This window comes from Zea mays, chromosome 6 (assembly GCF_902167145.1).
Source record: "Zea mays cultivar B73 chromosome 6, Zm-B73-REFERENCE-NAM-5.0, whole genome shotgun sequence".
NCBI lineage: Eukaryota > Viridiplantae > Streptophyta > Magnoliopsida > Poales > Poaceae > Zea > Zea mays.
In genome coordinates, this window is record NC_050101.1 from 117,744,988 (window position 1) to 117,817,076 (window position 72,089).

Here is a 72,089-nt window from a genome sequence, read left to right on the forward strand (position 1 = left end):
GGAGAAGGCTTTTCCCTTTTTCTTTTTACTTTCTAATTCCTATTTCCCATTTTGCATCTTTTTTTCTTTTGAACAAAGTATTTAGTAGATACTCTAAGTGTTTAGAAAATAGATTCTAAGTGAGGTGCTTTGTGATCAAACAAAATGTATGCATATGATGAAGGAAAATTTAGTGGAGGACTTTAGAATTAGAGGATGGAGGGAGGGGTAAAAGGTGGATTAGGGTTTCAAACCTAGATTAGGATTTTTGGGATGCTACATCGGCACAGTCCGAGGTACCCTCAGCTCGGCCCGAGGTACCCTCGGCCCCCGAGGGTGAGGCACTGCGCGTCATGGGGGAGCGAAGCGAGGTCACGCCTAATCAAAACTGGCAGACCCCGTACCTGCAATATCTCCACCGAGGAGAGCTACCCCTCGACCAAGCCGAAGCTCGGCGGTTGGCGCGGCGCGCCAAGTCTTTCGTCTTGTTGGGAGATGGGAAGGAGCTCTACCACCGCAGCCCCTCGGGCATCCTCCAGCGATGCATTTCCATCGCCGAAGGTCAGGAGCTCTTACAAGAGATACACTCGGGGGCTTGCGGCCATCACGCAGCACCTCGAACCCTTGTTGGAAACGCCTTCCGACAAGGTTTCTACTGGCCGACGGCGGTGGCCGATGCCACTAGAATTGTCCACACCTGCGAAGGGTGTTAGTTCTACGCAAGGCAGACCCACCTGCCCGCTCAGGCTCTGCAGACCATACCCATCACCTGGCCGTTTGCTGTGTGGGGTCTGGACCTCGTTGGCCCCTTGCAGAAGGCACCCGGGGGCTACACGCACCTGCTGGTCGCCATCGACAAATTCTCCAAGTGGATCGAGGTCCGACCCCTAAACAGCATCAGGTCCGAACAGGCGGTGGCGTTCTTCACCAACATCATCCATCGCTTTGGGGTCCCGAACTCCATCATCACCGACAATGACACCCAGTTCACCGGCAGAAAGTTCCTGGACTTCTGCGAGGATCACCACATCCGGGTGGACTGGGCCGCCGTGGCTAACCCCATGACGAATGGGCAGGTAGAACGTGCCAACGTCATGATTCTTCAAGGACTCAAGCCTCGGATCTATAACGACCTCAACAAGTTCGGCAAGCGATGGATGAAGGAGCTCCCCTTGGTGGTCTGGAGTCTGAGGACAACGCCGAGCCGAGCCACGGGCTTCACACCGTTCTTTCGAGTCTATGGGGGCGAGACCATCTTGCCCACAGACTTAGAATACGGTTCCCCGAGGACGAGGGCCTACGCCGACCAAAGCAATCAAGCTAATCGAGAAGACTCACTGGACCAGCTAGAAGAGGCTCGGGACATGGCCTTACTACACTCGGCACGGTACCAGCAGTCCCTACAACGCTACCACGCCCGAGGGGTTCGGTCCCGAGACCTCCAAGCGGGCGACCTGGTGCTTCGACTGCGACAAGACGCCCGAGGGTGGCACAAACTCACGCCTCCCTGGGAAGGGCCGTTCGTCATCGCCAAGGTTCTGAAGCCCGGAACATATATACAAGCTAGCCAACAGTCAAGGTGAGGTCTACAGCAACACTTGGAACATCCAACAGCTACGTCGCTTCTACCCTTAAGATGCTTCCAAGTTATTCGTACACCCCGTTCACACACAAAGTCTGGTCGTCAAGGAATGGTCAGCCTTGCCTCAGCAAAACCCGACCCTCCCTCGGGGGCTAGAAGGGGGGAACCCCCTCTGCGTCGAAATTTTCCTCAAAAAAAGAAAAAAAATCTTTTCTGCCAGAATGCCTTTCGTGCTTTTCGACTACTTCGAAAGTGGATCCTGAAAACGATGGAGTACACGTAAGCAGCCAAGGCTGACCGAGCCGAGGGACTCCTATGCCTCCGGGATATGGATACCTCACTCATCACCTTCTGCGATAAGTAATTCGCGCTCGGATAAGTGATTCCGCGGACCGAACAAGTCTTCACGCTCGAAAGCTCCTCTGCCGAAACGGTTTTTCGGGCCTTCTCGACTGCGTCGGTGACAGAACCCTATGGACGAGTAAGAGTGCACGTAAGCGGCAAGGCCGACCGAGCCGAGGGATTCCTACGCCTCCAGGATATGGATACCTCACTCATCACCTTCCGTGAAAAGCAACTCTCACCCGCACAAACAATTCTGTTACCGACAAATAAGTCTGGCTACTCGAAACAAGAGGAAAAGGGACGCAACTTTACAACACGACGACAGTGTGTTTGGGCCTCGGCGGCCGCAGAAAACATACACACGCTACAAGACAACCCGATCCTGCAGGCTCGGACGTCGACAGTTGAAGGGGGCAGCAGCACCCTCGGCGTCAACTACACCTTCAACGGGGTCTGACCTAGCCTCAGACGGCGACGTGGTTGGAGGATCCCCACTCTGAAGGACGACATCAGTACCACACCCGGGCCATCGCCGCCAGGGTCTTCTCCAGGAATCCGGCTCGAGCAGACGGCTCGGCCGGCCACCCCGAGGCCTCGGCCAGCTGTCCCCCGAAGACATCAGCCCGGCTTGTGGCCTCGGCAACTCAACTCCGGCGTCGGTCCCGCCAGTGGACGACCCGGCCAGGCTCCGGCCGACCAAATCTTCTTTTCGAGCCAACTCTGCCTCTGTCCGTGCTGACACCGCTACCTCCGGCTTTGGCTCATCGAAGAGCGGCCGAGGGGTCCCTTTAACTAAGCAAGAGAAGCCTCGGACAGCAAGGCCGACCGAGCCGAGGGACTCCTACGCCTCCGGGATACGGATACCTCACTCGTCACCTTCGCACGAGGCGACTCACGCTCGGTGAAGCGGTTCAGATAGTCGACAGGCGAGTCTTAGTGCTCGAAATGAAGGAAAAAACACGGCTCCGTGCCGAAAATACATACATGTTCAGGCCCCGACAGCCGCAATGAACAAAACGCCGGCACTCAAAGTGCCATTACAAACAGAACTCCGGTTCCGTCCCCACAGCAGCAGCGATGGCCTCAGGGCGGACGACGCTGCAACCTTGCCCTCGCCCACGCCGACGCTCGAGGGGCGAGGACAAGTACAAAGAGCCGGAGGCCCAGAGCGCGGATGGTGGCAGTGATCCCGTCGGCGACGGGGACTTCTTAAGCCGCATCCACCTCGGCACCGACGACCGGAGCCGTCAGCCCATCGGTAGATCCCCACTCGGATCCTCCCGGATGAGCGGAGCACCGACCTCCGCGCAGGGGCGCCATACCGGTGCAAAGGCAGGACAGCCCCAGAACACGAACGCCACCCTAGCGGTGTGCGATGTCTTGGGCGGTCCACCCGTGCGCACGGCGCGACAACCGCCCTTGCGGCGGGAGGGGGCACCGGGAGCCAAGCCGGCGAGCCCAACGTGCCGAAGCTGGCGACGCCCGCCGTCGACCAGCCCCGCGTTGTCGAAGTCCGCCCCGCTCGCAGGGCCAGTGAGCACCCTCTCCCTTGAATGTTGAAGGGGAGGCTGACCCACGAACCCGCGTGGGAGGTAGAGCTCCGGCTCAGCCCGGCCTCCGCCCCCAGCAAGGATGATGAACATCCTTGAAGCTGAGGGCGGGACCAAGATCGCAGCCCGGCTTGCTCCTCCCCACCCAGGGGCTGGTGGTCACCGTCTTGGGTGACCACCGGTGAGGGGATGCGGCCGGGCTGCATGATGAAAATCCTTGAAGCCGAACGATGGCTGAAAGGTACCAACTTCCTCGAAGTTGCGTCCCTCTGACGACAAAACGGAAGGATTGCGGGCGTCCCCCATCCGGGGGCTCGGAAGGTGGAAAGACACGGTGCATAAGGGAGCGCGAAGACATGGTCGTCTTTCAAGGGGGTCACCCTCCTTTTAAAGGCAACTCTCCCCACATGCGTCCTCAGCTGTTGCGGGCTGAGTCTTCTCCAACACGCTCCAAGGTCCTCCCCCTACGGCACGGGGGCTAGGCCCCACGCGTCATGCAAGCTGGTCCAGGGCGAAAGGAGCCAAACCGCCGCGCGCAGGGCATGCAACTGCCCAGCGGTTACAAGCATTCCTCCACTTTCGCCCAGACCAACGGGTGAAAGGGTGGATAGCCATGCAGTCGGCATGCAACCGCGCCAAGTGGGGCGCGCCCCTTCGACTCCAACGCGCCCAGCATGGAGGCCCAGGCCCACACGTCATGCAACCAGCGCGCCGGTTGCTACGTGCGAGCAACTGCACCGCCACTCGCGCCACTACCGCGCCTCCTCGACTGCGGAACCAGTACCGCGACTCGAGGCAACCCTGCGTGAGACCCAGCAGTGCCAGCCAGGCGCGACGATCAATGCGGCCACAAATAGGTCGGCAGTAATGGCGGTGGCAGGCGGGCAGGAGCAGCGGTCACGTCGTCAGCCAAACTTACGTCCCATCCAGGGGCAGCGAGAGAACCCTCTCTCACGGCGTGAAGACGGCGCGCCCGTGATCCGTTCCTCGAACGGCTCGCACACGCGCAACGACCGCCTCGCGAACCACTCGCCCCGTCTCATTAACTCCGCGGCGGGACAGGCGGCGCCTGAGGCGGGAGAAGCAAGCGACGCTTCGCCTTCGCCATAATGACCGCGTCGAAAAAGGTACGCCACGTCATTCGATTTCGTATCTTTTTCCTTTTCCTCTTTCTCTCTCTTACAACAGGGACTGGGAAAGGGGGATACCCCGAAAAGGATCCTTCTCCGTGAAGGAAACAGGCCCCGAGCCTCCCTACTGATCAGAGGTTCAAAGGCTGGCCCCTCGGAGGGGTTCAACGGCCGCCTCAGAGCGCTTGGGTTCTGCGCCCACTACTGGTCAGAGGTTCGATGGCCGTCCCCTCGGAAGGGTTCAACGGCCGCCTCAGGCCACTCGGGCTCCGCGCCCACTACTGATCAGGGGTTCGTAGGCTGGCCCTCGAAGGGTTCACAGTCGCCTCAGACACAGAGCGAGGGATGACCCTGGGTACGTTCGATACATAACCAAGGCTCGGGCTACGCTCCCGAGGTACCCTAGGACATTTCCGAGACCAGCGGGAACGATCTTGTAACGGAATCCCATCAGAGGGAGGCATCGAGCCCTCGGACCCCGTCAAAAGGGGACCGGGTCCGGCAGATCACCCACAGGTACTTTTGGAGCGCGCCTCCGGGCCTCTAGCCGACCCCTAACAAATGGGGCATGGGCGTCCACTCGGATTACCCGCCAGCAGCTCACCGGAGACACCATGTTCGGCGCCCTCCGAGGGCAACATGGCGCTTTCCCCCCCTCCTCCTTGCGGAAAGACGACGTAGGGGCGTATGTAAAAAAGTCGAGTCTGTCCTTGACTGTCCTCTCGCCCCGTGCAGAGGCTCAGGGGCTGCTCTCGCAAACCCGGCTCCGGCCAAACCGTTGACAGCGTCAACATACCAGCCCGAGAACTTGGGACCCGACCGTGCACCCGGGCTACGGCTAGCTCGCATGAGGGAACAACCACACCAGCCGAAGTGTTGTGAAACGCACTAAGACCTCGAAGGAGTCAAACTACTCCTCCGAGGCCTCGGGGGCTACACCCGGCGGGTGCGCTCGCGCGCACCCACCGGAACAAAATGCAACCAAAAAAGGCTGGTCCCCTTGCAAAAAAGTGCGGCAAAAGCCTCCAAGCGAGTATTAACACTCCCTTCGAGGCTCGGGGGCTACTGTCGGGGACCATAATTAGGGGTACCCTCAAGACTCCTAAATCTAAGCTGGTAACCCCCATCAGCACAAAGCTGCAAAGGCCTGATGGGTGCGATTAAGTCAAGGATCGGTCCATTCGAGGGACGCGATCACGCCTCGCCCGAGCCCAGCCTCGGGCAAGGGCAGCCGACCCCGGAGGATCTACGTCTCGCCCGAGGACCCCCTCCAGCAACGGGCACACCTTCGGCTCGCCCGAGGCCCAGTCTTCACCAAGAAGCAACCTTGGCCAAATCGCCACGCCAAACGACCAAATCGCAGGGGCATTTAATGCAAAGGTGGCCTGACACCTTTATCCTGACGCACGCCCTCCAGTCGGCAGAGCCAAAGTGACCGCAGTCACTTCGCCGCTCCACTGACCGGTCTGACAAGAGGACAGCGCCGCCTGCGCCGCTCCGACTGCTGAGCCACTCGATAGAGTGAGGCTAGCAGCAGCCAAGTCCGGCCTTAGGCGTCATAGGAAACTCCGCCTCGCCCGACCCCGGGGCTCGGACTCGGGCTCAGCCCCGGAAGATGACGAACTCCACTCCGCCCGACCCCAGGGCTCGGACTCGGGCTCAGCCCCGGAAGACGATGAACTCCGCTTCGCCCGACCCCAGGGCTCGGACTCGGGCTCAGCCCCGGAAGACGACGAACTCCGCTTCGCCCGACCCCAGGGCTCGGACTCAGGCTCAGCCCCGGAAGATGACGAACTCCGCTCCGCCCGACCCTAGGGCTCGGACTCGGGCTCAGCCCCGGAAGACGACGAACTCCGCTTCGCCCGACCCCAGGGCTCGGACTCGGGCTCAGCCCCGAAGGATGACGAACTCCGCTTCGCCCGACCCCAGGGCTCGGACTCAGCCCTGGCCTCAGCCGACGGGCTCCGCCTTGTCCGACCCGGGGGCTCGGACTCGACCTTGGAAGACATACTCGACCTCGACCTCGGAGGAGCCTCCACCTCGCCCAACCTAGGGCACAGACCGACCATGTCGACAGGAAGCGCCATCATTACCCTACCCTGAGCTGACTCAGGCTACGGGGGACAAGACCGGCGTCCCATCTGGCTCGCTCCACTATACGAGTAATGATGGCGCCCCGCATGCCCTGTGACGACGGCGGCTCTCAGCCCCCTTACGGAAGCAAGAGGACGTCAGCAAGGACTCGACAGCCCTGACAGCTGTCCTTTCGCCAGGCTCCAGCACTCCTCCGACGGCCACGACACCTCACGAACTGGATGCCAAAACCTCTCCGGCTGCCACAATGGCATGTACTTAGGGCGCTAGCTCTCCTCCGCTAGACACGTTAGCACACTGCTACACCCCCATTGTACACCTGGATCCTCTCCTTACGCCTATAAAAGGGAGGTCCAAGGCCCTCTTACAGAGGGTTGGCCGTGCGGGGAAGGACGGGACGGCGCTCGCGCAAGGCCGCTCGCTCCCTCCCGCGTGGACGCTTGTAACCCCCTACTGCAAGCGCACCCGACCTGGGCGCGGGGCTAACACGAAGGCCGCGGGTTCCACCTCCCATGCTTGTCTCCCTCCGGCTGCTTCTCCCCCCTTCGCGTTCCGCCTCGCGCCGACCCATCTGGGCTGGGGCACGCGGCGACGATTTACTCGTCGGTCTAGGGACCCCCCGGGTTTCGAAACACCGACAGTTGGAATTATATTCATACACTATTTTAATGTCATAATAAATAAACAACCACTGGTTTGAAAAATGAAGAATTAGAGCCTTAATAAAATAAGAGTAGACAACTCTAACAAATGTTCTAGTTTTCAAACTTAGCATCATCTAATGATTAACCCCATCACTACACTAACCTTATTTGAACAAATATTATAATCACATACACTTGGCTAGTGAACAACAAACCACCATGTGTAGTGATCTACCCTAGACTTAGGAAACACTACATTGTATATACCTTTCTATTGAACCAGTAGATGTCCAAATGGGCGGGCTGTGCCGACCCAGCCCGAGCACGGCTAGGCTCAACACGAATTGGGATCGGATTAGCTATCGGGTCGTGTCGTGCTGGCCCACGGGCTCCAAGCGAGGCCCAGGCATGCCCGCTAGGTAAATAATCATGCTGGGCCGGCCTACGACCCGATAGGCCTAACAGGCCCATAACAATATATGACATTTAAATGATAAAAATATCCTAAAAGTATACATATTTGAAGGATTAAACCATATTTATTAGCTCTGAACATTTATTTACACCCACATAACTAACAAAAACACATGTTTCTTGTGTTTATAATATATGTATTTACAGAAAAAATAAAACAGGGGCGTGTCGGGCCTAGCCCACCGTGCCACGCCTTTGGCCCTGAAAGTTGCCTAGAGGGGGGTGGATAGGTGGAAACTGAAATTTACAAACTTTAAGCACACTTCAAGACGGGGTTAGCGTTAGAATAAAATCCAAGTCCGAGAGAGAGGGGAAAACAAATCAACCAAGAAAATAAAGCGGATGACACGGTGATTTGTTTTACTGAGGTTCGGTTCCAAAGAACCTAGTCCCCGTTGAGGTGGTCACAAAGACCGGGTCTCTTTGAACCATTTCCCTCTCTCAAACGGTCACTTAGATCGAGTGAGCTTTCTTCCTTGATTTATCGGGTCACTTAGACCCCGCAAGGACCACCACACAATTGGTGTCTCTTGCTTCGCTTACAAGGCTTTGAGAGTAAGAATGAGAGAAAGAAGAAAGCCAACCAAGCAACAAAGAACACAAGACGATCTTCTCACAAGTCCTAAAATACTAGAGTTGAATTGTGGACTTTGATTGGATCGGAGACTTTGATTTGTGTCTTGGAGTGTTGTATTTTGCTCTTGTATTGAATGATGAGTAATGAATGCTTGGATGGTTGGAGTGGAGGTGGTTGTGGGGTATTTATAGCCCCCAACCACCAATTCAACCGTTGGGGCAGGCTGCTGTCGATGGGCGCACTGGACACTGTCCAGTGCGCCAGCCACGTCACCCAACCGTTAGAGTTCTAACAGTTTCGACCGTTGGAGCTTTGTTGTCATGTGGCACCGGAAAATCTGGTGCCGCACCGGACAGGCACTGTGTACTGTCCGGTGCGCCTTCTGCGGCTGCTCTGACTTTGCACGAACTATCTACGTACTGTAGCACTTTTGTAGGTGTCCGTTGCAGTCGACCGTTGCACTGGAGCCGTTGCTCCGCTGGTGCACCGGGCAGTCCGGTGGTACACCGGACAGTCCGGTGAATTTTAGCGGAGCGCGGCCACAGAAACCCGAAGGTGAAGAGTTGGAGTCGATCGCCTCTATTGCATCGGACAGTCCGGTGCGCCAGACCAGAGTTCTCTTCGGTTTCTTTTGCTCCTTTCTTTTGAACCCTAACTTGATATTTTTATTGGTTTGTGTTGAACCTTTAGCACCTGTAGAATATATAATCTAGAGCAAACTAGTTAGTCCAATTATTTGTGTTGGGCATTCAACCACCAAAATTATTTAGGAAAAGGTTAAACCCTATTTCCCTTTCAATCTCCCCCTTTTTGGTGATTGATGCCAACACAAACCAAAGCAAATATATAAGTGCAGAATTGAATTAGTTTGCATAAGGTAAGTGCAAAGGTTGCTTGGAGTTAAACCAATTTATACTTCTATTAGATATGCATGGTTGCTTTATTTTTATTTAACATTTTGGACCACGCTTGCACCACTTGTTTTGTTTTTGCAAATCTTTTTGGAAATTCTTTTTCAAAGTCTTTTGCAAATAGTCAAAGGTATATGAATAAGATTGCGAGAAGCATTTTCAAGGTTTGAAATTTTCTCCCCCTGTTTCAAATGCTTTTTCTTTGACTTAACAAAACCTCCCCTTAATCAAATGCTCCTCTTAGTGTTCAAGAGGGTTTTACCAATTTTTGTAAATACCAAATAAGATTAAATACATTTAGATACCAATTTTGAAATAACTCTTGAGAATAAACATACCACAATATATCAATAGAAATTTTTTTAAATTGGTGGTGGTGCGGTCCTTTTGCTTTGGGGTTAATATTTCTCCCCCTTTGGCATTAATCGCCAAAAACGGAGTCATTTGAGAGCCCTAATTACTTTCTCCTCCATTGTTAAATAACATATGAGTGAAGATTATACCAAAGTGGAGAGCGATGTGGAGTGATGGCGAAGAGTAAATGATACCGATAGAGTGGAGTGGAAGCCTTGTTTTCGCCGAAGACTCCATTTCCCTTTCAATCTACGACTTAGTATAGAAATATACTTGAAAACACATTAGTCATATAAAAGAAATGTGATCAAAGGTATATAAATGAGCTATGTGTGCAAAGTGTCAATCAAAGTTTCGAGAATCAAGAATGTTTAGCTCATTCCTATGTTTGGTAAAGGTTTTCTCATCTAATGGTTTGGTAAAGATATCGACTAATTGTTCTTTTGTGCTAACATATGCAATCTCGATATCCCCCTTTGTTGGTGATCCCTCAAAAAGTGATACCGAATGTCTATGTGCTTAGTGCGGATGTGTTCAACGGGATTATCCGCCATGCGGATTGCACTCTCATTGTCACATAGGAGAGGGACTTTGCTCAATTTGTAGCCATAGTTCCGGAGGGTTTGCCTCATCCAAATTAATTGTGCACAGTAATGGCCTGCGGCAATATACTTGGCTTCGGCGGTAGAAAGAGCTACTGCGTTTTGTTTCTTTGAAGCCCAAGACACCAGGGATCTTCATAGAAACTGACAAGTCCGTGATGTGCTCTTCCTATCAATTTTACACCCTGCCCAATCAGCATCTGAATATCCTATTAAGTCAAAAGTGGATCCCTTGGGGTACCAAAATTCCAAACTTAGGTGTATAAACTAAATATCTCATGATTCTTTTCACGGCCCTAAGGTGAACTTCCTTAAATCGTCTTGAAACCTTGCACACATGCATACAAAAAGCATAATATCCGGTCGAGATGCACATAAGTAGAATAAAGATCCTATCATCGACTGGTACACCGTTTGATCTACGGATTTACCTCCCGTGTCGAGGTCGAGATGCCCATTGGTTCCCATGGGTGTCTTGATGGGCTTGGCATCCTTCATTCCAAACTTGTTGAGTATGTCTTGAATATACTTTGTTTGGCTGATGAAGGTGCCCTCTTGGAGTTGCTTGACTTGAAATCCTAGGAAATACTTCAACTCCCCCATCATAGACATCTCGAATTTTTGTATCATGATCCTACTAAACTCTTCACAAGTAGATTTGTTAGTAGACCCAAATATGATATCATCAACATAAATTTGGCATACAAACAAATACTTTGCAATTGTTTTAATAAAGAGAGTAGGATCGGCTTTACCGACTTTGAAACCATTTGTGATAAGAAAATCGTGCATGCATTCATACCATGCTCTTGGGGCTTGCTTGAGCCCATAAAGCGCCTTTGAGAATTTGTAAACGTGGTTAGGGTACTCACTATCTTTAAAGCCAGGAGGTTGCTCAACATATACCTCTTCCTTGATTGGTCCATTGAGGAAGGCACTTTTCACGTCCATTTGATAAAGCTTAAAGCCATGGTAAGTAGCATAGACAAGTAATATGCGAATTGACTCAAGCCTACCTACGGGTGCATAGGTTTCACCGAAATCCAAACCTTCAACTTGTGAATAACCCTTGGCCACAAGTCAGGCTTTGTTCCTTGTCACCACACCATGCTCATCTTGCTTGTTGTGGAATACCCACTTGGTTCCTACAACATTTTGGTTAGGACCTGGAACTAAATGCCATACCTCATTCCTCGTGAAGTTGTTGAGTTCCTCTTGCATTGCCAACACCCAATCGGAATCTCTTAATGCATCCTCCACCCTATATGGCTCAATAGAGGACACAAAAGAGTAATGTTCACAAAAATGAGCGACTCAAGATCGAGTTGTTACCCCCTTATGAATGTCACCGAGAATGGAGTTCACGGGGTGATCTCTTTGAATCGCTTGGTGGACTCTTTGGTGTGGCAGTCTTTGACCCTGTATCTCTTGATCATCTTCCTTGTCTTGATCATTGTCATCTCCCCTTGATCATTGCCTTCTTCTTGAGGTGTCTCATCTTCTTAATATTCTTCTTCATTGTCTTGAGCTTGATCCTCATCTTGGGTTGGTGGAGATGCTTGATTTGAAGATGACGGTTGATCTTGTGCATGAGTGGACTCTTCGGATTCCTTAGGACACACATCCCTAATGGACATGTTCCTTAGCGCGACGCATGGAGCCTCTTCATCATCTAGCTCATCAAGATCAACTTGCTCCACTTGAGAGCCATTAGTCTCATCAAACATAATGTCACAAGAAACTTCAACTAATCCAATGGATTTGTTGAAGACTCTATATGCCCTTGTGTTTGAGTCATATCCTAGTAAAAAACCTTCTACAGCCTTAGGAGCAAATTTAGATTTTCTACCTCTTTTAACAAGAATAAAGCATTTGCTACCAAAGACTCTAAAATATGAAACATTGAGCTTTTTACCGATGAGGAGTTCGTATGATGTCTTCTTGAGGATTCGGTGAAGGTAGAGCCGGTTGATGGAGTAGCAGGCAGTGTTAATCGCCTCGGCCCAAAACCGGTCCAGACTCTTGTATTCATCAAGCATGGTCCTTGCCATGTCGAGTAGCGTTCTATTCTTCCTCTCCACTACACCATTTTGTTGAGGTGTGTAGGGAGAAGAGAACTCATGCTTGATGCCCTCCTCCTCAAGAAAGCCTTCAATTTGTGAGTTCTTGAACTCCGTCCCATTGTCGCTTCTTATCTTTTTGATTCTCAATCCGAACTCATTTTGAGCCCATCTTAAGAATCCTTTCAAGGTCTCTTGGGTTTGAGATTTTTTCCTGCAAAAAGAATACCCAAGTGAAGCGAGAAAAATCATCCACAATTACTAGACAATACTTACTCCCGCCGATGCTTATGTAAGCTATCGGGCCGAATAGATCCATGTGGAGTAGTTCCAGTGGCCTGTCCGTCGTCATGATGTTTTTGTGTGGATGGTGGGTACCAACTTGCTTCCCTGCTTGACATGCGCTACAAACCCTGTCTTTCTCAAAATGAACATTTGTTAGTCCCAAAATGTGTTCTCCCTTCAGAAGCTTGTGAAGATTCTTCATCCCAACATGGGCTAGTCGGGGATGCCAGAGCCAACCCATATTAGTCTTAGCAATTAAGCAAGTATCGAGTTCAGCTCTATTAAAATCAACTAAGTATAACTGCCCCTCTAATACTCCCTTAAATGCTACTAAATCATCACTTTTTCTAAAGACAGTAACACCTATATCCGTAAAAAGACAGTTATAGCCCATTTTACATAATTGAGAAACAGAAAGCAAATTGTAATCTAAAGAATCTACAAGAAAAACATTGGAAATAGAATGGTCAAGTGATATAGCAATTTTACCAAGTCCTTTGACCAAACCTTGATTTCCATCACCGAATGTGATAGCTCTTTGGGGATCTTCATTTTTCTCGTAGGAGGAGAATATCTTTTTCTCCCCTGTCATATGGTTTGTGCATCCGCTATCAATGATCCAACTTGAGCCCCCGGATGCATAAACCTGCAAAACAGTTTTAGGCCTTGTTCTTAGGTACCCAAACAATCTTGGGTCCTTTCACGTTAGAAACAAGCACCTTGGGTACCCAAACACAAGTATTTAACCCCTTGTGTTTGCCCCCAGCATATTTGGCAACTACTTTGCCTAATTTGTTTGTTAAGACATAGGAAGCATCAAAAGTCTTAAATGAAATGTTATGATCACTTGATGCAGTAGGAGATTTCTTTTTAGGTATTTTAACTTGGGTAGAATGCCTAGAGCTAGATGCCTCATTCTTGTACATAAAAGCATGATGGGAAACATAATGAGACTTCCTAGCATGAATTCTCTTAATCTTGTGCTCAGGATAACCAACAGGATATAAAATGTAACCCTCGTTATCCTGTGCCATGGGAGCCTTGCCCTTAACAAAATTAGACAATCTTTTGGGGGCATTAAGCTTGACATTGCTTCCCTGTTGGAAACCAATGCCATCCTTAATGCCAGGATGTCTCCCATTATAGAGCATGCTCCTAACAAATTTAAATTTTTTATTTTCTATCTCATGCTCATTAATTTTTGTAGTTAGTTGAGCTATGTGATCATTTTGTTCTTTAATTAAAGCTAGGTGATCATGAATAACATCAATATTAATGTCTCTACATCTAGTACAAATAGTAACATGATCAATACTAGATGTAGAGGGTTTGCAAGCAATTAATTCATCAATCTTAGCATGTAACATGGAATTTTCATTTCTAAGATTGGACATAGAAATATTGCAAACATTCAAATCTTTAGCCCTAGAAATTAACTTATCATTCTCAGTTTTAAGGCTAGCAATTGATTCATTCAACTTATCAATCTTAGCAATTAGATTGGCTCTTTCATATCTAAGATTCGTAATTGAATCATGACAATCATTTGATTTATCAACCTTAGCAATTAAATTAACATTCTCAGTTCTAAGGTTGGAAATAGTGTCATGGCAAATGCTAAGTTCCTTAGTCAAATTTTCATTCTTCTCTACTTCCTGAGCATAAGCATTCTTTACCTTAACATGCCTTTTGTTTTCCTTAATAAGGAATTCCTCTTGGCTATCCAAGAGTTCATCCTTCTCATGAATAGCTCCTATTAATTCATTTAATTTTTCTTTTTGTTGCATGTTAAGGTTGGCAAAAAGGGTAAGCAAATTTTCCTCATCTTCACTAGAGCTATCCTCATCACTAGATGTTGTATATTTAGTGGAGGCTCTAGATTTTACCTTCTTCCTTTTGCCGCCCTTTGCCATGAGGCACTTGTGGCCGACGTTGGGGAAGAGGAGGCCCTTGTTGACGGCGATGTTGGCGGCATCCTCGTCGGAGGAGGAGTCGGTGGTGCTCTTGTCGGAGTCCCATTCCCGACATACGTGGGCATCGCCACCCTTCTTCTTGTAGTATCTCTTCTTCTCCTTCTTCTTCCCCCTCTTGTCGTTGTCCCTGTCACTATCACTAGACATAGGGCATTTAGCGATAAAATGACCGGGCTTACCACATTTGTAGCACACTTTCTTGGAGGGGGGTTTGTAATCCTTCCCCCTCCTTTGCTTGAGGATTTGGCGGAAGCTCTTGATGATGAGTGCCATTTCCTCGTTGTCGAGCTTGGAGGTGTCGATGGGGAGCCTACTTGATGTAGACTCTTCTTTCTTTTCTTCCGTCGCTTTAAATGCGATGGGTTGCACCTTAGGTGTGGAGGTACCGCCTTGCTCGACGATTTGTTTGGAGCCTTTGATCATCAACTCAAAACTCACAAACTTTCCTATCACTTCCTCGGGAGACATTAGCTTATATCTAGGATCACCACGTATTAATTGAACTTGAGTAGGATTATGAAATACGAGTGATCTAGGAATAATCTTGACCATTTCATGGTCATCCCATTTGGTGCTCCCGAGGTTGCACACTCGGTTGACCAAGGTCTTGTGCCGACTGTACATTGCTTGTGGCTCCTCTCTTTGGTTGAGGAGGAATCGACCGAGCTCCCCCTCGATCATCTCCCGCTTGGTGATCTTGGTCATCTCATCCCCTTCATGCGTGGTCTTTAGTATATCCCAAATATCTTTGGCACTTTTTAGCCCTTGCACCTTATTATACTCCTCTCTACATAGAGAGGCGAGGAGTATAGTGGTTGCTTGGGAATCAAAGTGCCAGATTTGAGCGACCTCATCCGAATCATATCCTTCGTGCCCTACGGATGGTACCTGCGCTCCAAACTCAACAATGTCCCAAATACTAGCGTGGAGTGAGGTTAGATGATGCCTCATTTTATCACTCCACATACAATAATCTTCACCGTCAAAAACCGGTGGTTTGCCTAATGGGACGGAAAGTAAAGGAGTGCGTTTAGAAATGCGGGGATAGCGTAGGGGGATCTTACTAAACTTCTTGCGCTCATGGCGCTTAGAAGTGACGGATGGAGCGTCGGAGCCGGAGGTGGAGGGCGACGAAGAATCGGTCTCGTAGTAGACCACTTTCTTCATTTTCTATTTCTTGTCGCCACTCCGGTGCGACTTGATGCGGGGAGGTGATTCCTCCCTTCCTTTGGCGTCGGACTCCCTTGATGGAGCCTTTCCGTGGCTTATGGCCGTTTCCATCTCCCTCTTGGCGGATCCTACCGACATCACTTCGAGTGGTTAGACTCTAAATGAACAACCGGGCTCTGATACCAATTGAAAGTCGCCTAGAGGGGGTGGATAGGTGGAAACTGAAATTTACAAACTTTAAGCACACTTCAAGCCGGGGTTAGCGTTAGAATAAAATCCAAGTCCGGGAGAGAGGGGAAACAAATCAACCAAGAAAATAAAGAGAATGACACGGTGATTTGTATTACCGAGGTTCGGTTCCAAAGAACCTAGTTCCCGTTGAGGTGGTCACAAAAACTGGGTCTCTTTCAACCCTTTCCCTCTCTCAAACGGTCACTTAGATCGAGTGAGCTTTCTTCCTTGATTTCCTGGGTCACTTAGACCCCGCAAGGACCACCACACAATTGATGTCTCTTGCTTCGCTTACAAGGATTTGAGAGTAAAAATGAGAGAAAGAAGAAAGCCAACCAAGCAACAAGAGCAACAAAGAACACAAGACGATCTTCTGACAAGTCCTAAAATACTAGAGTTGAATTGTAGACTTTGATTGGATTGGAGGCTTTGATTTGTGTCTTGGAGTGTTGTATTTTGCTCTTGTATTGAATGAGGAGCAGTGAATGCTTGGATGGTTGGAGTGGAGGTGGTCGTGGGGTATTTATAGCCCCCAACCACCAATTCAACCGTAGGGGCAGGCTGTTGTCGATGGGTGCACCGGACAGTCCGGTGCGCCAGCCACGTCACCCAACCATTAGGGTTCTGACGGTTTTGATCGTTGGATCTTTGTCGTCATGTGGCACCGGACAGTCCGATGCCGCACCGGACAGGTACTGTGCACTGTCCGGTGCGCCTTCTGCGGCTGCTCTGACTCTGCGCGAACCGTCCGCGTACTGTAGCACTTTTGCAGGTGTCTGTTGCAGTCGACCGTTGCACTAGAGTCGTTGCTCCACTAGTGCACCGGACAGTCCGGTGGTACACCGGACAGTCTGGTGAATTATAGCGGAGCGCGGCCACAGAAACCCGAAGGTGAAGAGTTGGAGTCGATCGCCCCTGGTGCACCGGACACAGTCCGGTGCGCCAGACCAGAGTTCTCTTTGGTTTCTTTTGCTCCTTTCTTTTGAACCCTAACTTGATCTTTTTATTGGTTTGTGTTGAACCTTTAGCACCTGTAGAATATATAATCTAGAGCAAACTAGTTAGTCCAATTATTTGTGTTGGGCATTCAACCACCAAAATTATTTAGGAAAAGGTTAAACCCTATTTTCCTTTCCGGCCTAGGCACGACCCGGTGACCGGGCGGGGCCGGCACGGGCCTGGTTCACTACATGTCGTGTCGGGTTCACGTCGGGCCAAACCCGTGTCGGGTTTTGGGCCGCCCGCACGCCCAACCTGTCTAGACATGTATAATTGAACCTATGATTACTCTATTGCAACTATTTGGTGTATTGTTCTTTTGTTATTTCCTCAAGTGTGTTGAATGAATGATTGCTTTGAGTAGACAACAAGCAGTCCGTGTTATGTCCTATTCACTTTATAATTCATTATCCTGCATACCATGATCAACTTAAGGATTGACTAGTTTTCTGTTTATCCTGTCCTTGAATTACCTTTTTGGGTTGAGTTATTAGGATCAATATCATGCTAGTGCTTTACTTTATTCAATGAACATTGTGAGAATAATTTATGATACGATGATGTTATTCTGGATATGATGATGAACTTGTGGCACTAAAGGGGACTTAGGCTATTTCCCGAGTACCTCTCCGTAAGGACCTTTTTGTTGGATGACCACATGAGAAAACAGTACAGCCATGAGGGTGGTATGGGATGCTCTTAGCTGATTAATTAGAGGGACTCGAGGTGTAGTCTGCTTTTGCCGTTGTGCCGTTGTGCCGTCAATGGGGTCCGGGCACAGTACTAGCTCTGTCGAGGCTGGGTGCCGAGGTTCCTTCGTTTTGCTTTTGTTAATCACCCCTCCTGTGGGGAGAGGTACTGTGTTTATCAAACTAGAGAAACCTAACAGACGGCTATGACCTCTAGGGAATCTTTGTAAAAGCTACGTAGTGGAACCTTGTCGACTCACCTTTGAAGTGTTTAAGGGTTTGTACAACCCGAGACAAAATGGGATCATGAGTCATGGGTAAAGTGTGTGACCTCTGCAAAGATTTAGAAATTGGTATATCAACCGTGCTCATAGTTATGAGTAGCCTTGGTAGCTCCTTTGATTAGAGATAATCTGGATACATTTATGATGATTGTTTAATGATGATGATTATAATTATGGATCTTCTTGTATTTCTTCTATGAGGGAGTACCTTCTGGGATAATAACTTGGGGTTATTGCTAAAACTTGGCTTTTACTAATAATAAATACTTGGCGAACTAAAAGCAAATGCTTTGAACTTCACCCCACATAAAGCTAGTCCACTTTAGCCAAACCGAACATTTGTTGAGTACATTGATATGTACTCACCCTTGCTTAAACACAAAAACACCGGGTTGTCCACATTGCAACCCATGTTCAGGAGAAGATGAAGGCCATGTGGAGGACTTTTAGGAGTTCTGGGACTTTGAGGAGTTCTAGATTAGATCAGCGACAAACCCCTAGTCCGCTAGCTACCTATGAATGCCTCATCAGTACTATGTTTCACTTTAGCACTTTGATTACTGTTTAAGTTAATGACTATTTGGGTGTCTCTGACATCATGATGTGATAAAGTAATAATTCTTTATGTTATTCTTCGCACTGGGCAATGGTGTACAATTATGTAATTGTTGTGTACATGAATTTCTGATCCTGACACATATATGGTTCACATTCGGTTTGACTTCTGAAACCGGGTGTGACAATTGCGCTCTTGTGATTCTCTCTTTTGTGTTGTGTTGCTAGTTTTGGCTCTTGTGCCTGTACTCTTTCCCTCTCTTGCTCAAAGTTGTAACTCCGTTTTGTGTAAGGCTGCAAGGGACTCCAATTTGTGGAGATTCCTTGCAAACAGGGAAAATATTGATATAAGGAAAACCCGTGGTACTTAAGTTCGATCTTTGGATCACTTGAGAGGGGTTGAGTGCAACTCTTATCCATTAGAATACCACAACGTGGAGTAGGCAAGCATTTCAGGCTTGACCGAACCACGAGATAAATTTACATGTGTCTCTTGTACATTTACTTTCTTGCAATTTTGTCTCTTCCTAGGTTCTCCAAAATCACTTGTGATATTGCACTTAGTTTAATTTACATCTTAAAAGAGCAATCAAGTTTGTGGTTTTTGCACTAACTTCATTTAGGCCAAGTTTGTGTTTTTAGTTGTATTTTTGCAGAATCACCTATTCTCCCCTTCTAGACGCTCTCAGTAATATACATTGTTACCATGTAATAAAGCTTGGAATTGCTAATTTCACATGTAGAAGCATTGATTAACACATAGATAGATCAAGGGTGTGGTTGGTTCAACTACGAACTGTGAAAAAGTTGTTGTGACTTGTCTGTTATAAAAATGTTGGTGTAAGAATAAAAGCTAAAAGTCATTTGGGTCAAACTGTTGTAAGTTGTCCATCATAAACAAACTGTACATTATTTATATGCACACTGTTTAACTATATCACTTGATCAATATGTCTAATTTAAAAATTGATTTCACATTTGTGTTCTTTATTTTTACAAATAAATCACTTTTACATTTTCAATTTTAATAATATTTTTTCCATTTTATGTATTTTAACACTTGATTATTTTTAATCCTATTTTAGTTTATATTTGTCGTATCTGTATTTAATATAACGAACTTGGATAAGCAACAAAAGTAAGGTTCTAGCAACTTTTAAATTTGTACTACAAAAAATTGCTTTTCAAAATAACGATAGAAAAGTTGAACCACTTTGGTTTAGCCCAGGTCTTAAAAGCTAAACCAAGAGCACCTTAAGTGGATGTTTGGAAGCAAAGTATTTTGTCGAGTTTTGAGGTAAAACCATAAATATTAAAGAGTACCATGGTATTTTTTTGCTAATAGGTGTTTGACTACCTTGTAAAAAAACTATGATTTCAACACAATGGTTTAGTAGATACCATGATATCTTTGAGTATTTAAAACTCTCGTATAACACAAAGTTTATGTTTATAGCTCGCTTCTAATATAGGCACACTAAATATTATAAATTGAGACAGTTTGTCTCCATACAAATACTGATTAGAGTAATATAAAAAATACTATTGTTGTGTAATGATATTTTAAAACCAAAATATTTTGTTTCCGAGGACATTGGTAAAGGGGAGCCTCTCTTCTAAAAGCAACTCCAATAGTTATGTAAATTCTAGCTCTCTAACTCACAGAATTAAGTAGTTGCTAAATAACTTTGAGAGTAAAAAAACGTGAGTTCTCCAATAGTTCTCTAAATATAGGTTGTAGTTTTGTTTTGTATCTATCTACATAAAAAATAAGTCACAAATGTCAATAATCACCTTCATTGGCTATATAATGCAGTCAACAGTTTTGTTTATGCTCCGTTTGGATGTCGATATTGGAGGGCATGTAATTGAATTAGGTTCAATACCAAAGCAGCCATGTTATTGAAATGAGATGTAATTCCAAATCTATTGTTTGAATGTCATTGAATTGAAGTTTATAATTATGTGATCCAATTCCACGCAATATAGAGGAGTGACACTTTGTATTGGGAGAGGGAGTTTCTAGTTACACTTCAATTCCATGGAATTGAGTCTCTGATTCGAAACCAAACAATAGAATTCTGGAAAATTGATTCAATTCCCAATGATGTGTTTCAATATCTACATCTAAACGGGGTATTAGGGAGTTACTAAATGATTGGTAGATGTAGAGAGAAAATTAGGTTAGATGAAAAGTTGCTAAATTTAGGAAGTTAATTTAGAGAACTATAAGAGAGTAGTTATTATGTTAACTATCTAAATTAATGATTTAGGAAATCTTTTAATAATTATTGAAGTTGCTCCAAGCATGCTCGCATACAAGAGTTGTATTGTTGGAGCGCAAGAGCGTGGTATCGTAATTAGGGCTGGAAATGGATGTCTGGAGATCCGAGTTATCCGTATTCGTATTCACTAAAACTACTAGTATGGATATCTGTATTCGTATTCGATTTCAATATGGATGTCAAATGGATGTATTCGAATTCGATTTATAGTACTTTTCTCTATCTGATTCCATATTCGTATTCGAAAAAACCATGAAACATCCGATACTATCCTATTCGTGAAAAATGTGTTTCATGAAACCATTTCAAACTTAACTTTATCATTAATCACTAATTAAAAATGATTTTAAGTTTAGTAATATACTAGAAAAATGATATATATCATTTAAAATATTTATATGATAAATAAATAAATTATCAACCTTATATTTCTAGTGATATTTAATAATAAAACTCAAAAGTTTTCATAAACATTAAATTATAACTCTCCACTTTATCTATAGAGCGAACACATCTCAACGAAGTTCGATAAACATTCTTGGTACACACATTACAATATATAGATAAATTTCTTCATTTAAGTTTTGGTACACACATTTATAGATAAATTTCTTCATGTTATCAATTAAACTCAAACATCATACTATAACTCTCCACTTTACAATATATAGATAATTTTCTTCATGTTTTCATTTAAGTTTTGGTACACACATTTATATATATGATATTCATTCATTTTAGAACAACAAATTTGTTTTGCTTGGTACATTTACTATTTTATATCGATTGTAATTTACTTGTATCTGTACAAATGTCACTTGTTAAATAACACATGTTCTTTTGTTACATGCTTCGATAGTTTAAAATATTATTTATATAGTTTTGTTGACTTGGATACGGTGGTTCACGAGAAATCTATTTTAATTTAAGTTTGTTTTGACTTTCTATTTACTATCTTTAAACTTGTACTTAAATAAAAATCCATATATGCATATGTTAAATTTTAGGGTATGATGTTTGAGTTGAATTGAGTAAATATCCGAATAAGAATTCAGATTCAACTATCTATTTTGTATTCGTAATCGAAGATATTCGAATTTGTATCCGAATTTAAACTAAAATATGGTAAACCGTGACATTCGAATTCGTATTATTGGTTCCATTTTCACCCCTAATCGTACTTGGCAAGTCGACACACAAACTTAATTTATACCTGTTTGCTTGACTTTAAATTATACATATTTCTACTGTTTTTACAGACAGTAAAAAAACTGGCTTTAATCCGGCAAGCTGCGACGCGCTCGGCAAGTCACCGTCACGGCCATCGGTCAAATGAGAACGCAACCTAGGAATAAAGACCACCAGCCGCTGCATCCTTGTCCTCTCTTTTCTTGCCATTTCTCTCTTCTTCCTTGCTGTGCACTACACAAACCAACCATAACTTCTCTTGTTCTCGTTCTCTTCCCTGCGTGAACCGCGGACCAAGAAGAAGCGGGCGTTGGGGACTTTGGGATTTGAAAGCCTACATATTATTATTTCTCTAATTCAGGCGTGGTGAGTCGCTTCTCGTCCTCGGCTGAGCGCGCGAGTTCATCATGCGATTTTCGCTGTAACTTCTGTTGAATTTAGTTTTGCCGGGCGTTGGGGTTTGAATCGGTCGGGGTGATCTGATCCGAGATGTGATGTTGCAGGTCTGTGCTGGGAGGGAAGGGATCTGTGGGGCTGCAGCCCCATCCGGGCTGAGGGTTGAAGGATCCGGCCCTTTGGTGTGCTCCCCCAATCGGGTTATTATTTCTCTAATTCGGGCGTGGTGAGTTGCTTCTCGTCCTCGGTTGAGCGCACGAGTTTATCCTGCGCGTTTCGCTGTAACTTCTCTTGGATTTTGCTCCGGGGTTTGGGGTTTGAATCGATTGGGGTGATCTGATCTGAGATGTGATGCTGCAGGTTTGTGCCGGGAGGGAAGGAATCCGTGGGGCTACAGCCCCATCCGGGCTGAGGGTTGAAGGAACCGGCCCTTTGGTGCGCTCCCCCCAATCGAGGAAAAGGGGGCAGCGGATGCTTTGTTGCCTTCGGTGAGCAATTTCACTGACTTTTGGTTACAATTTACTGGGGATTTGAGTAAATTCCTGACCCATCGCTCCAAATGATCAGACCGTCGCAGGCTCGCAGCATCCGTTACGCGATTGGGAATGGACCATCAGCAGGTCGAAATGACTGTTCTGTGACACTTTCCCCCCAATCCCATCAATCCCGGTACGCACCTCACCCGTTTCACCTATCATCTGTTTATTTTGTACCCAGTTAACTGAAGGTTTTCCAAGTTTTGTGCAGATTTGATTTTTATTTGAACACAAGATGGGATTGTAATCTCGGTTGCTGTTCTGTGCCTCTTAGGTTTTCCTCCGTCCTGGATTTGGAAGGGAGGAACTCTTGGATTTCTGTCTCCATGGCGCACGAATTGTAGTTTCCAGAATCTTACTTTGTAGATTTAGTGTAAATAATAGTGATAGCAGCTGGTGACGAATCTCGGGTTTCCTTAGTAGCTGTCACCCTGTGAATATGTCGTCGGCAGGTGTGATTGTCTTGGGGCCAGTTCCAGAAGACCCTGCCTTCCTGCCCATCTGCTTCAATGGCAGCCGGTCACAGCACTGCTCATCTGGGTCACAACTGCAGGATTCCATTCTTATTTTCCTTGCTGTGCCGGGTATGCCACCCATGCCCATGAGCGTGCTGGGATCTGAGTCTATTGCATCTGTCAAGCTGCGCATCCAGCAGTTCAAGGGCTTTGTGGCGACGAAGCAGAGGCTTGTGCTGGATGGGCATGAGCTGGCAAGAAACAACTCCCCAGTCAAGGATTATGGGCTGGCCGAGGGAAATGTTCTGCATCTTGTTATTCGACTATCAGATCTACGTGTGATTAACATTGAGACTGCAACTGGAAGGAAGTTTCAGTTTCAGGTGGACCAGAGCCGCAATGTTAAGTTTCTCAAGAATAAGCTTGAAGCAGAGGGTGATGAGGATATTGGTAATCTTGAGGATCACAAGCTTGAATATGATGGTGAGGAGCTTGAGGACAACCAGCTGATAGCTGATATTAGCAGGAGGGATGATGCTGTGATTCATTTATTCATCCGCAAACCAGCAAAGGTATGGACACAACAAGTTGATGGAGATACTTTGGTTACAGTTGTCAATCCACAGGGGAAAGGCAACCTGCAAAATGAAGCTGGCTCAGTGAACTCCGCAAACTCAGTTGGGGTTAGGCCTGCCCCTGTTGAACCAATAGTTAACCGAAAAGCAAAGCTGTCATGTGAAGTGATGAAGATGATAAATTCAACCATAGCTGGACTGGAGAAAGGGCACCTGCCTGTGATGTCAGCTGAAGGTTCAGGAGGTGTTTATTTCATGCGAGATGCAACAGGCCAGAAGAATGTTGCTGTGTTTAAGCCTATTGATGAGGAACCCATGGCCAAAAACAACCCAAGGGGCGTTCCTGTGTCCACAGACGGCGAGGGGATGAAGAGGGGAACAATTGTAGGGGAAGGTGCATTCAGGGAGGTTGCAGCTTATATTCTCGACCATCCAGTTAGTGATAGTAAATATGGTCACAGTGTTGGGTTTTCTGGTGTGCCTCCCACCACATTGGTCCGAACCTTACATAGGGGGAAGAGCTTCAAGATTGGTTCACTGCAGATGTTCATGGAGAACAATGGAAGCACTGAAGATATGGGTCCTCGATCTTTTCCTGTCAAGGAGGTTCACAAAATAGCAGTACTAGATATTAGGTTAGCTAATGCTGATCGTCATGCTGGGAATATTCTAGTGTGCAAGGAGGGAGAAGGTGGCAACTACAAGCTGATTCCAATTGATCATGGTTATTGCTTGCCAGAGAAGGTCATTATTTCTCTATTACATTATGTATTTGGTTCATTTGGCTGATTAATAACTCATGTTGTCCTATGCTATGCAGTTTGAAGATGTTACATTTGAGTGGCTCTACTGGCCCCAAGCCCGTGAGCCATTCAGTGATGAAACCATTGAATACATCAAATCACTTGATGCTGAAGAAGACATCAAGCTTCTCAAGTTCCATGGGTGGGAGCTGCCCCCACGATGCGCTCGTGTTCTGCGCATCAGCACCATGCTTTTGAAGAAAGGTGCAGCTCGTGGCTTCACACCATATGACATAGGGCGCATTCTATGCAGGGAAACTGTGAATAGGGAGTCTGAGATTGAGGACATCATTCAGGAAGCAGAGGATGCTGTTCTCCCAGGGTCCAGTGAAAACATGTTCTTAGAAACTGTATCTGAAATCATGGACCGTCACCTCGACAAGGAGTGAGTTTAGAAATTCAGAATAACTGATCTAGTTGTTCCAGTTCCAGCTGTATCCGGTTTGTTGTTTCTATTGTTGACAAGCACTGATCAACAGACTAATAATTTGATTTGTTTGTACCTCTCAAATGTTTCTTTCGGTTGTAATGCTCGAGTACTTTGCTTAGCACACTTTGTGAATAATATATTTGTTCAGTTAGACATTATGGCTTTGCTGGAACGACTATAAGCTGTAGGCTGTGGCAATAAACCGAACAGCCATACGTGTCTATTTTGTGGTGACTACTGCGGTATGGATGTTTGTGCCAAATTTGCTTGATCTGATACTAGTTTCACACTAGAGGGGTTTCTAGCTCCACCCAACTAAAGTTAGGGGCTGTTTGGTTTTATAGACTAATTTTTAGGGGGTGTTTGGTTTCTAAGAACTAATGTTTAGTCTCTTCATTTTATTCTTTTTAGTCTATAAATTGCTAAATATAGAAACTAAAATAAAGTTTTATTTTCTATATCTGGGAATTTTGGAACTAAAATGAAATAAAATATAGGGACTAAACATTAGTCCCTAGAAACCAAACACCCCCTTAGTCTCTCTAATTTATTCCACTTTAGTCATTAAATTGTCAAATATGGAAACTAAAATATAGTTATAGTTTCCATATTTTGCAATTTATAGACTAAAGTGGAATAAAATGGAGGGACTAAAAATTAGTCCCTAGTAACCAAACACTACCTTAGTTCTGTCACATCGGATAATAATTACGTGTATTAAATATAGACTAATTATAAAATTAATTACACAGATAAAGATTAAAAGACGAGATAGATTTATTAAACTTAATTAAGTCTATATTTAATACTCATAATTGATATTCAAATATTTGATATGATATGAGCTAAAATTTGCTTCCGGGTCGGCTGTATTTACCTAACTACGAGTAAATTCATTTGCTCATGGCCTTAATTTTCATGAAGTATGTCAATCTCACTTATATAGAATTCATTAGAACAACATTAATTCCTCATAAGCCACAATATTTTGAATGTAGCGTGTCACTCTCGGGCTGTTTTGCTCTAGGGAAGGGCGAACCATATATTTTTGTTTGTAAATGCTCTCACACTTAGCTGAATCGAGAGTTCTTTAGTCCTCACTAAGTTGTTGTTTGGTTCACGAAATTTAACGTAAATAATAATGATTCACACATGAGTACCAACAATAATAAGTTTGAATAAATAGGTTGATATTAGTTTCTAGTGTGATATCTGATTATGATTGGATTTAAACAAACATGATATAATGTTATCAGTTACTCATCATGTTATAAATATGTGAACCAAACGACATCTAAGTGCTGATTTGGTGGTAAGGGATCCCAAGGGGATCCATGGGGGAGAAATCCCCTTGCAATTCAATTTTGAATAACAAGGGGATTCCTCCCCCATGGATCCCCTTGGGATCCCTTAGCACCAAATCAGCCCTAAAGGTCTTTGGTCTCAAGACAGCCCCAAGATTTAACGTAGGAGGCCTAGATAGCCGAGAGGATTCAAAGTCTACGAGCGCCCCAAAGTCTAGAGCGTTTCGAAGCTATATGGATCCTGAATTTCAGTTGTCTCCACAGATGGTGATGGCTGGGACAATCCTACCAGTACATGGGTGAGATTATTTCCTCATTATTCTCCCCTATCTTAACTAGAGTTGAGGTGGATCCCTAAGGCTGTCGTCAGATCGTATAAAATAGGAGACACAGCACTATAGATGACATTGTTTGACACTGTTTGCAGAGTGAAGATTAAAATAGGGAATAAGATAGAGGATGAGATAGAAGAGTTGTTGGAGACGACCTAAAGCATGGGTCTAGCAATAGCCAGGCATCCAAAATTTCTTCAATTGGGGTTCTTGGAAGACGTCTCTGGATGCTAACAACCATTATTCCCGTACCTGTATGGTATTTAGAGGATACCATCACTTCAATTTCTAATTTTCAATATACACTTTCTAAGTGTTTATATGACACCTTCATGGTGTTTAAGATTCCTTATTTTCTTCTCTTAGGTCTATATTCACTATGGGGAACCCTGTATGGTATTTAGAGGATACCATCACTTCAATTGCTAATTTTCAATATACACTTTCTAAGTGTTTATATGACACCTTCGTGGTGTTTAAGATTCCTTATTTTCTTCTCTTAGGTCTATATTCACTATGGGGATTGGGGATTAATGGTGCTTATTCAAGAATAGACCGTTGAATCCATCATGTATTAATTCCTTTAAGGATGTCTTTATTTTTTCGTGAATAACATTTCTCTTATATGAGATATTGTTGTGGTTTCGGAATCCGAGGGACAATAATATTTGTGTTCAGCAGGGGTGATAATGCGGACTCACACCAAATGGTGAATCTCTAGGATTCAGTGAGAAATCTGAGACACGGGGTTATACTGGTTCAGGCGCCCTCGGCTGTAGCACTGGAGTCTGGGTAACGGCCGGATCCAACGGTCGACTGCTACAGACCCCAAGGGTCGGCTGACGTGGCATGACACTAGACAGTGAACAGTACATGTCCGGTGCGCCCGTCAACAGAAAGCCGCCGCTTCTGTCCAACGGCTATAATTATAGGGGGAGGCTATAAATACCCCCAACTGGCCATTTCAAGGTGTGGGAGCCCAAGAAACATACCAAGGCATATTGTAGACATTTCCAATTGCTCATACACCCAAGTGCTTAATAGAATCACTCGATGATTAGTATAGGTGTTTTGCGAAGTGCTTAGATTAGTTAGACCGTTTTAGCGTTTGCTCTAGGTGAAACCTAGTTAGTTGAGTGAGTTTAAAAAAACCACACAACCCCTCGGCTCTTGCGCGAGCCGTTGTAATTGTACCGAGTGGGACTAGAGTCTTGCAAGACTGACAACCGAGTTTGTGTCATGGCCGCCACCGTGTACCAGAGAGAACGAGGGTGCAACGTTTTGGCCGAAAGCTCGATAGTGGAGACGGCGGGGAGCGTACGAGAGGAGCCGGAAGCGGAGCACCACTTGTGTGTGGAGAAGGCCCGCGACTCTCTACGGAGTTACTCGATCGTGGTGCTTGGCCCTCGCGTGGGCTACCCTTTGCTTAAGGGCACCAACGAGGATTAGTCGAAAACTTGCGTGGTTCCGGATACCTCGGTAAAAAATACCGGCGCCATCCACGAGAGTTTGCATCTCTACATAGCTCTTTACCTTCCGCATTTATATTAAGTATTAAAGTTTCAATCTTGTCTTTCTAGTTAGATTATTTAGATTGAAACTTAGGCTTTGCGGTAGACATAGCAACACTTAGACAAAACCTAGGTTGCACATTCTAGATTATTTATCTGCATAGGTTTTGCTCTAGGGATTTAATTGTGGCCTGATTTAGAGATAGTTTTTAGAAGTCTTAATTCACCCCCTCTTAGGCATCGCTGTTTCCTACAATTGGTATCAGAGGCCGGTTTGGCTTACTTGAAACGTTTTAGCTTCATCGCTAAAAGAGACGATGCTTTTTAGAGGAAGGGGATTGTAACATCCTGAATTTGGGGGTATAAAATTTCTTCCTAAATTTCTACCAAATTCAGGTGTTACTCTTGTATCTCTCCCTAGTTCCTCTCTCTCTTTCTTTAAGTAGATTTAGCTTAATTAGGAGGGATTTATTAGTTATTTTTGTCAAAACAATATGAGTCATGAAATGTTGCATCATGCTGAGCTTAAATATTCTTTGTATTGTTGCACATGTTTGAATTAGTTTGAATTTGAAACTTGGTTTGAGTTTGGATTGAAAACTCTAGAGAAAATAAATATAAAAGCAATTATAAATTCTCTGGAAAAAGAGAAAACCAATTCGGCACAGCTAGCCCAAGCCGGCCCAGCTCCGCGCGCGCGCCCACGCCGTCTGACCGGTGGAGCCCACCTGTCAGCGGTGGATCTCGCGCCCGCACGCTCTCCCCCTCCCTCTCTCTGCCGCCATGTGGGTCCGCCTTGTCGGCGCCCTGGCCCGTTGCGCGCTCGCGCGTCTGTCTCGCTGTTCCACGAGCCCCGCTTGCCAGTCTCTCTCTCCCCTCCTTCAACCGCTCGCCCACGCGGACCGCGCGCACGCACGCCGAGATCGCCACGCCCACGTCGCCTCCCTACGCCAAACCGGCATCCCGACCCCCTCCTCAAGTCCCCGCACACCCCCACCTCCCCCTTGCCTCACTCATTTTGCCCCTGCACACTCACCCGAGCTGCGCGCACCCGTTCTTCAAGCTCGCCGGAGTTTCCCCATCGCCAGGCCACTTGCGCCCAAATCCGCCCCCAGTAGAGCTCGGCCACCGTCCCCGATCGTGCTCCACCACCGTCAGGCACAGCCTCGCCATCGTTCTCGCCCCACCCAATGTGAATTTCCCCGCTGGACCACTTTTTCTCTCTCCCCCGTTTTCTCTGTTCCGTCGATTAGCCGTCGGTGATCGCCAGTATCGGTACCGCGCTGTCATACCGAGACCCCCTGGCCCCGTGCCTTCTTCGCCCGCGTGGAGTCACCGGCTCCGGCCATGGCGCTCGCGCCGTGCGCGCGACCGAGGAAGACGACGGTCCTGACAAGGAGGACCCGCCCGTCAGCCTCACCCTTTCCGCTTCTTTGTTCCCCCCGCGTGGTCGCTGACCGGTGGACCCTAGGTCCCACGCGTCAGCACAGCGCCTACCCCTTTCCCCCGTTCTATGTTGCCGTCTAGTGGGCCCCGCCCGCGTGTGTGTACTCGCCGCCGCGTCCGCGCCTGGCCCGCGTAGCTGACCAGCGAGCCCGGTCTTGCTGTGGCCCCGCCCGTCAGACGCTGGCGCCCTAGCACCTAGCCGTCCGTCCGCCCGAGCCACTGGCCCGTGGACCCCACATGCCAGGCATCCACGTCCACGCGCCCACATGCTCACCCTGCCAGTTCTAATCCTGGCTGTCTATCTGAGATCTGACGGTTGGGAAGGCTCGATACCCATTCAGTTTTCCGTTTTGTAAAAAGGACCCTGAATTCTCGGGTTATAGAACCCATCGTCCCTTAGTTTCGCGCTTAAGCCCCTGCGATCTTGCAGACTAAACCTTAGGTTTTTGTTTAATCATAGAATTAGACTTAATTTTGTATTTCAAACTTCAAAACTTGTTTATTTCATATCTTTTTCATATGAACTCCAAATTGAGTGATTTAAATTGCAAAATGTTCATAGGAATATTCTCTGTTCGAATAAATTATGTTCATTCATAGTCTGTGCACTTTAGTTTTATACCTAGACTATAAGATAGTGTATGTGTTGAATTATTCACTCAATAAAATAAATAAAAAGAAACCCTAGTGGTTAGTGGATATTTAATCTTGTGAGATTAATAATGTATATTACATGAATTTATCTCTGGTTTAACTTTTATGTTTCATTAAAATGAATAGAATCAGATTATGTAATCATGGACAACACTTAAAGAATAATCAATTACTAGATGGGATTAGTTCACCCTATAAGTTAATAAACTCCCGTTTTGAGTTTATACTTTTCCTTTTGAGATGTGTTCCAATGTTTGTACATGATTGATGTGCTGTTCATTTGTCATTTACCAAATGTATTGAATGCATGGTCGTTTTATTTAGACAACGAGCAGCCCGTGGTTCCTGAGTGTGTTGCCAAAGATCTTCCTGAGCAACAACCTGGTGAAGACAAGTGTCCTCTGACCTATTATGTCCTACATACTTTATAATTCACCGTCCCGCATGACATTATTGAAATCTAAGGATTGACTAGTCTGTATTTACTTATCCTTGTTTACATTTTGGGTTAATCATGGTTAGCTTATGCTATTACTTCAACTTAATCAATGAACATGATGTGAACATTTATGATACGATGATGTTATCCCGATGATGCTATTGTGATACTTTAGGGGACTCAAGCCATTTTTCCTGAGTACCTCTCCGTAAGGACCTGTTCGTGGAGTGACCACCCGGGATAACAGTGCAACCATGAGGGTGGAATGAGATGCTCATAGCTGATTAATTAGATAAACTTAGGGGTGTATGTTGGGGACTTGTTCTCAAGTGCTATGGGTTAAGAACAAGGCAACATAAAAAAAATGTTAATCGTTAAAGTCCTTCGTCCTTCGAAGCATTATTTCCCTTAGGATATAATGGTTTATGGACGAAGGTTATGAGGGACATACCTTCATGAACTCATTAAATAATGACGAAGGATGAAATATAAAGAATATGAAAGACATCATGAACAATTATATATTATTATCAGGCATAAACAGAAATATCATTGAATTACAAGTGTACCTTCAATTGGAAGGAGATGATAGTACAAGCGTGACACAAAAAGCGAATGCCAAGTCAGCGTCCACAGTACGGGGCTACTGTTCACCTATTTATAGGCACGGGACGCAGCTCGTGCAAAATTACATTAATGCCCTTTACGCTTGATAATAATTCTATAGTAATCTGTCGAGGTCTAAATAGCCTTTTCATCTTTAAGTCGGTTTCATCTGCTGCTGTCACGCCGAAGCTTTCCTGCTTACACCTTCGGCGATTCATCAAGCTTCGTATCATTCTGGTCTACTGTAATGCCTGACTTGAGTCCGAAGATACCTGTTCACACATTATACTCCAGAAACACTATTAAATCCTGTTTTTGAGGACCTTCGGATGCCGAAGGTCCCCAACAGTAGCCCCTCGCAATATTAATTTGTTCAAAATAATAAATTTAGATTGCGATCTGGACGAAAGCTTTACGCCGAAGGTCCGAAAAAACACCTTCCCTTTGCTAGAATAGCAATATTCACTGACAAGCGGGGTCTTTCAATTTTCAACGCACTCGGCGTATAAATACGACCATACCGCAAACGCATTTGACACGCTCTCTGGCCAACTGCTCCCGCTCACTCAATTTTTAGCTCTTGTGCACTACGATTTGCTAAGCTTTTAGTTTTGAAGCTTCGGCTTTAAAAATAGTTTTTAGTGTCTCCGAAGATGTCCGAAGATAAGAAGACTGCTGCTGAGACGAAGCTGAGCCTTGACGAAGAGAAAAATTTGGGGTTTCTTATAGCGATGTCAAAGACCAACACAGAAAAAATCACCAAGGAGATTCTGGAAGGTTTGTCTGAGGATACTGGTGACAGTGACAGCTATGATGTGGACAGTGGTGGTGAAGACTCCGAAGATCGTCCATGGCGACCAAGCCATTCAGTTTATGGTAAATCAACTATCAAAGAGAATCATCTTATCAACATGAGAGGAAGGTATTTTCGGGATTTGTCCATTGTGAGGGCCGACGAAGGGGAGAAAACTTGCCCACACCCTGAAGAGAATGAAGTCGTAGTGTACCGAAGCTTTTTGAAAGCTGGACTACGATTTCCTTTGAGCAGCTTCGTTGTGGAGGTGCTGAAAATATTCGAAATCTATCTCCATCAACTTACCCCCGAGGCAATTATAAAGCTGAATATCTTCGTGTGGGCCGTGAGAAGCCAAGGTCTGAAGCCTGACGCAAAAAGCTTCTGCAATATACATGAATTATCATATGAAACAAAACCTTGGGGTAAGGAACAGTATCACAACAATTTTGGCTGCTACAGTTTTGTTTCTCGGTCCGGGTCAAGCTGCCCCGTGCCAACCTTTCGGAAAAGATGGCCCGGAGACTGGATGACAGAATGGTTCTATGTGAAGAGTGATCTGACAATACGAGAAGATATCAAAGGTATAATTATGCGCCCTATTTGGCAAAGCTTTGGCCTTCGAAGGCCGAAGGTTGAAATGAATGAAGTTGCCGAAGAATGCCAGAGGGCCTTCGGCGTAGTCTGTTCTTTCATTGGGACAAGAGACTTAGTACAAGAGCATATTGCCTTCAGGGTATGGCCGCTCGCGGAGAATTGGGAAATGCCACAAGAAACCGTAAAAGAGGCCGACGAAGGTGGACTTATCAGGTTGAAGTACACTTTTAAATTTGGAGATAAATTCGTTGAGCCAGATGATGACTGGTTAAAAAGTATTGAAAATTTAAGCGATGAACTGCTTGGGGCTTATTCGAAGGCCGAAGACACTGCAATGTCAGCAGCCTTCGGAGGCCGAAAAAAGAAAAGGCTGAATCGGGTATTTGATGCAATCGGGTTTGTCTACCCTGACTATTGCTATCCTATTCGAAGGCAGAAGAGAAAAAGCACAACTTCTGCAAAGGAAGAAGCTGCAATTGCTCCTAGCGAGCCAGAACCGAAAAGAAAGAAGATAAAGGTCCTCACACATCGGCTGCGCTATATTGAACCAGCTTCGGTGCCTGAGTTTACCGGAGAAACTCCTTCGGCCGCCGAAGCTGAAAAACCAGCCGAGCCAACCTTGCTGCCAGAAGTCGCAGAAACGGCCGAAGTGCCAACAAAGATAGAATTGGAACAATCGAAGATTTTGTTATCAGAAATGAAAGAGAAGGCCGAAGCGCCGTCCATAGAAAAAATGGAAGAAGTAAAAGAAGCAACTGAGGGATCCAAAACATCAGAAGTTTTGAGTCCCGCAGCAAACATTGATACAGTAAAAAATCAAAAAGTGCCAGCAGTGACTCCAAAAAGAAAGAGAATGGCTAATGTGCTGGATGTACTGGAAACGATCAAATCTTCAAGCACACCTCCGAAGAGGGCTGCTGTCATTCCTGAAACAACAACTGAAGTTTCTGGTTCTAGAGCTCCAGGGCAAGAGACTGAAGCCGAAGCTGAGCCCTCAGAGCCTGCAAAGATAAAATCCTTGGAAAGTGAGGCAGAAAAAATGACAAAGCCAACTTTTGTTGAAGAAACCGGTGTCGTTGCCCCCGAAGCATCCCCGAAAGTTCGTGATTATATTCTTCGTCATGCTTCGGGGAAAAAATTATCAGAAAAAGAAAAGCAAGAGGCCCAGCACTACGCCCAAAAACTGAAATATCCAAAGGGGGCGTTAATATTCAATGGCAGTGGAGAAGAAGACTTCTTGTATTGTCTCCCCGACAGCAAGGAAATTTCTGTCTGTCGGGAGATGAGCAGGAGCTTCGGATTCCCAACTTTAGAAGACGGACTTTCGGTGCTGTCAAAAAACGATCTGGCCGACGGCCTAGCTTACAATAGCTTAAAGGTGCGACAAATGAAATCCTTGTATTTTTTGTTGAGTTCAAAATTTTTCGTTTGTTTAAACCTATTGACGCAGACATATTTCTCTTTGCAGGGCCTGATACTCAGCAATGCCCTCAGGGCACAGAAAGATGCTGAAGACGAAGGGTGTTCTATAGCCCTGAGCAACCTTCGTTCCGAAGTTATTGAACTGAGGAACGAAGGTCTCGAAAAAGATAAAATGTTGTACTCATTGATAAATAAAATAAAGGAGGACGAAGCTGCTTTTAAAGGCCAAGCTGAAGCTCAGAAGCGGGAAATTGAAGATCTTCGGAAACAACTGGCCAGAGCCAAGGAAGAACGCATACTTGAAGAAACAAAGCGAGAACTCAGCGACCAATGGGCCGATCACCTAGAAATAACTGTTGAAGAGCTTCGTTCGTCCAAAAAGAGATGCTATAACAAATCTATAGAGTGTGTTAAAAAGCTAAAAGCTAGCTTCGCCAAGGTTGGCGCCTTCTCAAGCGAAGAAAACTTTACGAGAGGCAATCCCGAAGGTCCTATCGAATGGATCGACCACGAAGCTGAGGCCTTCGAAGAAATTTTAAATAGCCGAGGAGATATTTGTGCCTTCTCTGGTGCCAGAGGGATTGCCACCATCTTAGAGAAGAAGGGCTGCAAACACGTAAAAATTTTAGCACAGTCCGAAGCTGCTTTGTCCTTTGAAGATGCAAGAGATCCTTCGGCCGAAGCTAGTATAATTGGTGGAAAATTTTTTACCGATATCTGGGATAATGGTGGCCGAGAAATGGCCGGAGAAATTATTCGAAGAAGTGAAAAGGGCATTCACGATGCTAGAGAAGTAGCTGAGGCTGCTGAAAAGAGCGCAGAGGCCGAAGGTCAATTAGGTATTAACTAATAGTTATTATTGTGTTGCAATCTTTAGGCTTTAAGATTTGTTTGCGATTTGTAATAGCAATGTAGCCGTATCCTGTCTTACTTCAGATCCTGCTAAAACGTCTTCGGGCCCTCATCCGAAAGGAGACAACGAAATTAAAAAGATGGCCGAAGATATTATGGACGAAGTCGTCAATCGGCTCCTGAACGAGGCTGCAGAAGTCGTTTTGAGAGAGGATTAAGTATTTTTGTGAAAACTTCTGAAATGTAATATACTGTAACATTTTGTAACCCCAAATGTAATATACCTATTTTTGTTAATCAATTCTTTACGATGCATGAAACTTTACACGTACCGTTTTTGAGTCTTTGACGAAAAAACACCTTCCCTTCTTTTCATGCTTCGTGAAGAAGAATTTTTCTTTGTCACAACAATATCCAATATTCTGATGAATAATATCCAGGCTTCGTGAAAATATTTTCCGAAGCTATACTTCCGAAAATCAATGATGTATCTTTTTGTGACTATGATTTCTCCCTTTTTTCAAAGCGTTCTTCTGTAGATTGATAATGTGTCCACCTCTTGTGCCATGTGCAAAATGATGTATGATGCTTATGCTATGCGAAATGATGCGATGATGTTATGTCATGTGAGATGATGTTTATTCCGAAGATACATACGCATCCCTGCAATAAAACACAATCTTTTATAAGCCTCCCTTAGGAGCTTCTTCGCCTTTTACTTCAGCGGAATCAGCGTTTATTTTTCGCTGTAAGCCTCCCTTAGGAGCTTCTTCGCCTTTTACTTTCAGCGGTATTCGCGTTGACTTTTCGCGCTTCGCCTTTTACTTAGGCGGTATCAGCGTTGACTTTTCGCTGTATGCTCTGCATTCCCTTTGGAACGACTTTGGAGCAGAAAACTTACACTACGCTCCCTTTGGAACGACTTTTTGTGACTTCGGCAAACTTACTCTGCGTTCCTTAGAACGACTTTTTGTTGCTTCGAAGAATTCTCGATAGTTCGAAGGTCCTCTTTGTTATCATAAGCCTGTGAAGAAAATATATTTTCCTTGTAGGATTCAACGAAACCAATTGCATGAAATCTAAACAATGTCCTTCATTACAGAAAATAAAACTGAATGAAAAAGATTGCTATTAAAGTAGGATATTTGTCAATAGATGTGCTTTGATTCTGGCACAGTGCTATTGACTGTACGAGCTTCGGACTGCTCTCTGAAGTCCCTCTGGTGTGGAGTATACTGGCTCCCTTCTGGCTGCTGGCCTTGTTGCAACGGAGGTGGAGGCGGAGGCTGTTGCCAAGAAGCTTGAGGCTGACTCGCCGAAGCAACAGAAACTGTAGGATGATTGCCCACATATTCTGGAATGTAGGGCGAATGATACGAAGCTGTATGCATGACCTGCTTCGGCTGAGCTTGTTGTGCTGCTGCTTCAGCTATTTCCTTTTGCTTCTGAATAGTAACATGGCACATCCTGGTAGTATGGCCTTTGTTCTCACCGCAGAATAAGCAAAAGATTCTTCTCGATTGATCGCCAAATCTTCCTCCAAAGCCCCTGGCGCCTCTGCCTCTTGGAGCTGGTGGTCGGAAGGAGCTTTGCTGTTGTCCCGAAGCCTGTGAGGAGCATTGTGGCCTTTGCTGTTGGCTTCCTCTGTCATCATTTTGTGTAGAATTATGAATTGATCTCACGTGCCTCGGGTAAAACCTCCCTCCGAAGCCCCTGGTCATTTCAGAAAACCTGAAAGCCTCCTCCCTTCTTTGGCGAAAATCATTATTAGCCCGAATGTACTCGTCCATCTTCTGGAGCAGCTTCTCCAAAGTTTGAGGAGGCTTCCTGGCGAAGTACTGAGCTGACGGTCCTGGCCGAAGCCCCTTGATCATGGCCTCGATGACAATTTCATTGGGCACCGTTGGTGCCTGTGCCCTCAAACGCAAGAACCTTCGGACATACGCCTGAAGGTATTCTTCGTGATCCTGGGTGCATTGGAACAGAGCCTGAGCAGTGACCGGCTTCGTCTGAAATCCTTGAAAGCTGGTTAACAACAGATCCTTCAGCTTCTGCCATGAAGTGATCGTCCCTGGTCGAAGGGAGGAATACCAGGTTTGAGCAACACTTCTGACAGCCATAACGAAAGATTTGGCCATGACTGAAGCATTGCCGCCATACGAAGATACTGTTGCTTCGTAGCTCATCAAAAACTGCTTCGGGTCTGAGTGGCCATCAAATACAGGAAGCTGAGGCGGCTTGTAGGACGGAGGCCAAGGTGTAGCCTGCAGCTCAGCGGACAGAGGAGAAGCATCATCAAAAACAAAATTCCCATGATGGAAATTGTCATACCAGTCATCTTCGTTGGGAAAACCCTCCTGATGAAAGTCTTGGTGCTGAGGCCTTCGGTGTTGCTCATCCTGAGCAAGATGACGAACTTCTTCAGAGGCTTCGTCTATCTGCCTCTGCAGTTCAGCTAGCCTGGCCATCTTTTCTTTCTTCCTCTGTACTTGTTGATGAAGCATCTCCATATCTCTGATTTCTTGATCTATCTCGTCCTCTGGTGGTGTCGGGCTGACAACCTTCCTTTTCTGGCTTCGGGCCTCCCGCAGGGAGACTGTCTCCTGATTGTGGTCCAGTGGTTGCAGAGCTGCAGCCCCAGTCGCTGAAGCCTTCTTCGGCGCCATAACGAAGGTTTATGATCGCCGAAGGTGTTCAGAAAACTCAGAGTGGAAGTGAGTTCACCGGAGGTGGGCGCCAATGTTGGGGACTTGTTCTCAAGTGCTATGGGTTAAGAACAAGGCAACATAAAAAAATGTTAATCGTTAAAGTCCTTCGTCCTTCGAAGCATTATTTCCCTTAGGATATAATGGTTTATGGACGAAGGTTATGAGGGACATACCTTCATGAACTCATTAAATAATGACGAAGGATGAAATATAAAGAATATGAAAGACATCATGAACAATTATATATTATTATCAGGCATAAACAGAAATATCATTGAATTACAAGTGTACCTTCAATTGGAAGGAGATGATAGTACAAGCGTGACACAAAAAGCGAATGCCAAGTCAGCGTCCACAGTACGGGGCTACTGTTCACCTATTTATAGGCACGGGACGCAGCTCGTGCAAAATTACATTAATGCCCTTTACGCTTGATAATAATTCTATAGTAATCTGTCGAGGTCTAAATAGCCTTTTCATCTTTAAGTCGGTTTCATCTGCTGCTGTCACGCCGAAGCTTTCCTGCTTACACCTTCGGCGGTTCATCAAGCTTCGTATCATTCTGGTCTACTGTAATGCCTGACTTGAGTCCGAAGATACCTGTTCACACATTATACTCCAGAAACACTATTAAATCCTGTTTTTGAGGACCTTCGGATGCCGAAGGTCCCCAACAGTGTAGTTGGCTTTGCCTGAGGGTCGTCAATTGGGGCCGGGGCGTAGTGCTCGCTCTGCCAAGGGGGGTGTAGAGGTTCATTTGATTTGGTTTTGTTAGTCACCCACCTTGGGGAGGTGTACTGCGTTTGTACGACTGGCGAAACTTAACGAGCAGCTATGCACCAGGGGAGTCTTTGTAAAGGCTACATAGTGTATCCCTGACCATTCACCTCGGTAGTGAAGATCGGGTCTGTACAACCTAGGTTGGGAAGGGATCATGACTCGTGGGTAGAGTGTTAGAAACTGGTATATCAGCCGAGCTCACGGTTAAGAGCGGCCTTGGGATCCTCTTTGATTAGAAGAACTTTGGTTACTTTTATGATGATGGTTAATAATGATGGTTATAATTTTGATCTATGGTATTTCTTCTTGGAGGAGGTACATTTGGGTAATAATTGGGTTACTACTAAAACTTGGCTCTACTAATAGTAATAAATACTTGACCAACTAAAAGCAACTACTTAACCTTAACCCCACATACAGCTAGCCCACTTTAGCCAAACAAGACATTTGCTGAGTACGTTGATGTGTACTCAACCTTGCTTTACAAACCACCCCACCCAGGTTGTCCCCACTGTACTTAGTGCTCAGGAGGAGATGCTGGCAACATGGAGGACTTTGAGGAGTTCCAGGACTACGACGAGCTCTAGTTTTTCTTAGTGGCAAACCCCCAGTTAGCTGCCTGTGTAGGCCTTATCTACTACGTTTCGTATTTCCGCACTTTGATGATATTAATGGCTATGCTATGTATTAGACTCTGTGGATGTCTTGGACATCTTATTGTAATAAAAGTACCTTTCCGCTATTTACTTTGAGCAATGTGTGATGATGTCCAATTATGTAATCGTTGTGTACATGAGTTTCTGATCCTAGCACGTACATGGTTCGTATTCGGTTTGCCTTCTAAAACCGGGTGTGACAGGGATGGATATCCATAGGCCACCACACTTCGACGGTACTAACTTCCCATATTATAGTGCTAGAATGGCTTGTTACCTAGAGGCCGTTGATCTAGGTGTTTGGAGAGTCACTCGTGACGGGATGAAACCACCCAAGAATCTCGAGAAACCCACCACGAGTGAGGAAAAAGAAATTCATGTAAATGCTAGAGCCAAAAATTGCTTGAATGAATCTCTTAGCATGTATATTTTTAATCAAGTTTTTACATTAAAAACTACTAATGAGATTTGGCTAAAATTGCATGAGTTCCATGACGACACATCCAATGTCCATGAGCAAAAACATTGCCTAGACTTAAATGAGTATATTTATTTTACTATGAAGGATAATGAGCTTGTTAGAAATATGTATCCTCGTTTGAATCTAATCATCAATGAGCTCAATTCTATTGGCATTAATAAGCTAGGTGATGTGGACATTTTGAGGAAGATTATCTCCCTACTACCACAACAAAGATATGGGAGCATCATCACTATTCTTCACAACATGGAGGACTTGAGTCAAATGACCCCGACCATTATGATTGGAAAAATTGTGGCATTTGAGATGTCGCAAAAAATGGGTCGACAAGAGGAGCCAACTTCTTCAAGCCCAAATGCTTTTGCATGTGATGAAAGAAATGGCAAGAAGAAGGCTCCCACTCCAAGTTCCTCAAGTGAAGAAGAGGAAGAAAAAGAAAGTGATGATGATGAAGATAATCAATCATCTGATGCGTCGGAAAGGTAATGGGGATGCTCCGCAAGATTAATCTAATGGGTGTGCCCCAGTAGGTCAAGGACCTTCTCTTTAACATTGACAAGAAAAATCAAAGAAAGAGAGGATGCTTCACATGCGGGGAGAAGGGTCACTTCAGGGACAACTGTCCAAATATGGCCGAACCCACAAAGGGGAGGAGCAAAGGCAAGACACTTAGAAGTGTAAAAACTTGGGATGACTCTTCAAGTGAAGATGAACCTCCAAGGACGTGCAACCACCGATCCTCATCACACTCATCACGGTCATCACGCAAATGCCTTATGGCAAGAGGTAAAATGAGTATTCCATCCTCTAGTGATGATAGTAGTAGTGATGATGAAGGTGAGGGAAATCCCTCCTTAGATGAGTTTGCGGAAGCCGTTAAATTTTTTGAGGATGTATGCACTAAACAAAAGGCTCAACTTAAAACTTTGAAAAATAAGTTGATTAGCTCTCAAGATGATTATAAATGTTTGCTAGAAAATATTGAAACATTTGCAAATTTAAATTGTGAGCATTAACTAAAAGTGAGCAATTAGAGTCAAATGCTCCATCCTCAGCTACCGATGATAACCTTATTAAAAAGAATGAAAAACTTAATGCTAAGTTAGCTAGCTCCCATGAAGCCATTGAAAACTTGCTAGGGAAAATGGAAATTCTTAGCATACACAATAATGGGCTAACTACTAAGCTAGAAAACATTGGTAGCACTCCAGGAGTATCTTTGGTTGAAATGCCTGAAATTATTAAGAAAGATGCTTCTACTTCTTGCTTTGATTTAATTGATGATTCTAACCCCTGCAATCAAGTTCTTGTTAAGAATGTTGTTATAGAAACATGTTCGGATGCGATTGCAATGGAGAATGAGCAATTAAAGCAAGAGGTGGCTCGCCTTGGCAAGGCTCTGTATGACAAGAAAAGCAAAGCCAAACAAATCCGACCTCCTCAAGATAACATCACTGCGGGAGTGAACAAGCCTACGAATGGAGAAACTATGATCTGTAGGCTATACCATAAGGAAGGCCACAAGTCTTACTAATGCAAGGCGAAGACCGGGGATAAGCAAAAGCAAAAGCCAACAAGAAAAATCTCCAACACCTACATCAACAAGGTGGATAAAAAGTCTACTACACCGTACTTAATCAAGAAGAAAAAGAATGGAAAGGTGATAGCAATCAAGGCCAACAAGCAAGCCAACAAAGGAAAGGGGGGCAAACGCGTATGGGTACCACAAGAGATTATCTCAACCATGAAAAGCACCAAGAATGTTTGGATCCCAAGAGGGAAGTGAGGAGTCCGAAGGAAGTCGGGGAATTTGGAGACTTGGCAAAATTGGGATGTATATCATGGGATGCATCGTATTGGATCAAGTCTATTGTGAAGTGGGTTAATGAATACTTTGGACCCAGAGTCCCCGGAGAAAGACAATAAGCTTCCACTGCAAATCTACAAGTAGTTTCATGTCTCACATGACTACATTTGGTACCTTTTACATGTCTTCTCCAGTTATTGATTAGACTATATTTCATACCTTATACTTCACATGTTGCTAAATGCATATGTTGTCAAAATATATATGTTACCTATGCATAGGGGGAGTTAGTCTAATCAAATCATGTCTTGTTCCTCTATTTCTCACACGCTTCTTCATAAGTAAAGATCTCTGACAGGGGGAGTATTTCTTCGTATGTGACAAAGAGGGAGAATATTCTTTCAAAAGGAGAACACTCGTTTAGGGGGAGTAATCTTTTAGTGCTTCAATTGATAAATCTCTTAAGAGGGCAAGCCTTATTTGCTTCCTACATGCTTTTAATGTCTTCCTTTTCGGTGGTTGATGCCAAAGGGGGAGAAGTTTTAGGGACCAAAGCAATAGAAAATATATCAAACACCAAACACCACCAAATTAAAAATTTCTTGATCTTACAAGTGGCTTTGGTTCTTTAGTCTAAAATAGGAAGTAAGTGAATTATGGAGTAAGGGGAGGCTTAAGTCCATAATATCACTTTGTGGGGACACTCATGCATCCTAGCAAGTAGATTGCATATTTTCATTCAAATGTTGGTTATATTTGCTTGCTTTGGTTGTGTTGTCATCAATCACCAAAAGTGGGAGATTGTAAGGAAAATAGACCCTGGGCCATTTGGCTCAAAAGGTTTTGGTGTTTGATGATCAACATAACCGGTGTACTAATGCATTTGCTAGTGTTTGTATTTATAGTTCACATGATGCGAAGAGGATTGGACTAAGGCACTGAGGAAGCAACACCACAAAAGAAGACATAAAATGAGCTTAGAAGTCCAAGACTCAAGAACAAAAGAAGCCCAAGGAAACATCAAAGTAATCCATGAAGTGGCCAGTTAGTTAGCACCCTGGTGGCGCACCGGACAGTGAACAGTACGCTGTCCGATGTGCACCAGACTATCCGGTGGGACACCAGACAGTCTGCGCAGAGGGCCCGCAACCAGGCGCCCTCGGGGTGTAGCATCGGACTGTCTGGTGTGCACCAGACAGTCTAGGTAACGGTTGGAGCCAACAGTCGACAGCTACAGACCCAACGGTTGGCTGGCATGGCAGGGCACCAGACAGTGAACAGTACATATCCGGTGCGCCCGTCGACAGAAAGTTGCTGCTTCTGTCCAACGGCTATAATTGTGGGGGGAGGCTATAAATACCCGCCAACCGGCCATTTCAAGGTGTGGGAGCCCAAGAAACATACCAAGGCATATTGTAGACATTTTCAAGTGCTCATACACCCAAGTGCTTAATAGAATCACTAGGTGATTAGCGTAGGTGCTTTGCGAAGTGCTTAGGTTAGTTAGACCGCTTTAGCGCTTGCTCTAGGTGAACCCTAGTTAGTTGAGTGAGTTTAGAAAAACCACACAACCCCTTGACTCTTGTGCGAGCCGTTGTAATTGTACCGAGTGGGGCGAGTGTAACACCCCAAGTGTTACTTAGGGTGTCCACCCAGGGCTACCCCTTTTAACCTATTATCACATGAGGATTGATTTGGGCAAAGTACATCAAACTTGGAATTCAAGGTCCTAAGCAAGTGCAACCATCTTGGATATCATGCCCTAGCTTGCCATGCACATCTAAGTGGGGAATTTCCTAAAACCCTAAAGCAAACCCCTCTTGGGCAATAAGAACCCTAATTGAAGCTAGGATCAAAAGGTCATGTAAACCTTATGATCATGGCTTGGGCCAAATACAAAAGTTGTAATATGCTTCATAACCTACAAATAATAGTAAGGAAGTACCCCCAAAAAGTTTTCAGAAAAGCCCCAAAAAGTTCACCTAAGGTTGAGCACAAGGGAAAATTCAGAATTTGCCTAAGTCTAAAAACTAACCCTTGAGCAAAGATCCCACATGTTCACCTTAATCCAAAATTCAAAACACTTCGACCCAATTGACAAAGTGGCGCCAAATTACCCCTAGAATGCCCTGGAAAGAGGTGACACCTACCCTAGGGCGTTAGACACGACTTGACACCATTTTTGTCTCGGCTTGGACCTAGCTGACACAGCCAACTTCTCACCCCTCTATCTCCCTACCCCGACCATATCTTGACTTGGAACTCACAGCAAAAAGGTAGGATATGGAGCAGGGAAGCGACCGTACACAGTGACTTTGCCAAGATACGCACGCTATGGTGCTCAAATCCGCCGTCGAACCATGGCAGAAGCGAGCTTCCACGTGTTCGACGCGGGCTGACATTCGGGGGCGCGCTCAGAGCACGCCCGTGCGCGAACCCCCGCGCGCCCGCGGCCGCCCGTGACCACACCCACGCCACGGCTATAAAACCCGCCCCAGTGCTCGGCTGTCTTCCCCGTTGCCTCCTCCGTACCTCGCCTGACTTGCCCGAGCCAGCCCTTAGCTCCGGTGACCTCCCCGCGACCCGCCAGTGCCACCCGAGAGCAACCACCGTGGCCAGCCCCTTTCCCGTCCTCCTCCGTTCGATCCAAGCCTTCAGGTAGCTTCCTGGTGAGGCCGTGAAGCTTACTCAAGCTTGAACCGAGGACCCGCGTCACCGGAATAGCGTAACCGTGCTCGCCGGAGTTCTTTCCCCGCCGGCGCACGTGGACCGGGTAAGCCTCTGCACCATTTCCCAATTCGTTGCGCGCATGGCCTCTACATCACCCCGTGGAGCTCCTCGTGCACCTTAATTGAACTATACCGTCGTGATTTGGCCGGACCAGGAACCGCCGACGACCCCCGCCGCCTGTGCTCGTGGCCAGGGTAGCTCCGGCCACCTCCGACGCCGACCCGCACACCGTCGTGACCGTCGTGACCTCCCGGACGTCACCAACCACCCCGCCGGAGCTCTACTGCCGCCGGTAAGCCTCGCCGCCGTAATCTATGCCGCGGGTACTGTTTAAGTCAGCCAGGGAGCGCGGGTTAGATTTCGGTTAGGTCCAGGGGGTTTTGTGCAATGTCAGTGACCCATGCCAATAGTAGACCGAGGACTGTTTTGTGAGAGAAGAGGGAGATAAAACCCAGGGGCCTCAGCGCAAACCTATTTTCTTTTCCTTTTTCAAATTTATTTTTCTTTTAATATGGCAGATAATTTAATAAATGCATAACTTGAAGAATAAACATCCAAAAATTATCAAACCAATTTTGCTAGGCTCTGGGAAATATGAACTATCAGATAAAAATAATAAAACCCATAGTTCCTGTATTCTTTTCTGAAGTTTTGAATTAAATAAGAAAACTGCTAAAAACTTAATATTAGTAGGAAAAATAGAAATATTGTTTGACTAGGGTTAGCAAAATTTGGAGAAGTTTATATCTACCTACTGACCTGTTTAAAAATGTTAAACCTCTCTGTCCACTCCATTAAGTTAGTTTTTACCCCTTATTCCATAATATGCTTAAGGTTAAGAAAAATAGAAAAGGTGACTTAAATAATGAACCAGAGGGCACCCCTATTTTTGTTAAGATACTTATTCAATGTAGTTCACTGGAAAAATATATCATACCCTGTTTTAGTATAAAATAAGTAGGATACCTTTTATTTAAATAAAACAAGGAAAACTTAGAAAAACCCTACAAAAATAACCCCAAGGTGAAAACACCCCCACCCTTGGGATAGATAATGTTTTGTTATTAAGAACTTAGGAAAAATATGAAATCTGCTGTTTGACATTTTTCAAATAACAATGTAGTAGAAAGTGCCTTTTTGACATTAAACTTTAGAAAATCATAACTAAATAACCACCCCTTAGCCTTCTGTGGTTTTTGGCACAGAAGCCTATTATTACTGTTAGATGCCAACAAAAATAACCCTTAGGACAGACCCCACCTCTAATTAAGAGTTGTAGTACAAAGTGGCCCATTTACCTAACTTTTATTCTTTTTGTCTTAAGCATAGCCTTTATATGTTGAGCCTCAAATTCTTAAAGCAGGCTAGAATAGCAAATGGCAACCCACTGTAATTTTTACAGAATTTTTGGAAAATATTAAACCACTGTCATAGTTCAAACCTACACTAGAAACCATAAGTAGAAAGTAAAGAAAGGAAACTGAATAATGGTAATTATGGTCATCCTAAAACCCTTGTAAGTTGTCCACTGAAATGTATAAAGACAATACAAATCCACTGTGTTATCCTCAAGAAAAACCTAAGCCTAAAAAGTAATAAGTATAACCCACTGGAAACCCCGCATGGCTAAGGAACCCTAAGTTACTTCTTGACTTAGTTTCTCTTAGCATAATGTTATTAAATCCTGCATAATCATGACATACATGTTCATTGCATTTCGATAGACTGTAACCTTGCTGACGGAGAGTACGTCCTCGTGCCGGAGCAAGGAGCTGCTCAGGAGGTAGCCCCAGATCCAGTACCAGAGCCTGCACCAGAGGACCTGCCTGCCACTGCTTTGGAAGGCAAGCCCCGGTTCTATGCATAACCTATTATTTATGCTACTTTACTTCACCTAATGATTGTAGGATTGATTGTGCACTTAGGTGTAGGAATTGTTTGAAACCCTAGTTGCATGATCATCAGGAATCCTTTTGAGATTAATACTAGTATGATAGGTCGAGTAGTTGCTTTATTTAATTAGGATCTCGGTAGAAGACGAGTGATTTTTCTAGCACTCGCGCGAGATCAGGTTTTGGTTGTACCCACTTTCATACTATTATGATACTAGTGGTAGACAACAATCCATGGGGATTGGTTGCCTATGAGATGGAAAATGGAATAAGGATTAAGGTGTGGTACCGTGAGTCAAGCGTTTGAACGTACTAAACACATACCGAGAAATATGGTAAATCGGTAAGCCTAGTACCTGATTGAACCTGGCAGTAGACTTTGCCCCTCACGCGACCTGAGATGTGGTCTCCCATTCCGGTTATGGTGGGTACAAGTGCGGTCACTGCATGACGGCCAGTCGGGGTCAGTGAGACATTGTACGCCAAGGCGGTGAGCCCTGATCTGCTGACGGGGAATCGATGGGGACAGTTGATGTGTGTGGGGACGGAGTGCCCCTGCATGTCGTGTGTTTAGGTTTACCTTGCAAGGTTTAAAAACTCGATTCGAATCGTCTGCTTCTCGCAGCTAATGAGACTGCTTGATCCATGCTGCTACATTGAGTAATAAGTGAACTTGTGCTGAGATGATACAAGATGTTGATTGCTAAAAATGTTTGCTACTATGTATGAGTAGATAGTACATGTTTAGCCTTAAGAGAGTCACACTTAATTTGACAAAGTTAAAAACTTGATTAGAAACTCAGCTAGTGCTTTTGGCAACCAAACTCCACAGCCAAACAGCTGCATGTCTAGAGGTAGAGGAGTAGACTCCTCACACCGGGTAAGTCTAGATGAGTATTAGTATACTCAGCCTTGCTTGTGGCACAATTTTACAGGTTCTCTGGAGGACATGGTTGCTGGAGTGACTTGGCCGTCCATCTTGCCACCGGGGTGGACTGTCGAGTGGGACCCTACCTCGGCTGAGGAGGAGCATGAGGAGTGATGGGCCAGGCTTCCCCATCTCTCTGTTTATTTACCGTTAGTTTTATTCCGCTGCACTTCGAACAATGATGGTCACTTTTGCAAAACTCCGATGATGATGATGTAATAATTTTAACACTCTTACCCGCATGGTCTTATGCTTTATTGTATTTGCTCTGTGACTCACCATCGAGTGAGACCGTGGTACTTGATCCTGTCAGTGGCCATGTCGGACTAGATCCAAGGGATTGACGGGTTATTCCCATTTAAGTGTGGTCTAGCCTCTAAGGCGGGGCTTAGACACTTAAGTTGGAATAATTCGGGCAGTTCCGCCACAGCTGGTATCGGAGCTTGTACCACCACAGAGGAATCAATAAAATGTAAATACCCTCATTTTCCCAAAATAAAATTTGATAGAAACAATGTTGGATAGATAGGAGAACGAGCAGGATAGACCTAGGACGTGAAGCCTTAAGGGTAATAGAAGGGTAGCTAGGTGGCTAAGTAATTAGGCCCTACATGCCACTTTTACAGGATGGGAGTTCTTCCCTATTCCTTTTATCTTGTTGTGAGGTCGTTAAGGACGAGCATGCATGCATTTCTAAATTAAACAAATGGATAATTGAGTAACAACTTAAAAACAAGATAATAACCAACTAGGTCCCCAGTACCTTTTTATTTAACTAGAGAAAGGCCGAGTTTTATTTTTCCTTGTTCTTTTTATAATTCTTTTTCTTTTACTTACGCTTAACCATACACAGATGACTTCCCACGGATCCTCAGAGGACGGAAATGCACTATCCCACACTGACGGGCTTGCACGAGAGGGTTTTCCCCGCATTTTGTGGGAGGTACTTCAGGGGGCTGGATACACGACACCCCCTCAGTACGCGGTGCAGCAGTTCGAGAAGCACCGAGTGCCCCGCTGTAGGGTGAGGATGACCTTAGAGCCTCATCCCCTGCAGCCAGGCTGGCGCTCTTTGGACTCCGAGTCTTTTGGATGCCGAGCTGAGGACACGATCGAAGCGATCGCTCTACACGGGTTGACCACTTTCTGCGGATTCCATCCTTTGGAGCTGGCTACCCACCCCATTGGCTTGTTCCCCGCTGAAAGGGAGGATGACCCAATGTGGAAGGATCGGGTGGAGCATGCCAAGGATATCTGGGCCATCTACCCAGGACAGACTGCACACTTGACCGTACGGTGCATGAATGCTCTGTACCGTCTGCAAGTGATGCGCGGTGAGGCAATGTCCCATCTGATGGCACTATTGGAGGCGACAAAGATTACCTTGGACAACAGGGAGGAGCTTGTGGTTGACTTATCCACTGAAATGGTGGAGAAGGACTTGCAGGTGGAGCAGCTATCCACTGATATCCAAGAGTTGGAGGAACTAGTGGGCACCAGGGAGAACACCATTGAGGTTCTCGAGGATTAGCTTATTAATACTTAGCAACAGCTTGCTGAGGCTAATGAGCACCTGGATATGCATCACCAGGAGATCCAGGACATGGAGGCCAACGAGGACGTCGACATCGAGGGAGGAGAGGAGCCTGCCTCTAGTGTGGACACTGCTGGCTCAGGGAGACCACCTTCCCCCGAGTCGAGTGTTGCCTCGTTCGCTCACTAGGTGTTCAGGACAGAGTTAGAAGTCGGATGGTAGGACTCCTCGCCGCTAGCTTAGCTTTTGCACCCTTGGGGTACTAGGCTAGATAGAGTTGAGTCTTCTTGGGGGACAAATGATGTAACCGTGATAAACTCTTTTGGAAACATGTTTGATGGATGCTGTTATCAGTTTTAAGTTTGGGAGGAGAAATTTATGCCTTTTAAATCCTTTTGCTGAAAGTTGGAGTCTATCATTTTACTTTTGACTCTTTTCGCCGCGATTAAACCTTGAACTTGGAGTTATGGTGTTAAGTATATATGTGGTTTTTCAGATGGCCGGGAGGCAGCGTCGTGGTCAGAATGAGCGCGTTCCTCCACCGCCGCCACCGCCTCCCACTCTGCAGGAGCTCATGGCTCAGCAGAATGAGATCTTGAGGCAGCTGGCTCAGCGTCAGCCACCACCTCAGCACTATGGTGGTGGGGACCATCAGCGTCACCCCGCGGCAGCTACCTACCAGGAGTTCCTCAGTACTCAGCCTCCATTGTTCACAAGGGCAGAGGACCCACTTGATGCAGATGTATGGTTACGAGTGGTGGAATCCAAATTCCCGCTACTCCATGGAGCTTGTTCAGAGGTTACTAAAGTCAGGTTCGCCACCCAGCAGCTTCGCGGACCCGCAAGGACTTGGTTGGACCATTTTCTTGCCATGCAGCCAGAAGATCGAGAGGTGGAATGGAGAGAGTTCAAGGCAGCTTTCAGGGGACACCACATACCAGCCGGGATCATGGATCGAAAGCTCAACGAGTTTCTAGCACTCACTCAGGGCAACAGGACAGTGTTGTAGTATGCCCAGGCTTTTAATGACTTGTGCCAGTATGCTGGATATCACGCAGATACAGATGAGAAGAAGAGAGACAGGTTCAGGAGGGGGCTCAACACTAAGCTCCGTGACCGTCTCAACACCGTCAAGGCCAATAGTTACAATGAGTTGGTCAACATGGCTATCTCCCAGGAGGACTGCATTACAGCTCGACAGGCAGAAAAGAAGAGGAAGACCCCTGTGGCAGGACCCTCAGCTCAGCCACAACGCTTCAGGATTGTGTCTGACACGCAGAACCGGGGACCCCAGCAGCAGCAAGGGAGATGGGTGATCCGCCCATAGCAGCAACAGCAGGCACCCAACTGCACCCAGTTTCTAGCTCAGAGGAACAATCAGCAGCAGCAGCAGTACCGCCAGGCAAATGACAACAGGTGTTTCACATGTGGCAACACCGGACACTACGCCAAGAATTGCCCCAAGAACCAGCAGAGGCAGGGGCAGAATGTTAATCAGAATCAAGGCAAGAGGCAGAAGGTGCAAGTGAGGCAGGGCAGGCTAAACTTCACCACCATGGCTGATATTCCAGAGGGAGCACCCGTCTTGACTGGTATCTTTACAGTTTTGAATTATCCTGCTATTGTTCTTTTTGATTCTGGTGCATCACACAGTTTTATCAGTACCAAATTTAGTGCCAAGTGCCAATTGCCTTTTCACCACACCAATGGGGGTATTACAATCTCAACACCAGGAGGCAGGGTTGCCACCTATCAGGTCAATAGGCACGTACCAATTAAGCTGGGTAGTTTCATTTTCAAAACCACTCTATTGATAATGGGATTGGATAGTGTGGATATCATCTTAGGGACTGATTGGTTATCACGACACCACGCGGTGATTGATGTCGCAGCCAGAGCCATAGAGATCCGCTCCCCTTTGGATGGCGAGATCACCTTATATCTACCCGACCAGGGATGCACCCGTTCCTGTGCCTTCGTTATGATAGAGTCACCAGTGGAAAAGATCCCAGTGGTCTGTGACTACCTGGATGTGTTTCCGGACGAATTGCCAGGGATGCCACCTGACCGAGACATTGAGTTCGCAATCGAGTTGCAACCCGGGACTGCTCCTATCTCCAAGAGACCCTATAGGATGCCTCCCGCGGAATTGGCAGAACTGAAAAAGAAGCTGCAAGAGTTGTTGGACAAGGGGTTTATTCTCCCAAGTACTTCACCATGGGGATGTCCAGCTTTATTTGTGAAGAAAAAGGATGAGAGTTTGAGGATGTGTGTTGACTACCGCCCTCTCAATGCGGTGACTATCAAGAACAAATACCCGTTGCCCCGTATTGATGTTCTGTTTGATCAGTTAGTAGGAGCCAAGGTATTCTCCAAGATAGACCTTCGCTCAGGTTACCATCAGATCAAGATCCGTGCCAGCGATATTCCCAAGACGACCTTCTCAACCAGATATGGGTTGTATGAGTTTTTGGTAATGTCTTTTGGGCTGACCAATGCCCTGGCTTATTTTATGTACCTGATGAACTCAGTATTCATGCCAGAACTGGACAAGTTTGTGGTCGTTTTCATTGATGATATTCTGGTCTATTCCAAGAATGAAGACGAACATGCTGAGCACCTGCACATCGTGCTTCAGCGACTGCGCGATCATCATCTTTATGCTAAGTTGTCTAAATGTGAGTTCTGGCTAAAGGAGATCAAATTCTTGGGTCACACAATTTCTCAGGATGGGATATCAGTTGATCCTGAGAAGGTACAAGAGGTGATGGATTGGAAACCCCCGACTACAGTGAGGCAGATTCGGAGTTTTCTGGGATTGGCAGGGTATTATCGACGATTTATTCTGGATTTCTCCAGAATTGCCAAACCAATGACTGAACTGTTGAAGAAGGGAGTCAAGTATGATTGGAACCAAAAGTGTGAAGATGCCTTTCATACTTTTGAGGCAGCATTTGACAACAGCCCCAGTGCTGGCTCAACCTGACAACACCAAGCCATTTGAAGTTTTTTGTGATGCTTCTGGTACAGGATTGGGATGTGTCTTGATGCAAGATAACGGAGTCATTGCTTATGCTTCCCGAGCACTCAGACCCCATGAGCAGAACTATCCTACACATGATCTGGAATTGGCAGCTGTGGTTCATGCTCTTAAGATATGGAGACACTACTTGATGGGAGCTCACTGTAAAATCTATACTGATCACAAGAGTCTCAAATACATCTTCACTCAGGCAGATCTGAACATGAGGCAAAGGAGATGGTTGGAGTTAATCAAGGACTATGATTTGGAAGTGCATTACCATCCTGGCAAAGCCAATGTTGTGGCAGATGCTTTGAGCAGAAAGGCCTAATGCAATTGTATGAGCATGGATGCAAGAGTTACCACCCTGTGTGATGAATTGTGCAAGCTGAACCTGGAAGTTATTCCTTCCGGTGAATTAAATTATATCTCGGTGGAGCCCACGTTGCAGGAGCAAATAGTCAGGGCACAGATTGAGGATAAGGGTGTTCAAATGATTAAGGAAATGGTCAAGCAAAAGGTAGAGAAATACAAGTGCTTCCGTCAGGACAGCAAGGGAATTTTATGGTTTGGAGACCGATTAGTTGTTCCCAAGGACCCTGAGCTCAGAAAGAAGATACTAGATGAAGCTCACCTTTCCAAATTCTCCATGCACCCTGGTAGCAACAAGATGTACCATGACCTCATAACCTTATATTGGTGGACCAGAATGAAGAGGGAAATTGCCAAGTACGTATCTGAGTGTGACACTTGCCAGAGGATAAAAGCTAGTCACTTGAAGGCAGCAGGCCCTTTGCAACCCCTTCCTATACCATCTTGGAAATGGGAGGACATTTGCATGGACTTTATAGTGGGATTGCCCAATACATCCAGGCACCATGATTCTATTTGGGTTATTGTGGACAAATTGACTAAGACTGCTCATTTCTTACCAGTGCACACCACCCACAGGACAGAGAAGTATGCAGAGATCTACGTTGACCAGATAGTTCGCCTGCATGGGATACCAAGGACTATAGTCTCGGACAGAGGAGCACCATTTGTGGCACGATTTTGGGAGCAATTGCAGGAATCACTTGGGACCCAGGTCATACGAAGCTCAGCCTATCATCCCCAAACCGATGGCCAGACAGAAAGGGTGAATCAGATTTTGGAAGACATGTTGCGGGCATGTGCACTGCACTACGGAAAGGATTGGGACAAGTGTCTTTCTTTGGCAGAGTTTTCTTACAATAACAGCTATCAGTCCAGTCTGAAGATGGCACCTTTTGAAGCCTTATATGGGAGGAGATGTAGAACCCCGCTGAATTGGTCTCAAGCAGGAGAAAGGGAAATATTTGGGCCAGATTTGGTTCTTGAAGCAGAGGAAAAGGTCAGGATCATCAAGAAGAACCTAGAAGCTGCTCAGGCCAGGCAAAAGAGCTATCATGATAAGAGGCGAAAGCCTCTACAGTTTGAGGTGGGAAATCATGTTTATCTTAAGGTGTCACCCACCAAGGGTGTCCAGAGATTCGGGATCAAGGGCAAGTTGGCTCCTCGCTACATTGGACCCTACGAGATCAAAGAAGCTTGTGGACCCGTAGCCTATCAACTGGAATTGCCACCTCACATGTCAGCAGTTCACAATGTGTTCCATGTATCTCAGCTGCGGAAATGTGTTCGTCTACCCACTGAAGTGCTACCGGAACCAGACATTGAGATAGAACCAGACTTGTCCTATCAAGATTACCCTATCAAGGTAGTAGATCAGAAGGAGAGGTCAACTCGGGCAAGATCAGTCAGGATGTATAAGGTTCAATGGAGTCACCATTCAGCAGAAGAAGCTACATGGGAGACTGAGGATTTTCTACGCTCTCGCTTCCCCGACTTTCTGCCCAAAGGAGTCGGTACGTAACCCCAAAACCCCACCCCCCACCTGCCCTTTGAATTCAATTATAAGAAAAACTTAGATAACAAGGATAGTCTAAATTGTGGAGTTAACTTAAGAAGGGCTTCCTTCTGAAGTTGCAAAGAGAATGACATTCGAAGAGCAGTTAACAAGAGAAACTTGGGTATAAAGGAAGAGTAACACACCATCGTACCTTAGTAGCACCCCTCTAGAGGACTCTGCCTAAAATCTCGGGACGAGATTCCTTTAAGGGGGAGGGCTGTAACACCCCAAGTGTTACTTAGGGTGTCCACCCAGGGCTACCCCTTTTAACCTATTATCACATGAGGATTGATTTGGGCAAAGTACATCAAACTTGGAATTCAAGGTCCTAAGCAAGTGCAACCATCTTGGATATCATGCCCTAGCTTGTCATGCACATCTAAGTGGGGAATTTCCTAAAACCCTAAAGCAAACCCCTCTTGGGCAATAAGAACCCTAATTGAAGCTAGGATCAAAAGGTCATGTAAACCTTATGATCATGGCTTGGGCCAAATACAAAAGTTGTAATATGCTTCATAACCTACAAATAATAGTAAGGAAGTACCCCCAAAAAGTTTTCAGAAAAGCCCCAAAAAGTTCACCTAAGGTTGAGCACAAGGGAAAATTCAGAATTTGCCTAAGTCTAAAAACTAACCCTTGAGCAAAGATCCCACATGTTCACCTTAATCCAAAATTCAAAACACTTCGACCCAATTGACAAAGTGGCGCCAAATTACCCCTAGAATGCCCTGGAAAGAGGTGACACCTACCCTAGGGCGTTAGACACGACTTGACACCATTTTTGTCTCGGCTTGGACCTAGCTGACACAGCCAACTTCTCACCCCTCTATCTCCCTACCCCGACCATATCTTGACTTGGAACTCACAGCAAAAAGGTAGGATATGAAGTAGGGAAGCGACCGTACACAGTGACTTTGCCAAGATACACACGCTATGGTGCTCAAATCCGCCATCGAACCATGGCAGAAGCGAGCTTCCACGTGTTCGACGCGGGCTGATATTCGGGGGCGCGCTCAGAGCACGCCCGTGCGCGAACCCCCGCGCGCCCGCGGCCGCCCGTGACCACGCCCGCGCCACGGCTATAAAACCCGCCCCAGTGCTCGGCTGTCTTCCCCGTTGCCTCCTCCGTACCTCGCCTGACTTGCCCGAGCCAGCCCTTAGCTCCGGTGACCTCCCCGCGACCCGCCAGTGCCACCCGAGAGCAACCACCGTGGCCAGCCCCTTTCCCGTCCTCCTCCGTTCGATCCAAGCCTTCAGGTAGCTTCTTGGTGAGGCCGTGAAGCTTACTCAAGCTTGAACCGAGGACCCGCGTCACCGGAATAGCGTAACCGTGCTCGCCGGAGTTCTTTCCCCGCCGGCGCACGTGGACCGGGTAAGCCTCTGCACCATTTCCCAATTCGTTGCGCGCATGGCCTCTACATCACCCCGTGGAGCTCCTCGTGCACCTTAATTGAACTATACCGTCGTGATTTGGCCGGACCAGGAACCGCCGACGACCCCCGCCGCCTGTGCTCGTGGCCAGGGTAGCTCCGGCCACCTCCGACGCCGACCCGCACACCGTCGTGACCGTCGTGACCTCCCGGACGTCACCAACCACCCCGACGGAGCTCTACTGCCGCCGGTAAGCCTCGCCGCCGTAATCTATGCCGCGGGTACTGTTTAAGTCAGCCAGGGAGCGCGGGTTAGATTTTGGTTAGGTCCAGGGGGTTTTGTGCAATGTCAGTGACCCATGCCAATAGTAGACCGAGGACTGTTTTGTGAGAGAAGAGGGAGATAAAACCCAGGGGCCTCAGCGCAAACCTGTTTTCTTTTCCTTTTTCAAATTTATTTTTCTTTTAATATGGCAGATAATTTAATAAATGCATAACTTGAAGAATAAACATCCAAAAATTATCAAACCAATTTTGCTAGGCTCTGGGAAATATGAACTATCAGATAAAAATAATAAAACCCATAGTTCCTGTATTCTTTTCTGAAGTTTTGAATTAAATAAGAAAACTGCTAAAAACTTAATATTAGTAGGAAAAATAGAAATATTGTTTGACTAGGGTTAGCAAAATTTGGAGAAGTTTATATCTACCTACTGACCTGTTTAAAAATGTTAAACCTCTCTGTCCACTCCATTAAGTTAGTTTTTACCCCTTATTCCATAATATGCTTAAGGTTAAGAAAAATAGAAAAGGTGACTTAAATAATGAACCAGAGGGCACCCCTATTTTTGTTAAGATACTTATTCAATGTAGTTCACTGGAAAAATATATCATACCCTGTTTTAGTATAAAATAAGTAGGATACCTTTTATTTAAATAAAACAAGGAAAACTTAGAAAAACCCTACAAAAATAACCCCAAGGTGAAAACACCCCCACCCTTGGGATAGATAATGTTTTGTTATTAAGAACTTAGGAAAAATATGAAATCTGCTGTTTGACATTTTTCAAATAACAATGTAGTAGAAAGTGCCTTTTTGACATTAAACTTTAGAAAATCATAACTAAATAACCACCCCTTAGCCTTCTGTGGTTTTTGGCACAGAAGCCTATTATTACTGTTAGATGCCAACAAAAATAACCCTTAGGACAGACCCCACCTCTAATTAAGAGTTGTAGTACAAAGTGGCCCATTTACCTAACTTTTATTCTTTTTGTCTTAAGCATAGCCTTTATATGTTGAGCCTCAAATTCTTAAAGCAGGCTAGAATAGCAAATGGCAACCCACTGTAATTTTTACAGAATTTTTGGAAAATATTAAACCACTGTCATAGTTCAAACCTACACTAGAAACCATAAGTAGAAAGTAAAGAAAGGAAACTGAATAATGGTAATTATGGTCATCCTAAAACCCTTGTAAGTTGTCCACTGAAATGTATAAAGACAATACAAATCCACTGTGTTATCCTCAAGAAAAACCTAAGCCTAAAAAGTAATAAGTATAACCCACTGGAAACCCCGCATGGCTAAGGAACCCTAAGTTACTTCTTGACTTAGTTTCTCTTAGCATAATGTTATTAAATCCTGCATAATCATGACATACATGTTCATTGCATTTCGATAGACTGTAACCTTGCTGACGGAGAGTACGTCCTCGTGCCGGAGCAAGGAGCTGCTCAGGAGGTAGCCCCAGATCCAGTACCAGAGCCTGCACCAGAGGACCTGCCTGCCACTGCTTTGGAAGGCAAGCCCCGGTTCTATGCATAACCTATTATTTATGCTACTTTACTTCACCTAATGATTGTAGGATTGATTGTGCACTTGTTTGAAACCCTAGTTGCATGATCATCAGGAATCCTTTTGAGATGAATACTAGTATGATAGGTCGAGTAGTTGCTTTATTTAATTAGGATCTCGGTAGAAGACGAGTGATTTTTCTAGCACTCGCGCGAGATCAGGTTTTGGTTGTACCCACTTTCATACTATTATGATACTAGTGGTAGACAACAATCCATGGGGATTGGTTGTCTATGAGATGGAAAAATGGAATAAGGATTAAGGTGTGGTACCGTGAGTCAAGCGTTTGAACGTACTAAACACGTACCGAGAAATATGGTAAATCGGTAAGCCTAGTACCTGATTGAACCTGGCAGTAGACTTTGCCCCTCACGCGACCTAAGATGTGGTCTCCCATTCCGGTTATGGTGGGTACAAGTGCGGTCACTGCACGACGGCCAGTCGGGGTCAGTGAGGCATTGTACGCCAAGGCGGTGAGCCCTGATCTGCTGACGGGGAATCGATGGGGACGGTTGATGTGTGTGGGGACGGAGTGCCTCTGCATGTCGTGTGTTTAGGTTTACCTTGCAAGGTTTAAAAACTCGATTCGAATCGTCTGCTTCTCGCAGCTAATGAGACTGCTTGATCCATGCTGCTACATTGAGTAATAAGTGAACTTGTGCTGAGATGATACAAGATGTTGATTGCTAAAAATGTTTGCTACTATGTATGAGTAGATAGTACATGTTTAGCCTTAAGAGAGTCACACTTAATTTGACAAAGTTAAAAACTTGATTAGAAACTCAGCTAGTGCTTTTGGCAACCAAACTCCACAGCCAAACAGCTGCATGTCTAGAGGTAGAGGAGTAGACTCCTCACACCGGGTAAGTCTAGCTGAGTATTAGTATACTCAGCCTTGCTTGTAGCACAATTTTACAGGTTCTCTGGAGGACATGGTTGCTGGAGTGACTTGGCCGTCCATCTTGCCACCGGGGTGGACTGTCGAGTGGGACCCTACCTCGGCTGAGGAGGAGCATGGGGAGTGATGGGCCAGGCTTCCCCATCTCTCTGTTTATTTACCATTAGTTTTATTCCGCTGCACTTCGAACAATGATGGTCACTTTTGCAAAACTCCGATGATGATGATGTAATAATTTTAACACTCTTACCCGCATGGTCTTATGCTTTATTGTATTTGCTCTGTGACTCACCATCGAGTGAGACTGTGGTACTTGATCCTGTCAGTGGCCGTGTCGGACTAGATCCGAGGGATTGACGGGTTATTCCCATTTAAGTGTGGTCTAGCCTCTAAGGCGGGGCTTAGACACTTAAGTTGGAATAATTCGGGCAGTTCCGCCACAGCGAGAGTCTTACGAGACTAGGGTTGGCAATGGGTCGGATTCGGGTCAGGTATAATAAATACCCGCCCGCGACCGTACCCGCGGGTATTAGCCATACCCGCCTGCAACTGTACGCGCGGGTAAAAATTGTACCCATACCCGTCGGGTATCGGGCGGGTATCGAGTACCCGTGGGTATATATATATATATCTAAAAACAATACCGAAAATTTCCAGAAAATATAATCATAACCAGCAAAAATTCTAGAAAACTTATGCGTACAGGGAACACTTCAAACAAGTCTTCATGAATTATGCGTCAACACAAGCATAGAAAACATAATATAGAAACACTTCATGTCTTCATGATACATGCACACTAGTTTTTTAGTTTTTACGGATATCCACGGGTAACCCGCCGACGACAAAAATATCCGTACCCGACCCGATCTTATCAACGGTCGGGTACGAGCAAGACCCGCGGGTACAAATTCGTACTCGAAATCGAACCCGACGGGTCGGATATCCGATGAATATCCAAACCCGCGGGTAAAATTGCCATCCCTATGCGAGACCGTGAGAACCGAGTTTGTGTCACGATCGCCATCGTGTACTGGAGGGAACGTGGGCCGCGACGTTTCAACCGGAAGCTCGATAGTGGAGATGGTGGGGAGCGTCCGAGAGGAGCCAAAAGAGGAGCACCACTTACGTGTGGAGAAGGCCCACGGCTCTCTACGGAGTTACTCGACCGTGGTGCTTGGCCCTCGCGTGGGCTACCCTTTGCTTAGGGGCACCAACGAGGATTAGTCGAAATCTTGTGTTGTTTCGGATACCTCGATAAAAATACCGGCGTCATCCACGAGAGTTTGCATCTCTACCTAGCTTTTTACCTTCTGCATTTATATTAAGTATTTAAGTTTCAATCTTGTCTTTCTAGTTAGATTATTTAGATTGAAACTTAGGCTTTGTGGTAGAGATAGCAAGACTTAGACAAAACCTAGGTTGCACATTCTAGATTATTTATTTGCATAGGTTTTGCTCTAGGGATTTAATTGTGTTCTAGTTTAGAAATAGTTTTTAGAAGTCCTAATTCACCCCCCTCTTAGGCGTCACTGTTTCTGAGAGCACCTAGAGGGGGTGAGTAGGTGATCCTGTAAAATCAAACACTAAATAGCCACAAACTTGATTATTAAAGTGTTAGTTAAATCAAGTGGCTATGTAATACGCTCGTGCGAACAAAACAATCACAAGAATCAACACACGAGACAAGCGATTTTTATCCCGTGGTTCGGCCAAGTAACACTTGCATACTTCCACGTTGTGGCGTCCCAATGGACGAGGGTTGCACTCAACCCCTTTCAAGCGATCCAATGATCAACTTGAATACCACAACTTTCTTCCTTATAGTCTTTCTCCCATTTGCGAGGAATCTCCACAGATTGGAGTCTCTCGCCCTTACAAGTTGTCACAAGAGAATCACAGTAGTAAGAGAGGGAGAGCAACACACGCAAGACTCAAATCCGCAGCACACACACACACGCACAAGCCAAGACTTGAGCTCAAAACACAGCACAGGGAGTACGCAATTCAAACGGAGCTCAAATCACTAACACAATCGATCAAATGCGTGGAGGCGGAGTCTGGGAGTCTTAGAATGTTTCTTGTTAGCTTGGTGTTCTCCTCCATGTGCCTAGGGGTCCCTTTTATAGCCCCAAGGCAGCTAGGAGCCGTTGGAGGTCAATTTGGAAGGCCAATCTTGCCTTCTATCGAGTGGTGCACCGGATAGTCACTGTAGCAGTCCGGTGCACGATCTCCTTCCATATCTGGCGCATCCGACCATTGGTCCTCGGGATCAGTTGGCGCACCAGACACTGTCCGGTGTGCCCAACCGACCGTTGGCACGGGCCACGTGTCGCGCGTTGATCGCGCGGTCGACCGTTGGCCGCTGGCGTCATTGGCTCACCGGACAGTCCGGTGCACCACCGGACAGTCCGGTGAATTTTAGCCACATCGCCTTTTTCATTTCCCGAGGCCGATGAGTTCATCGCAGATGACTCACCGGAAAGTCTGGTGATTTATAGCCGTACAACTCCGTCGATTCCCGAGAGCAGCCGGTTCACCGTCGGCCAGCCTGCCGCACTGGACACTGTTCGGTGCACCACCGGACAGTCTGGTGTGCCAGGCCGAGCTGGAGTTTGGCTGCACACAGCCAAGTCTTTTCCATTGCATTTCTTCTTCTCTTGGCCCTGTTTCTATCACTTAGACAATTACATTAGTGTACAAAATAATATACTAAATCTAGAAACATACCTTATACTTTGGTTTGCACTTTTCACACATTCAACACATAAGGACTCAGTTAATATGTGATGGGAATCTAATCACCAAAATACTTATAGAAATTGCCCAAGGGCACATTTCCCTTTCAATCTCCCCCTTTTTGGTGATTTATGCTAACACATCAAAAAGAAACAAGATAAGTGTAACATCAATGCAATTGAAGACCAAATTGTTTTTGCTTATGATTTGACATATTTGGATCACTCTTTGCCACCACTTGGTTTGTTTTTGCAAATCAAATTCTTTTTCCTATCTCTAAGTCAAATACACTTGTTTGAGCAAATAGAGAGATATTTCAAGAGTAAAATTTATCAAGTGCCAAAAACTCCCCCTTTTTCCCATAATCAAAATTCTCCCCCACAAGAGACCAAATTTTGCAATAAGATTATTTTGAGCAAATCATAAATTCTTACTCTATTATTTTCAAAATTCACAAGTGGTTGGCTGATCCATTTTGCTTTGGCCTTAATTTCTCCCCTATGGCATTAAGCACCAAAACGAGATTATTCTTGGCCCTTTAACCCCATTGCCTCACCAAAAATGTTAATTAAGAGCAAAAAGGCAATGAGAGCATAAGTATGAACTTGGAGCTAAGTACACTAATACCGGAGTGCAGTGGAAGTCTTTGCGTCGTCCAAGTTCAGTTTCCCTTTCAATGTACCTTTGAGACTACATCAGGTGTACTTAAACACACATGTTAGTCTCAAAGGGTCAAGTTGTAGCACATCTCCCCCTCAATATGTGCACCATTTGCATATGGACTTGTGAGGTCCGGGGATCACTTGTACAATTTGAGCACCATAAATAGATAACAAATGTTGTAAATGCATAAAGTAACATGATCAAAGGCATAGAACACATGTATGTTATAGATCAATCCAAGTTACGCGAATCTAAGACATTTAGCTCACTACACAACCTGCAAAAAGTTTTCTCATCCAACGGCTTGGTGAAGATATCGGCTAGCTGGTTCTCGGTGCTAATATGATAAATATCGATATCTCCCTTTTGCTGGTGGTCCCTCAGGAAGTGATGACGGATGTCTATGTGCTTAGTGCGGCTATGTTCAACAGGATTATCCGCCAAGCGGATTGCACTCTCATTGTCACATAGGAGTGAGACTTTACTCAGATTGTAGCCAAAGTCCCAGAGGGTTTGCCTCATCCAAAGTAGTTGCGCGCAACACTGTCCTGCGGCAACATACTCGGCCTCAGCGGTGGATAGGGCAACGAATGTCTGTTTCTTGGAACTCCAGGACACTAGGGACCTTCCTAGAAATTGGCACGTCCCTGATGTACTCTTACTATCAACCTTGCACCCGGCATAATCGGAGTCTGCGTATCCAATTAAGTCAAAGGTAGACCCCTTTGGATACCAGATCTCGAAGCACGTCGTAGCAACTAAATATCGAAGAATTCGCTTAACGGCCACAAGGTGACATTCCTTAGGGTCGGATTGATATCTAGCACACATGCATACACTAAGCATAATGTCTTGTCTACTAGCACAAAGATAAAGTAATGAACCTATCATGGACCGGCATGCCTTTTGATCAACGGACTTACCTCCTTTGTTGAGGTCAACATGCCCGTCGGTTCCCATCAGTGTCTTTGCGGGCTTGGCGTCCTTCATCCCAAACCTCTTGAGAAGATCTTGAGTGTACTTCGTTTGGGAGATGAAAGTGCCGTCCTTGAGTTGCTTCACTTGGAATCCAAGGAAGTAGGTCAACTCGCCCATCATGACATCTCGAACTTTTGCATCATAACCCTACTAAACTCCTCACAAGACTTTTGATTAGTAGAACCAAATATTATGTCATCGACATAAATTTGGCACACAAAGAGATCACCATCACAAGTCTTGGTAAAAAGAGTGGGATCAGCTTTCCCAACCTTGAAAGCATTAGCAATTAAGAAATCTCTAAGGCATTCAAACCATGCTCTTGGGGCTTGCTTAAGTCCATAGAGCGCCTTAGAGAGCTTGTACACGTGGTCGGGATATCTGTCATCCTCAAAGCCAGGGGGTTGTTCCACGTATACCTTCTCCTTGATTGGCCCATTGAGGAAAGCGCTCTTCACGTCCATTTGAAACAGCCTAAAAGAGTGGTGAGCGGCATAGGCTAATAAAATTCGAATTGACTCTAGCCTAGCCACGGGAGCAAAAGTCTCCTCAAAATCCAAACCTGCGACTTGGGCATAACCTTTTGCCACAAGTCGAGCTTTGTTTCTTGTCACCACCCCGTGCTCGTCTTGCTTGTTGCTGAACACCCACTTGGTTCCCACAATGTTTTGCTTTGGACGTGGCACCAGGCTCCAGACTTCATTCCTTTTGAAGTTGTTGAGCTCTTCCTGTATGGCCAACACCCAGTCCGGATCCTGCAAGGCTTCTTCTACCCTGAAAGGCTCAATAGAAGAGACAAACGAGTAATGCTCACAAAAAATAGCTAATCATGAGCGAGTGGTTACTCCCTTGCTGATGTCACCCAAAATCTGATCCATGGGGTGATGTCTTTGGATCGTCGCTCGGACTTGAGTTGGAGGGACCCGTGGTGCTTCTTCCTCCATAGCCTGTTCTTCCTGTGCTCCCCCTTGATGACACTCCTCTTCTTGAGGTACCTGTCCATAATCTTGAGTTGGGGGATGCACTAGTGTCGAGGAAGAAGGTTGATCTTGTTCCTGTAGTTCCTGTGGTCGCACATCACCTATTGCCATCGTGCGCATTGCGGCCGTCGGAACTTCATCTTCATCTATGTCATCAAGATCAACTTGCTCTCTTGGAGAGCCATTAGTCTCATCAAATACAATGTCACTAGAGACTTCAACTAATCCTGATGATTTGTTGAAGACCCTATACGCCTTTGTATTTGAGTCATATCCTAGTAAAAACCCTTCTACAGCCTTGGGAGAAAATTTAGAATGTCTACCTTTCTTCACTAGAATGTAGCATTTGCTCCCAAATACACGAAAGTAAGAGACATTGGGTTTGTTACCAGTAAGGAGTTCGTAGGAAGTCTTCTTGAGGAGGCGATGCAGATAGAGCCGGTTTATGGTGTGGCAGGCCGTGTTCACAGCTTCCGACCAAAACCGCTCAGGTGTCTTGAACTATCCAAGCATCATTCTCGCCATGTCGATAAGCGTCCTGTTCTTCCTCTCTACCACACCGTTTTGCTATGGTGTGTAGGGAGCGGAGAACTCATGCTTGATGCCTTCCTCCTCAAGAAACTCTTCAACTTGTAGATTCTTGAACTCGGACCCATTGTCGCTCCTTATCTTTTTCACTTTAAGCTCAAACTCATTTTGAGCTCTCCTTAAGAAGTGCTTCAGGGTCCCTTGGGTTTCTGACTTATCCTGTAGGAAGAACACCCAAGTGAAGCGGGAAAAATCATCAACAATTACAAGACCATACTTACTTCCCCCGATGCTTAGATAGGCAACGGGTCCGAAGAGGTCCATGTGAAGAAGCTCCAGTGGTCTTGATGTTGTCATCACATTCTTGCCGTGATGAGTGCTTCCCACCTGTTTTCCTGCCTGACATGCTGCACAAGGTCTGTCTTTCTCAAAACAGACATCAGTTAGTCCTAACACATGATCTCCCTTTAGAAGCTTATGAAGGTTCTTCATCCCAACATGTGCTAGACGGCGATGCCAAAGCCAGCCCATATTAGTCTTAGCTATTAAGCATGCATCTAGATCGGCATTCTCTTTCGAAAAATCAACTAAGTAGAGCTTGCCATCTAGTACACCCTTAAAAGCTAGTGAACCATCACTTCTTCTAAAAACAGATACATCTACATTTGTGAATAAACAATTATAACCCATGTTACACAATTGACTCACAGATAACAGATTATACCCGAGCGATTCAACTAAAAACACATTAGTGATAGAATGCTGGGATGTAATGGCTATTTTTCCTAATCCTTTGACCTTGCCTTGGTTCCCATCTCCAAAGATGATCGAATCCTAGGAATCCTTGTTCTTGACGTAGGAGGTGAATATTTTCTTCTCCCCCGTCATGTGGTTCGTGCATCCGCTGTCGATAATCCAGCTTGAGCCCCCGGATGCATAAACCTGCAAGGCAATTTATGCTTGGGTTTTAGGTACCCAACTCTTGTTGGTCCTACAAGGTTAGTCACAATAACTTTTGGAACCCAAATACAAGTCTTATCTCCCTTTCATTTGGATCCCAACTTCTTAGCAACTACTTTTGTGTTCTTACATGAAAGTACAAATGAAGTATTGCAAGCATGATGAATGGTAGAAGGTTCATAACACATTCTCCTAGGCGCATGAGACACAACATGATTTCTCCTAGGCCTACTTCTACCATGAACAAAAGTAGAACTAGAGGCAAACATAGCATGTGAATTAAGCAGCATGATCATAACTCCTATTATAATGAGCACGACTAGCAATTTTCCTATCATAAATAAAGGCATGGTTCCTTTGAGAACTACTAGCCATAGGGGCCTTCCCTTTCTCCTTGTTGAGAACGGGAGTCCTTTGGCTTGTCAAGTTCTTGGTTTCCTTTCGAAAACCAAGTCCATCCTTAATTGAGGGGTGTCTACCGATAGTGTAGGCATCCCTAGCAAATTTCAATTTATCAAATCAACCTTGCAAGTCTTAAGTTGAGCATTAAGACTTGCCACCTCATTATTTAATTTGGTAATAGAAGCAAGATGTTCATTACAGGCATCAACATCAAAATCCTTACATCTATTACAAATAACAACATACACATGAACTTGCTTTATTAACTTCCTCTAGTTTAGCATTTAATTCATCATTTAAATTCTTTGAACTAGAGACAAATTCATGGCAAGCAGACAACTCAGAGGATAGCATTTCATTTCTTTTAATTTCTAAAGCAAGGGATTTTTGAACACTAACAAACTTGTCATGTTCTTCATATAAAATGTCCTCTTGCTTTTCTAGTAGTCTATCCTTTCATTTAGAGCATCGATTAATTCATTAATTTTCTCTACCTTAGCTCTATCTAAACCCTTAAATAGTTCAGTGTAATCTACTTCATCATCAGAAGATTCCTCATCACTAGAAGAAGAGTACTTAGGAGTATCTCGAATACATACCTTCTTCTCTTTAGCCATAAGACATGTATGACGTTCGTTGGGGAAGAGTGAAGACTTGTCGAAGGCTGAGGCAGCCAGTCCTTCATCGTCGGAGTCGGATGAAGAGCAGTCAGAGTCCCATTCTTTTCCAAGATGCGCCTCACCCTTCGCCTTCCTGTAATTCTTCTTCTTCTCCTTCTTCCCATGTCTTTCTTGTGCCTGGTCATTGTCATTATCAGGACATTGAGCAATAAAGTGACCAGTCTTACCGCATTTGAAGCATAAGCGCTTTCCCCTTGTTTTATTCTTGTTGGGGTATTCCTTGCGTCCTTTCAAGGCAGTTTTGAAACGCTTGATGATGAGCGCCATTTCGTCCTCGTTGAGCCCGGCAGCCTCCACTTGTGCTACCTTGCTTGGTAGTGTCTCCCTGCTTCTCGTTGCTTTGAGGGCAATGAGTTGTGGCTCGTAGATGGGCAGTGGACCATTTAGCGCATCGTCTACGTATCGCGTCTCCTTCACCATCATGCGCCCACTCATGAATTTTCCAAGGATCTCCTCAGGCGTCATCTTGGTGTACCTAGGATTTTCGCGAATAAGGTTGACAAGATGGGGGTCAATTACAGTAAATGTCCTTAGCATGAGTCAGATGACATCATGATCTGTCCATCTTGTGCTTCCATAGCTTCGGATCTTGTTGACCAGAGTCTTGAGCCTGTTGTAGGTTTGTGTTGGCTCCTCCCCCTGATCATCACGAATCTTCCCAGCTCGCCTTCCACTAGCTCCATCTTGGTGATCATCGTAGCGTTGTTTCCCTCATGAGATATCTTGAGGGTGTCCCAGATCTGCTTAGCGTAGTCAAAGCCACTCACTTTATTATATTCATCTCTGCAAAGTGAAGCTAGCAAGACAGTAGTAGCTTAGACATTCTTATGAATTTGTTCATTAATGATCACATGATTATCCGTACTATCAAAATGCATCCTGTTTTCCACAATTTCCCAGATGCTAGGATGGAGAGAAAATAGATGACTACGCATTTTATGGCTCCAAAATGAGTAATCCTCTCCATCAAAGTGTGGGGGTTTTCCAAGAGGAATAGAAAGTAAATGGGTATTCGAATTGTACGAAATACGGGAATAATCAAAGGAATAGTTTTGATTAACCGTCTTTTTCTTTGACGAGGAGTCTTCGCCGTCGTCGTCCCTTGGTGATGAGGAAGATGCATTGCTGTCGTAGTAGATGATCTTCTTGATGCGCCTCTTCTTCTTCCCTTCCCTCTTCTTGTGACTCGAACCTGAGTCAGTGGGCTTGTCGTCCCTTGGCTCGTTGAAGAGGGACTCCTTCTCCTTGTCGTTGACCACCATCCCCTTTCCCTTAGGATCCATCTCTTCAGGCGGTTAGTCCCTTAGATGAAGAGTACGGCTCCGATACCAATTGAGAGCACCTAGTGGGGGGGTGAATAGGTGATCCTGTAAAATCAAACACTAAATAGCCACAGACTTGATTATTAAAGTGTTAGTTAAATCAAGTGGCTATGGAATACGCTCGTGCGAACAAAACAATCACAAGAATCAACACACGAGACACTCGATTTTTATCCCGTGGTTCGGCCAAGTAACACTTGCCTACTTCCACGTTGTGCGTCCCAATGGACGAGGGTTGCACTCAACCCCTTTCAAGCGATCCAATGATCAACTTGAATACCACGGCTTTCTTCCTTATAGTCTTTCTCCCGTTTGTGAGCAATCTCCACATATTGGAGTCTCTCGCCCTTACAAGTTGTCTTAAGAGAATCACAGTAGTAAGAGAGGGAGAGCAACACACGCAAGACTCAAATCCGCAGCACACACACACGCACAAGCCAAGGCTTGAGCTCAAAACACAGCACAGGGAGTACGCAACTCAAACGGAGCTCAAATCACTAACACAATCGATCAAATGCGTGGAGGCGGAGTCTGGGAGTCCTAGAATGTTTCTTGTTAGCTTGGTGTTCTCCTCCATGCGCCTAGGGGTCCCTTTTATAACCCCAAGGCAGCTAGGAGCCATTGGAGGTCAATTTGGAAGGCCAATCTTGCCTTCTATCGAGTGGTGCACCGGACAGTCACTGTAGCAGTCCGGTGCGCGATCTCCTTCCATATCTGGCGCATCCGACCGTTGGTCCTCGAGATCGGTTAGCGCACTGGACACTATCCGGTGCACACCGGACAGTCCGGTGTGCCCAATCGACCGTTGGCACGGGCCACGTGTCGCACGTTGATCGCGCGACCGACCGTTGGCCACTGGCGTCATTGGCTCACTGGACAGTATGGTGCACCACCGGACAGTCCGGTGAATTTTAGCCATGTCGCCTTTTTCATTTCCCGAGGCTGATGAGTTCGTCGCGGATGACTCACCGGACAGTCTGGTGCACCACCGGACAGTCCGGTGATTTATAGCCGTACAACTCCGTCGATTCCCGAGAGCAGCCGGTTCACCGTCGGCCAGCCTGGCGCACCAGACACTGTCCGGTGCACCACTGGACAGTCCGGTGTGCCAGACCGAGCTGGAGTTTGGCTGCACACAGCCAAGTCTTTTCCATTGCATTTCTTCTTCTCTTGGCCCTGTTTCTATCACTTAGACAAACACATTAGTGTACAAAATAATATACTAAATCTAGAAACATACCTTATACTTTGGTTTGCACTTTTCACACATTCAGCACATAAGGACTCAGTTAATATGTGTTGGGCATCTAATCACCAAAATACTTATAGAAATTGCCCAAGGGCACATTTCCCTTTCAGTTTCCTACAACCTCACTGTTACTCCCTAGACTTTATATTTTGATGGATCGGTTTGTAATGAAGGGCAAGGGACTGGCATCGTGCTTATTTCACCAAGTAATGCCTCTTTTCACTTCTCCAGTCGATTGAAAACTTATTGCACTAACAATTAGGACGAATATGAATCTCTCTTATTCAGTTTAGAACTTTTAGATTATATGGGAGTGAAGCATGTGAAGGTATTTGGTGATTTTCAGCTAGTTGTCCAGTGGATTTTAGAGGAATATCAAAGTTTTAGATGGTACTTTAAATAGGAATCTTGAAAATGTTGGGACATAATCCACTGTTTCGACGAATTTGATATTCGGCACATATCTAGAGCTGAGAATTGCACAGCTAATAACTTGGCACAAGATGCATCAGGTTATCGAATAAAGTGAGGAAGATTTCATAACTTTGAAAGTCCGATAATCAGTGTTGTGCCAAGTTCCCGGGTTGTGGACCGTCCGGGCTACATAGTCGAACCGTCCGAGCAAGGAGTCCAGACGGTCTGACGGTACCAGGGATGTCTCCTTAATCAATTCGATTAACAATGTAGCTGATGCAATTGATTGGAGGACACCTATAATTAATTACCTACGTAATCCCAGTGTTAGGACAGACATGAATGTTCAGCGTATAACTTTCAAGTATATTTCAATTGATAATGAACTTTACCGCCGAACTATTGGCGATGTCCTACTTAATTGCTTGGGCCCAAATGATGCTATATTAGCTATCGCCGAAGTAGATGAAGTGATTTGTGATACTCATCAATCGACTCCAAAGATGAAGTGGCTGTTGAGAAGGTCTGACTTCTATTGGCCTGATATGGTAGCTGATTGTTTTAAATATTATAGAGGATGTCAAGTATGTCAGAAGTTCGATGATCTACAACTAGTCTCTACAGCAGAATTACATCCTATTATCAAACCTTGGCCCATTAGAGGGTGGGGTTTGGACTTTGTATGAGAAATTCATATTTTGTCATCAAAAGTGCATCAGTTTGTGTTGGTTGCCACACATTACTTCACCAGATGAACAAAAGTCGTTGCTCTGAAGAACATGACACATAAGGAGGTAATATAGTTCATAACTGAGCATATCATTCATAGATTCGACATTCCTCAAACCTTGACTACGGACCAGGGGACTTCTTTTATGTCAAAGGAGGTACATGAGTTTGCTGAATTATGTAAAATCAAGTTGCTAAATTCATCTCCATATTATGCTCAGGTCAATGGACAGACCAAGTCTAGTAACAGGACGTTGATTAGCCCCATAAAGAAGAGGATATCTGATCAACCTAGGCATTGGCATAAGGTTTTGTCTGAGGCTTTGTGGGCCCATAGAATATCTAAGCATCATGCTACTAAAGTCTCGCCTTTTGAGCTTGTTTATAGAAGGAAGTTGTTTTGCCTATGGAGATAAGCCTAATTGTTATTAGGTGTGCTAGGCAGAACGATCTAGTAGTCGAAGATTACTATAATTTGATGATGGTCAATATTGATGAAGTAACCGACAATAGATTAGTGGCTCTAGGAGAGATCAAGAAAGACAAAATTATGGTTGCCAAAGCTTACAATAAGAAGGTCAAAGCTAAGTCATTCCAGGTTAGTGACCTGGTGTGGAAGACCGTCTTGCTACTAAGAAGCGGGACCGAAAGTTCGGTAAATGGTCACCAAGTTGGGAAGGCCCTTACAAAATCACACAAGTCATAGATGGTAATGCCTACATGCTGCAAACTTTGCAAGGTAAGGACCTATCCAAGGCACTAAATGGTCGTTTCTTGCAGCAATATCGTCCTAGTATGTGGCAATATGCTTAGAAAAACAGATGTTATCACATCGAGTTATTTCCAACTTGCACTTGTGCTTTTGGTTCGCTCAGCTTCCATAAAAGGCAGGGTGCATGTGTTGAGCACCATTTGTGGTACTAGGCACGGATGGACGGTCCGGCCTACAGACAGTCCGGCCTTTGGCGCGAACAGTCCGCGATTAGATCAGATCGGGCGGTTAAGATCATTTCTCCACGTGTGTTTATCCCTCTAAACCTGTGGGAGTTGTTGGAGGATGTCTAGTAACGGGTCCAGACATCCCCTTATATATTTGAAGGGGTACAACTGATTGAGGAACGAACAATCGAACCAAATCAATATATCTTTTGTTGCTTTACTTTTTGCCCTAGGAGTAGATAGTAACATAGTCTTTTTCACCTTAATCTTCACATCTCTTCGACTCTACGTCGTTTGAAGGCATCTTGGGTGGTCTGCCGATCCCAAGTCGAACCCTAGGATCTCTCCTTCCTGACGAGGTCCCTCCTGGGGTGTCAGATCTAGGTGTTGTTTGGCGAACGCCGCCGCCTCTGCGTACACGTGGACCGTCCGGCTCGACGTGGATAAGAACCCGCTCCTGCCACAGTTCGCGGACCATTCGGCCCTAGGTCGTGGAACGTCCGTGTCTCCATAAAGAGCATCGCCGCCGGTACACCTTGCAGTGATTGGCGTTTAGATCGGCACCAACACTTTCATATGAAGAGGTGTATAAAATTTCCGGCTCAATCAAAGTTTGTTTGAATCTTTTTTTTGTCTTTTAAGGTTTAGTTCGGACCGCTGGCAGCAAGCAGAGCGCCATTGCCCCTCATGGAGTAGCACTAACAAGGAGCAGTAGTGCGGAGCTTTGACTAGCAGTGCTAGGGAGAAGTAGTAATGCTCGTGGAGCAGCAATGCTGCGTTGTCCTAGACAACTCTCCGTTTTAAGTGCTTTTGGAGTTCCGGATATCCATTTTGCGATCTGTTTGTGTCTTTGGGTTCTTATATACCCTAGAAGTCTTTCAAAACATTCAATCATTAGTTGGTTGTGAGATATTCCTTCATTTCGGCTGTAGTAGAGAGCTTAATCTTGGGATTTTGGGAAGTTTTCCCTTGTGTACTTGTTTTTGGACGGTTCGAATGCTCGCTACGTTCGTCGATCATCATCAAGAACATTTATAGTCATTTGTTGGGCCGGGTGCATCTCGTTTGAGAGTTTTATTGTTTTTGTTGATTTTAGAAGCAAATCAATATTGTCTTGTTAAAAGCTTTTTTTATTGGCTCCCTTTCACACACCGTCTAGTCGCCAGCTTTGATCAAAGATAAAGATGTGCTTTCAAATGGTACAAAATACGAAAAAGAAATAGAAATAGATATATTAGTGTTTTCCAGTGAAGATCTATAGTAGAGTTTAAACTGTAAAAATACTAGGAAAAATTACTGGACATGTGTATTACTATAATAAAAAAAACCTCAAGCATAGGAAGAGCTGGAGCGAACCCTGCCAACCACGCCCATAACCTCCACACATATATATATTGTAGTTGTAGTGAGATGGCACAGCAGAACAGAGGTTATTCGTTTTAGCTACCCGTTTTGAAGAGAAGCCGATTTTGGAGGAGACGATGATGAGTCCGGCGTCGGAGCGCAGCCTCATCATCCAGAGCGACGACGACGACGACGCCCGATCCGGCCACGACGTGGAGGAGCCGGAGCAGGACTCCGACTCCTCCTCGTCGTCCTCATCCTGCGCCACCCCACGCCGCGGCCCAAGCTCACCCCCCTACATCCAGCAATGGCCGCAGAGTTACAGGTCACGTCGGTTCCTCGTCCCCTCCTCTTTAGTCATTATGCTAGAAGAAGAATCTCTAGTTGCCTTGCCGGCCACGGCCAGCCAGTATCTGTGTGTTCCTTCTCGCATCCTCAGTTTCAGTTCTCTGATCCGC

General features: G+C 45.4%; 2 protein-coding genes across 4 annotated transcripts in view; both read left to right on the plus strand.

Annotated features, from left to right (window-relative positions):
• Positions 1 to 22,070: 22,070 nt before the first annotated feature.
• On the plus strand, positions 22,071 to 25,314 carry LOC100274207 (uncharacterized). 3 transcript variants are annotated; one of them, XM_020538851.3, is made up of 6 exons: positions 22,071 to 22,327; positions 22,465 to 22,583; positions 22,718 to 22,845; positions 22,925 to 23,026; positions 23,105 to 24,667; positions 24,744 to 25,314. In XM_020538851.3, the coding sequence occupies exons 5-6, from the start codon at positions 23,333 to 23,335 to the stop codon at positions 25,113 to 25,115; spliced, it is 1,707 nt and encodes a 568-aa protein (XP_020394440.1). In that variant the 5' UTR covers positions 22,071 to 22,327; positions 22,465 to 22,583; positions 22,718 to 22,845; positions 22,925 to 23,026; positions 23,105 to 23,332; the 3' UTR covers positions 25,116 to 25,314. The 3 variants fall into 3 exon arrangements, with proteins under 3 accessions (XP_020394440.1, XP_020394439.1, NP_001347490.1); XM_020538850.3 differs by having other exon boundaries at positions 23,168 to 24,667; NM_001360561.1 differs by having other exon boundaries at positions 22,259 to 22,327; positions 22,465 to 22,587; positions 23,168 to 24,667; positions 24,744 to 25,234.
• A 46,394-nt stretch (positions 25,315 to 71,708) lies between these two features.
• Positions 71,709 to 72,089, plus strand: part of LOC100284302 (uncharacterized) — a 6,173-nt gene continuing 5,792 nt past the window's right edge. Inside the window, exon 1 of the mRNA NM_001371983.1 lies at positions 71,709 to 71,956. Within this exon, the coding sequence (NP_001358912.1) occupies positions 71,769 to 71,956 (188 nt within the window). The 5' untranslated portion in view covers positions 71,709 to 71,768. The remainder of the gene's footprint in view (positions 71,957 to 72,089) is intronic.

Excerpts from the sequence above, each read along its gene's own strand:
- LOC100274207 (XM_020538851.3), top strand. The coding sequence starts at position 23,333 with ATGTCGTCGGCAGGTGTGATTGTCTTGGGGCCAGTTCCAGAAGACCCT. Across the intron at positions 24,668-24,743 it reads GTTATTGCTTGCCAGAGAAG|TTTGAAGATGTTACATTTGA; the intron begins GTCATTATTTCT and ends TATGCTATGCAG.